The sequence below is a fragment of the Neovison vison genome, chromosome 5, assembly GCF_020171115.1.
Source record: "Neovison vison isolate M4711 chromosome 5, ASM_NN_V1, whole genome shotgun sequence".
Lineage (NCBI taxonomy): Eukaryota > Metazoa > Chordata > Mammalia > Carnivora > Mustelidae > Neogale > Neogale vison.
In genome coordinates, this window is record NC_058095.1 from 1,152,079 (window position 1) to 1,210,322 (window position 58,244).

A 58,244-nucleotide genomic window follows, 5' to 3' on the forward strand; every position below is an offset into this window, starting at 1 on the left:
AGCTCTGTGCTCCTCGGGAAGCCTGCTTCCCTCTCTCTCTGCCTGCTGCTCTGCCTACTTGTGGTCTCTCTCTCTCTCTGTCAAATAAATAAACGCTTTTAAAAAATAAAGTAAAAAATAAAACCTTTCAGCCAACTACACCAGGGTCTGTGCTGATGAGAGGACTCTTGGGGCCCCTGGACAGTTCCAGGGTGGGGGCCAGTCACCAGAAAGAACAAGCCATGTTTAGAGGAGTGGGATGTTCAGCCCCATCCCACACAACCTCTGCGGAGGGGAGCAGGACTGGAAACGGAGTTCATCATCAAGGGCTGATGATTTAACCAGTTGTGCCTTTTTTAATGACACCTCCATAAAAACCCCCAAATGATGGGGTTCGGCTTCTGGGTTGGTGAACCCTTGGAGGTGCTGGGAGGGAGGTGCACCTGGAGAAAGGCAAGGAAGTTACACCCCCGACCCCTTGCCTCATGCCTCATCAGAGACATCTCTGGTCATTGGCCATTCTTGTGTTGTGTCCTTTATCATAAACCAGTCATTGTAAGTAAAGCATTTTCCTGAGTTCTGTGACTTGTTTTAGCAACCAAACCCAAGGAGTGGTCAAGCCCCTCCACTTTGGGTGTTTCCTTACACAGTGGTAGATACGTGAACAGGGCAATTAATGGGGCTGTGGCTGTTGCTTTCCCCAGAAAGGATCCCCTTGTGTTTATAACTGGCCAGCAAAACCATGGGCAGCCTGCGGACCTGACGCACGTCTGGCATCTGAAGTAGGGGGAGCCTCGCCTCGTGGGACTGAGCCCTCAACTTACAGGTCTGGGCTACCTCCAGAAAGCGCCAGAACTTAGTTGAACTGTGGGACATCTGGCTGCTTTCAGACAGGTGCATGAGAAAAAACACTTTAGCCACACACTGCCCAAGTGCACCGTGTTGACCCTGCCTCGATCCTGATGTGGACAGGCCAGCTTGAACAAGAGTTGTTTTTAGTTTCATTTTTTTTAAGATTGTGTTTATTTATCTGACAGAGTGCAAGAGAGAGCACAAAGCAGCAGGGGTGGCAGAGGGAGAAGCTGAGCGGGGAGCCCCAGGCAGGGCTCGATCCCAGGACCCTAGGATCATGACCCAAGCCGAAGGCAGATGCCTAACAACTGAGCCACCCAGGCGTCCCTAAATAGAATAAAAAAAAAAAAAAAGTTTTGAGATGGAAAAATTGAACATTTAACATTTGATGATACTAAGAAAGCATTGTTAACTTTGGTAGGTATAATATTTTTTTTTTAAGATTTTATTTATTTATTTGACAGACAGATCACAAGCAGACAGAGAGGCAGGCAGAGAGAGAGAGAGAGAAGCAGGCTCCCTGCTGAGCAGAGAGCCCGATGCGGGACTCCATCCCAGGACCCCGGGATCATGACCTGAGCCGAAGGCAGCGGCTTAACCCACTGAGCCACCCAGGCGCCCCATTTTCTATCTCACAGGTTGTGCAGGTCAGGGACGGAGATGGGATGGTTTATGCGGTGCTGCGGGGCTTCTGGGTCCTGAGCCCCAATTTCCAAATTAAGGTAAGTCACAGCCCAGCCTCACTCTCACCTGCGCCCTGAGCTGACGCCAAAGTGAAGACTTTCGGGGGTCCTGGCAGGCAGCGTGTTAACCGGAGAGGAACGTGCGTCATTTGGTCCTATTAGAGGGACACTTTTCTTCCCATTGACAGGGTGGGATCTGATTCCGGGCCCTTAGACCTGCGCTGGCTCAAGTTGCTTGACCCGTGAAAAGCGGCCGGCGTCTGGTCTCTGGAAGCCCCCGTGGGTTCACGCAGAGATGGGGAACAGGCCTCTCAGAACATCTGCTCTTGGATCCAGCGGCCCAAATCTCACAGGAGTCTCGTGGAAGGGCCTGGGGCCGGCAGTCTCCTTCAGGCGCCATCCGATGGGGCCCCAGCGTGGACCTGATCCGACGGCAGCGGCAGGAGAGCCCCAGCGGAGCTCACCTAGCCCACAGAATAGTGGAGAGAGCTGTCAATCACAGCTCCGAGCCCCTCCACTTCGGATGGTTCCTTACACAGCGGTAGATACGTGAACAGGGCAGATACTGGGGCTGTGGCTGTTGCTTCTCCCCAGAAAGGATTCCCTTCCTTTGGAATAAATACGTGTTAAAATATTCACGGTGGAAATAACCTCTGAGGTTTGCTTCCAACCAGCAGCCGGCACGGGGGAACAAGCCGGGCCCTAGGCTAACTGTGGAGGCTAGACTGCAGGTGCCCTGGGCTCGTCATACCCTTCTCTCTCCTCTGGTGCGTGTGGGGGGCCACCTCCAAGGCAGGCCCAACGGCCTTGCCTGCTGGTACTCCCAGCCCTGTGGTCCCCCCCCCAGGCTCTACTAGGGCAGGTCTGTGAGGCCGGAGGAGTGCAAAAGCGACCTTCCTCCTGAGACGGACTTTATTAGAGACGCTGCTTGCTGCTCTGCTGGCTCTTATTCCGCATCCACCTGTCTCTCTGAGGCCTCCTCCTGGGAGAAGCCAGTGGCCCTGCTGCAAGCAGTCCTCTGGAGGGGCCGGGAGTGGCGGGTGGCCGGGCAGTAAACCCTCTGGCCCACATGTACGGAGCATCCTGCTCACCGCATTGGCAATGGCTTGGAATTCCCACAGATGTTAGGATCCGCTCTGGCCCACTGCTTGCGCCAGCCTCAGGAGACCGGAGCCGGACCACCAGCCACGCCGCTCCTGGGCCCCCAGGAACAGCCGAGTAACTCTTGTTTTTTTTTTTTTTAAAGATTTTATTTATTTATTTGACAGAGAGAGATTACAAGTAGGCAGAGAGGCAGGCAGAGAGAGAGAGGAGGAAGCAGGCTCCCCGCTGAGCAGAGAGCCCGATGTGGGACTCGATCCCAGAACCCTGAGATCATGACCTGAGCCGAAGGCAGCGGCTTAACCCACTGAGCCACCCAGGCGCCCTGAGTAACTCTTGTTTTAAGCTGCTAAATGCCCCTACGTGTTTTTTACAGTAACAGATCCCTAACAGAGTGTATGTCTGAAACTTCCTACAATAGGAATTTTTTGCTTTTTGCTTTGTTCCTTAAAAGCTCTTGGTGGGGGCGGGGCTCCTGGGTGACTTCACGCCATCAAGTGGCTGCCGTCCACTCAGGTCATGACCCCTGCTTCCTGGTCAGGCTCCCGGCTCAGCCCAGAACCTTCTTCCTCTCCCTCTGCTGTCCACCCCCCCCCCGGGGGCCTGTGCTCTCTCTCTAATGAACAAACAAAATCTTAAAAAAGTAAATAAAAATAGAAAATAAATAAAAGCACTTGGGTCATCTGAAAGCAGAGTTTTCCTCTACCTACAGCTGGGCAATGCAGGACAGTGGGCTGTGGGCTCTGGACTTCCGAGGACAGGAACCCTGGCAAGCAACCCACCGAACCGCCGTCCTTGCAAGGCTCCGCACACAAAGCTGACCGCGCGACCCCTAAGTTACACAGAATCTGCAAGTATTTAAACGTGTTCAAAAGATAGCCGGGTTCCTATTTTGCATTCAGATTGTGGTAGAAAATGCCCCCACCCACATGAGGGGCCGGGCGGGGGCCGGGGATGGCGGAGGCCGAGGGCAGCGTCGCAGGTGGGCAGGCGCCCCAGGTCCTGCCGGGGTCCCGGGAGCCGGGGGTCTGCGGGGACTACACAGCGTCGCCGGGTCTGCGCGCGGCACACGTCGGACCCCAGGCGACAGCCGCTGCCGACAGCCCGGCGCTCCTCTCGCGTGCGCGAGCAACAGCGGACGGAGAGACCGGGCCACCCGCGCGGGGACAGGCTCCCCTCCAGCGGCGCTGGGACCCCAGAGCGGCCCTGGGGTCCCAGTCGGACGACACAGGCCGCCAGTCCCCGCGCTTCACAGACCCGCGCTGGGGCACCTCGGGGACGGGTCACGATGTACGGGAAGGGGGCGGCGCACGCGAGGCCGTGAAACTGCCTCGTGCCCCGGGCTGGCGGCCGAGCCCCGAGGACGCCCGGGACCAACAAAAACCACCGGCAGCAAAGCGCGCCAAACCCTAACCGGGCCCGGACCTCGCGGGACGCGCCCACGAGGCCAGCTCCACAAGATGGTGGCGGCGCGCTCCCGGCAGCCCCCGCGCGCGCATGCGCCCCACGGCGGCCGCCCGGCGCGAGCGGAAGTCGCGTGACCCCGGAAGTGGCCGGCCGGGAGCGCGCGGGCGGGGCCGCGACGTTCGTCATTCCGTGCGGGAGGGAGCGCGAGAGCGGCGCGGTCGAGCCTCCGGTGAGCGGCGGCGGCGGCGGCGGCGGCGGGCAGGGTGCGGCGGGGGCGAGGCGGGGCGGAGCCCGGGCGGGGGCGCCCCGGCGCTGGGGGCGCCGCGCCTTTGTTCGCGCCGCTCGCCGGGGGTCGGCGCGGGCCTCCTCGGGGGCCGCCGCCCGCGCTCCGCGGCGCCCCCGCCCGTGTCGCTGCGCGCCGGTCGGGTCCAGGCCTGGCGCCCCCTCCCCGGGGACGCGGGCGCGGCGGCCGGCCCGAGCGGCGAGGCCCCCCGAGCCCCGCATCCCGCGCGCCCGCCCGGCCGCCCAGATTGCGGAGCCCTGCGGAAGGAAGTGTGGGCCGCGGCCGGCGCGCTCGCGGAGCCCGTCGCCGGCGGCCACACTTGGGTGGCGTCAGGGCGTGAGCCTTCGGGAGGAATTCCAGAGAAGCGGCCCGGAGGCCGGGAAAGGCGGGCGCGCCCCACCCCACCTGTGGCGGCCGGCCGGCTCGGGGCTCCGGCGGCCCTTTGTGAGGTCCGGCGCCGGGCGGCTCCAGGCTGCCGGCGCGGTCCCAGGGGACAGGCTCGGCGGTCCTTCCGGGGCCGGTCGAGGGCCCGCGTGGACTGCGCTCTGGCCCACTTCCCTGCGGCGCGAGGGTCGGAGAGGGCCTCGCCTGTTCCTCAGCCGTTCTGGCGGGCGCAGGGGGGATCCTTAGGCCTGGGGAGCCCCGGGGCTGCCCCCTGCGCTGCTGTGCGCTCCACAGCGCTGCCCCAAGCTCTTCTGAGCCAGGATCCCGGAAGGGGCCCCGAGACTTTGCAGCAGTGCAGCCCTTCCCACGTTGCAGGTCACACGGCCTCACAGTTGGGGAGAAGGCTGGCAGATGGTTGGGGTTCCGCGTGCCCGCCTGGGACCCGCCTGTGGCTCTCGGCCGGCCGGTCATCTGAGCTCCAGGAGAACCCTGCGCTTGCAGGACAGGGCCCCACTCCCCTGTTAGGACAAAACCCAAGGAGTGTGTGGTCAGGGAGAACCAGCAGGAGGTTTCCTTAGGAAGAGGGTCTGGGCAGCTTCGCAAGAAGGGCAGGATTTGTGCAGGATTTAAGAGGTGGCCCCGCCCTGCCACTCCGGGGGGAGGCGGCTGTCTCTGTGCCCAGCTGTGGGAGAGGTGTGCCCCGTCTTCCTAGGGAGCATACTGCACGGCCTCCATAGTTCTGGATGCTCTACCCAGGCTTCCAGGGGTCCGCAAGGTGGGCAGGGCACAGAGTGTGGTCTTCTCTGGGCTTCAGGAGTCTGTGTTCGGGACTTTTGCAAAGCTCTGCAGTTGCTTTCCTACAAAAGGCCTGCCTGCCTGGGGCCCAAGCACGGGGCTGGTTACTCACCGAGGGCCCGTCCATCCGGCAGAGGCGTGCTGGCAGTAGACCTGCTGAGAGGCCAGACAGGCAGACACTGCGTGCCTTCAGGCTGCCACAACCCTGTCGGTCCCACAGGTGTCGCAGACCCAGCTAGAGGTGAGCATGGCCGAGCAGGAGCCCACCGCGGAGCAGCTAGCACAGATCGCCGCGGAGAACGAGGAGGACGAGCACTCGGTCAACTACAAGCCCCCCGCCCAGAAGAGCATCCAGGAGATCCAGGAGCTGGACAAGGATGACGAGAGTCTGCGCAAGTACAAGGAGGCCCTGTTGGGCCGCGTGACTGTGTCTGCTGGTAAGTGGGCTGAGGCAGCACCAAGAGGGACACCTGTCACTTGTGGGTTCCTGCTGCCAGCCGCTCCTCCCCCCACCAACGGCAAGTTAGGGCTGGGGTAGAGCTCTAACCTGCTTTCATCCGCAGACCCCAACGTCCCCAATGTTGTTGTGACCCGCCTGACCCTGGTGTGCAGCACGGCCCCGGGGCCCCTGGAGCTGGACCTGACAGGTGAGTGGCCTGAGGACCCTGGCCTCTGGCAGCCTGCTGGTTCCGCTGGAAGTACTTTCTCAGCACGCACGTGCCCTCTTGTGGGGGGCGTGGGAAGCGCGGCCGGGAAGTCTACGGCCCTGGCTTTGGAGGTGCTGGGGGTCCTGGATGGGGCCGCCTGGGGCTGTGTGGGTCAGGGTGGGCACCGATGGGGGGTGTTGTGCCCCTTCCTGCAGCTGAGCCTTCTAGACAATCTTTTCTTGGGCACAGGCGATCTGGAGGGCTTCAGGAGGCAGTCCTTTGTACTGAAGGAGGGCGTGGAATACCGGATAAAAATCTCTTTCCGAGTAAGGCAGGGGCTGTGGGAGGTGCTGGGGGGCCGTGGGCCTGGAAAGCCTCGCCGAGCTTGGCCTGGCTTCTCTCCCTGCAGGTGAACCGGGAGATCGTGTCTGGCATGAAGTACATCCAACACACGTATAGGAAGGGCGTCAAGAGTGAGTGGGGAGGTGGCGTCCTGCCCCCACGATGGGGGTGCTGCACGGGGGCTCTGGGATCAGGATGGGGAGAGAGAAGGCAGTGTGCGCCTTCGGCCCTGGGTGGGGTCGGCAGCCTTGGTGACCGCCCATTTCCTGCACGCAGTCGACAAGACCGACTACATGGTGGGGAGCTACGGACCCCGGGCGGAGGAATATGAGTTTCTGACCCCCACGGAGGAGGCGCCCAAGGGTATGCTGGCCCGAGGGAGCTACAACATCAAGTCCCGGTTCACAGACGACGACAAGACTGACCACCTGTCCTGGGAGTGGAACCTTACCATCAAAAAGGAATGGAAGGACTGAGCCCTGACCCGGGAGGCGGGCAGGCCTCCGGACAGACAGACGGACCTGTCTGACGTGCCCCACCCCCATCAGCCCCCCTTCTCCATCCTGACCCCTTACCAAAGTGCTGACGGGTCTGTGCCCCCCCCCCAGCCGACCCTGCCCCTCCCTCCTGGCCCCAGCCTCCTTGGTGGTCTCGCCTTGCTGCTTCTGCCTGTGCTGGGGAGGGGGGAGGGAGCCTCCAGGCCAGGCCTCCACCTCCCCTTCCGTACCCCTTTGGGTTCCCCCTCTCGACCTAATCTGACCTGAGGCACTGGCTCTTCCAAGGGAATCTCCGGGACGCCCAGGTCCTTGCAGGCCTTTGCAGTTGCCCTGAATCCTGTTCTTTCTCTTCTTCCGGGGTGGGGGTGGGGTGGGGTGCATGACTCGAGGCCTCTTGGGGGCCAGCCACCCTCCTGCTTTCACCTGTCCCCGGTCAGTTCATCCATCGCTGTCAGTAACTGTCTAACCATGATGCCTTAACATGTGGAACGTGTGCTGTGGGGGCCGTCACTAACCTCTAACCCCCCCATGTCTGCATGAGCATGTGGTCTCCCCCGGTCCCTGCCCCACCCGCAGTCCCCGTGGCCCGGGGAGGGGTGTGGGGTGTGCTGCTGCTGCTCCCCTGCCCGCCAGGGCCTAGCCAGCCCCCTCCCCCGGCCGGGGCTGTGGGGACGGCTCCAGGGGCTGGGGGAAGCCAAATTGCCAAAACTGAAGTTGCCTCCATTCCCATCTGGGAGGCCAGGTGTCCTCACGCCTCTGCCTTCTTTGTCCTTGTGGGCAGTGCTGGAGCCCAGGCCCCAGCAGACCGCCCTCGGCGGACAAAGCCAGCGGCCGAGCCTTATTGTCCCACCTGGGCCTGCCGGCCTGGAGTCGTGTGCCTGGCCTGTCAGTATTTATTGCCTCCATATGTGCCGTCCTCTGGGCCCCCTGGCCTGCCACCTCTGCCCCCAGGCTCGGTGCCACCATCCCCGGCAGGCCCTCCCCGGACCCAGCCAGGACAACTGTGGGACCAAGCGCGCACAGTCGGAGCCCTCCCCTGTGCCTCCCCTCCCCTTGCCTCCCCTGTTGGGCCTGGGCCTAGAATGTTCAGGAGCCTGACCCTGCTTCTCCTTTTCTGACCGGGAAATAAACTCCCCCAAAGCAGCCAGGGTGTCTGCTGCTTGTCTCGGGGGGTGGGGGGCAGCCATGGTGCCTGCGGCTGTTGAATGATTTGAAGCTTTCCTTTAAGATCTGGCCAGTGCTTCCCTGGGCGTAGGCCTCGAATCTCCCCAGTTGCCCAAGTTACACGGTTCTTGGCTTGGGGGCAGCGGGTGCAGGAGGTCTTTCTGGGGCCTGGAGCACAGGCTTCGTGGAGGAAATGTCCCAACCCTGAAGAAGGGGAACCTTGCCGGAGACAGTCCCTGTACCCAGCAGCAGGGGCAGGAGGCCAGACTGGAAGTCCGTGCTGCTGGAGGCAGTGCCCTGGAGGGCCCTACAGGACCCTGGCTCCAGGGGTGGAATGGGTGAAGTGGGGTAGACAGGAGGAGACTGGGGGCCCTCACTGCTTAGAGGTGCAGAAGAGCAGCAAGAGGGGGCGCCTGGATGCTCAGTGGGTTAAGCCTCTGCCTTCGGCTCAGGTCATGATCTCGGGGTCCTGGGACCGAGCCTGCTTCCTCCTCTCTCTCTCTCTGCCTGCCTCTCTGCCTACTTGTGATCTCTGTGAGTCAAACAAATAAATAAAATCTTTAAAAAACAAACAGCAAGGGGGCTCCTGGAGGACTGCACAGCCTCTACCGGACCTTGGGGGGGGGGCGGAGCAGAAGGGGGACACTGCCTCCTTTCCTCACACCGTGGGAGGGCGCAGAGCAACTCTGATGCTCCCTCCGCAGCTGGAGGACAGGAAAAGCGCAGACTGGAAACCACCTCCTGTGGCCTGGCGCCTGTTGGGAAACCTGCCCTTTCCGTGCTCTGGGTGGGCTAGAAAGGGGTTTGTGTCACACTTCATGGTGACAGGAAGCTGCTCTCGGAGAGGCTCGGCTGGCCACACCTTTCTTTCGGGCCCTGCCCCTCCTGCCAGTGCTTCCCAGGGGGTGCCCAGCCAGCAGCTTTGCCCTGGCTGGGGCTGCGGTGGCCCCGGCCCCGCTCACGAGGGCCCCCTGGTGGATGACAAGATGAAGTGGCCCTTCCCACCCAGACACAGGTTAGAGAGGAGCCTGGCCCCGTCAGGTGGCACAAAAAGCCAGTGGGGTTACACCATCCTGGGCTCAGGGTCTGGGTACCTTTCCCACTGAACAAGGATGCAGCGACCTCTGAAACGCACCCTGGCCCCCAGAGGTATCCCTGGGCAGGGTCTCGAGCTCAGCCAGCCCATCACAGTTCCGGGGCTGGCCACCGCCGCACCTCTCCCAGTACGTTTCCTACAAGGTCCATGGAGAATCTAAAGCCAGGGTTGAAACCGTGCGTCGACAGTTCAGCGGGTCAGGGCCTTCGGAGGCTCCCTCAGGCCATGGATTTTCCCAGCTTTAGTCACACACGTGGACTCGGACCCTAAGTGCCGAGTTGTACCTGCACCTTGCCAAGGGCCAGGACTTTGCTCCGGCCCCTCCCCGGGCGAAGGGTCACATCGGGTGGCACCTGCAAGACTTGCAGGACGTGTCTTGTCAGTCCCAAGTCTAACCTGGTCCTGGTTTCACCCTGAACCTGTCTGTACAGTCTGGGGGCCTGTGCCTATGGTCCTCTTCCATTGTGTCCCCTGTCCATGTCCCCCAGGAGCCCCCAAGCTACCCCCTCGTCATCTATTCCCAGATGGGCCCTTCTTCCACTGACTCTTCCACTTACTCTGTGTGGACACAGAGTAAGGATCTCTAACGTGACTGATTCATCTCCAATGACCGTGATTTACGATAATCTTCACTCCCTGCACCATCCCACTCTGGAATCAGGACCCCCTCCCACCACCCCACCCCCGGGGCCACAGCTCCCCACGGTGCCCCAGCTTGCAGGTGTGCAGGGTCACATGGTCCTGTCTGGCAGTGGGACCCTACAGTCAGGAGCTGTCCTTCAGTAGCCTAGCGAGCACTTCCTGGGTGTCCTTGAGCCTGCTGTCGACTCCCTCAACACCTTCTACCCTAGCACAGACTGGGGAAAGAAGTTTTATTCTGAGAACTCTATTAAAAAAACAAAAACAAAACAAACAACTCCGGGAGCCTGGGTGGCTCAGTGGGTTAAAGCCTCTGCGTTTGGCTCACGTCATGATCCCAGGGCTCTGTGCTCAGCAGGGAGCCTGCTTCCTCCTCTCTCTGTCTGCCTCTCTGCCTACCTGTGATCTGTCAAATAAATAAAATCTTAAAAACAAATAAACAAGACTTTATCTTTTTGAGAGACAGAGAATGAGCACAAGCAGAGGGAGAAGCAGACTCTCCACCGAGCAGGGAGCCTGATGCCAGACTCCACCCCAGGACCCTGGGATCTTGACCTGAGCTGAAGACACATGCTTCACCGACTGAACCACCCAGGCAACCCAAGAACTTTTTTTTTTTTTTTTTTAAGATCTTATTTATTAATTGACAGAGAGCTGCAGAAGAGGGAGAAGCAGACTCCCTGATGCGAGACTTGGTCCCAGGACCAAGAGCAGAAGGCAGATGCTTAATGGACTGAGCCATTCAGGAACCCCTGAGAACTCTATTTTTGATAATAGTATTTATCAAAACATATCACCCAGTAATTCGCATGAGGTGTAATGGGCACCTTCTCGGAGAATGAGAGACGCCTGGAGGGTGTCGTGCGGCAGTGGTGCTGGTCCTGAGAGATGCTGGGCCGCAGCCACAGGGCAGGGGGGCCCTGACCTCCAAAGGCACATTCCAGCTCGGGACCCAGGGTACATGGTGAACACAGCCCCACAGCCTCTCTCTGGAGCTTTTGGATGGTACAGGAGTGGGTCTCTTGAAGGAGGTAGATGCCAGCCCTCCCCTCAAAGCCGAGGTTTGCAAAGGTGTTCAGTGAAGCAGCCTGTGTTCTGGGACCAGCCCCATAGAAACTGGGGACCTCAGATCTTCCCCAAACCAGGCTTCCTTCCAGCTTTCTGATAACCCCACTTTGCCGCTCCTGCACAGGTTGGTACAGGAGACCAATGCAAGCTGGGCAGGCGCCTTGAGAAGGCACAGCCAAGATACCCAAACACCAAGGCCCGTTAGGCCAAAGCCTCGTTTACACCCTGCTTTTCATAGCTGTGGCCATTGGCTGCACCGTCTTCACCTGCGTCAAGGCCCGTGGACTGCACGCAGCACAGAGGGTCAGACTCGGAGAGGCTCATTCGCAGCCACAATGGGATCGGGTCTGTTTTGTGTCCCCCCCCGCCCCCGCTTTTCCTTTTAAAGACTTAATTTACGTACAGAGAGAGACAGCGAGAGGGGAGTGGGAGAAGCAGGCTTTCCACTGAAAAGGGAGCTGACCCAGGGCTCAATCCCAGGACCCCAGGGATTATGACCTGAAGGCAGATGCTTAACCAACCGAGCCACCCAGGTGCCCCTAAACAGTTTAGATTATAATCACAAATTCCATATTGAAAGTCTCTATTAGATGAATTCTGTTAAGTGTGTCCTGCAGAGTGGTCCGTGCCCAGTGTGGCACATGGACACATCGGAAAGCTGTTTTGTTCTGGTCATTAGACCATTCTTCAAAAAAATTTATTTATTTAACAGAAATATCACAAGTAGGCAGAGAGGGAGGAAGGGAAGCAGACTCCCCGCTGAGCAGAGAGCCCCTTGCGGGCTCGGTCACGACCTCAAAGGCAGATGCTTAAGGACTGAGCCACCCAGGCGCCCCTTGTTCTCCCCTTGACCCCGAAGTTCTTGTCTTTTGTCAAGGCTGCGTGCTCTGGAGTGACGCTGCTCCAAACCACCACAAGCTAACCAGCGTCAGGGGACCGTCCGTTTGTTCGCTGTGTCCCGGTCAGCAGGACAAAGCCAAGTCCCAACAGGCAGGCATCCACACGCGGTCAAATCCAAGACACAATAACCTCCTCCACCAGGCCCCAAGGCCCGGGCTGTTAGGTTCGCGCTGTGGCCAGGACAGACGCCGGGACACAGAGCAGCGGCCATGAAGCGACGCGCCACGCATTCCCCAGAGAGCAGAAGAGCCTTGGCTTGCAACTACCGGTCATTCGTCGGTTGGGCCGTCCGGCCAGGGCCTCACGGACGCTGGGGCGGACACGTTCACGGCCTTTCCGTGCGGAACGCCCGGCTCCCCGCAAGGCCCCCGTGCAGACAGACATCCCAGAGGAGACAACCACCCCTGCCTGGGGCCGGGCCGCGGCGCGGACACCGAGACCCCGGACCGGCTCCTCTGGCGGGAGAGCGTCCTCACAAGCCCCGCCGGCCGCGCGGGAGCCTTCTCTCGGGGCGCGCGGTCACACGGCCGACGCCGCTGCCCACCGAGCCGCGAGGCTGGCGACGAGTCTGGGGCGAGCGGCGGGGCCTCCCCGACGGGGAAGCGAGCGCGGAGGGCCGTTCGGGCGTGTTCGCGGGGAGGGCGGCGGGGGAGGAGGGACACGCTGGGCGGCCGCGACCACCGCCCGCGGCACCGGGATTTCCGCTCTGCAGAAGCCGCCGCCGCCGGGCACAGGCGGGACGCGCCCGCCGGGACGGAGCCGCCACCAGCGCCCACGGGACCCCCGCGCTCGGTCCGCGCGTCCCGGCTGGGCCGGCGGCGGGGGCTCGGCCGGCAGGCGGGACCCCGCGTCGCCGCCCGAAGCCTTCCCCGGCCGGGCTGCCCCGACGCCACGGGGCCGCGTCCTCGGTTCCGGACCCGCGGGCGGACGGCCCTGCCTCCCCCGCTTCCTCGCCCGCTTTCCGGCCCAGCACGTCCCGGATCGGCTCCCCCCGCGCCGCCCGCCCGCCTCCTCGGCGCCCCGACCCGCCGCCGCTGCCGCTGCCTCCGCCGGGCCCGCCCCGGCCCGCTGAGCCCCACGTGCCGCCGTCCGCGTCCTTAGCCCGGGCCCCTGACAGGCACCGCCCGAACCTCACGCACACCGGAAGTTGCGTTAGCCCAGCTTCCGGCTTGCGGAGCTAGGGTGGTAGCTGAGAGGTGTCAGTTACGGCCAGGCCGTCCAATCAAAATGCAACACGAGGGGTTTCACAGACGCAGGCGCAGCCCCGCCCCTCAACCGAGAACTCCGCCCCACTGCCACGTTCGACGAGGGATCGCGCGGCGGGGCGCGCATCTCCCAGCCAATCAGGAGCCACAGAGCCCGGGTCCCCACAGGCAGCAACCATTCCAGACCCACGGAGGGTGTAGGAGAAAGCCACCAGTCACAAGTCGAGGAAGAGAAAGTTCTCCACCGGAAACCAATGAGAAGCCCGGGAAGAGTGCGAGCGCGAGCTCCCCGACCAATCCCGGGAGAGAGGGAGGGCGGCCTCCACGGCGATTCCGAATCCGGGGTCGGGGGCCAGTGCGGGTAGCCAGTCGGAGGCTTCGAAGGCGGGCCCCGACTCCCACCAGCCAATCGGGCGCGGGCGCGGGCGGGCGCGCGCTCGGCGGCGTTCGGGCTTATAGGGGCGGGGCGGCCGGCGCGCGCTCTCGTGGCCTCGCTGTCCCGGCGGCGCCAACCGAAGCGCCGCGCCCGCTGCCGACATGCTGCGCCGCGCTCTGCTCTGCCTGGCCCTGGCCGCGCTGACGCGCGCGGGCGCCGCCGCCCCGGAGGAGGAGGACCACGTCCTGGTGCTCAACAAGGGCAACTTCGAGGAGGCGCTGGCGGCCCACAAGTACCTGCTGGTGGAGTTCTGTGAGTGCCGCCGCCCGGGCCGGGCCTGGCCGCCGCGGGGCGGGGACGGGGGGCCGGGGCCGGGGCCGGGGCAGGCGGGCAGGCGGGCAGGCGGCGCTCCGGGGCGCCCGCCCCCACCCCCCGCCGCACGGGCCGCCGCCCCTCGGCAGCCCGCGGAGCTGCTGTCAGTCCTGGGGCCGCCCCTCCTGCCCGAGCCGGACTGCGCGGGTGACGGCAGGTCCGCGGCCAGCTCGTGCCTTTGTGCCTGCTGTCCGCGTGGCAGGTTCCTCCGTGGGCCCGGGGGAGCGGGGGACCCCTGCGAGCCGCCGCGGTTACAAAGGGGCGCTCGGCGGACAGCCCCCCGCCTGCCCCGGGCCGGCCCCAGAGCGCGCGCCCCTGCGGGCACTGCCTTGCAGCGTGCTGTCCCCCCGCACCCAGCACCCGTGTGTGCGTGTAAGTGTTGACGGGGCCCGGCCGGAGTCTCGACCCCGCGGGGCTGCCGGCCTCAGCGGAGAGGCAGCTCTGCACCCGGTGCCCGAGTCTCTGCTAAGCAGGAGCGTCCGGGCCGCTGTGCACAGGTGCGGCTGGCACTGGCGACCAGCTCTTAGCCTCCCTGGCTTCCCCGAGGGCAGTGCCAGGGACGTGGCTGCCCGTGCTGCCCGCGGTGGTGGGACGGTCCCCGTCGCTAGAGTCCGGCCGGGGCTGACCCGGCAGGAGCAGCGGGGGCTGGTGCGGTTGGTCCTTCTGGCCTCTGTCCCAACACGGCTTCCGAGCCCGGAGCTATTAGCCCAGCCGTGAGTGTTCCCGGGCTTATCTGGGTGAGCAGATAAGATTTTCATGGAAGGAAGTCCGGAGGAGAAGGTGGGGGAAGCGGCCGGACTTGGGCAGTGCCACTCTCTAGCACCCCACTTCTTTTTCAGATGCCCCTTGGTGTGGCCACTGCAAGGCTCTGGCCCCCGAGTACGCCAAAGCTGCTGGGAAGCTGAAAGCAGAAGGTTCGGAGATCAGGCTGGCCAAGGTCGATGCCACGGAAGAGTCTGATCTGGCCCAGCAGTATGGCGTCCGTGGCTACCCTACCATCAAGTTCTTCAAGAACGGGGACACAGCTGCTCCCAGGGAGTACACAGGTGTGACTGCCGTGCTGCCCCCGAACCTGGAGCGTAGCTGAGGGGCGGGGAGGGGAGCCTGTTCTCCATCCAGTTCCGCCTCTCAGGCCCTTGTGAGGAGTGTCCAGCCATCCCTGCAGCGTCTCTCTGGTGGAGAGGGACAGCCTTCAGGGCTGGCGAGCTGCGGGCTGAGGCGCGTCCCGAGACCGACCGGGGAGGAGAGGAAGGCTGGGGCCCTTGGGACGACACACGGGAGCGAGTGTAGTGACCGCCAACTCGGTGTCCAGCCGCCGAGCTGAGTGCTGCCAGGGACAGGCCGGCATCAGGCACCTGTCCCTGCCGAGCTCTCTGCAGCGCAAGCCCTTGTGGCTGCCTCGGGGGCTGGGCCCCTGTGGCCTGGTAGGTACTGATGAGAGGAGAGACTTTTGTCTCTAGAACCGGTTCTGTGGCTCTGCTGTCGGGAAGCTCTGGAGGAGCCTCATTAATCCTGACGCCGGCGACTCTGGGCTCCTTCCTGTGCTGCTGTTTTATGGTTCCGGTGTTCGCTTTTGGAACAGGAAGCGCACGGTTCTACGATCCCATCGCCGACGCGTAGCTTTTCCAATGAGACAGCCACTCCTAATCCACCTGTAACTGGTGGCTCAGCCTTGAGCCGCCACTTAGCAGAGCCCTTTCTCGGTGCGAGCTCCCGCAGCCCTTCTCAGGTCGGACCAGGCGGCCCAGCTGCGGGGGGTGGCGATTGGCCGCGGGCTCAGAAGGAGCAGGCTTCTAGCTGTCCATCTTGTTGGCCCTGGGTGGCACGCAGGGGCACCGTCGCTCTGCCTGCTGGTCCGGCAGGAATGTGTGGTGCGACACCGGAGTGGCCGGGATGCCCAAGGCCGGCCGGAGCTCTGCCTGTTGTCACAGGGAAAGCTGGCGTTCAGCAGACCTCCCAAGCAGCCCTCTTACTTTTTTCTGTTTTTAAAGTTGCGCCACATCTTTAATTAAGATGACGCGTACGGCGAGGCCAGGGTAGAAGCGTGTGTGTGCGCACGCTCAGTGATTTTCTGCGTCAGGGAGATTCTGAAAATGCAGAGGGACCAGGGAAGGAAAAGGAATTGTAACTATCGCCAGAGGCAGCCACTGCCTTTCCCCGCGACTCCGTTGCAGCCTCTCATGCGCACAGAAGAGTCTTGTTGGCGACAGGACTCGCACGGGTGTGAGGACGAGGCGGCTGTCCCTCTGTCCCGCGGCAGGGTTAGGCTGCTCTGGCTCTGGCAGAGTGCTCAGAGGGGCAGGGCGGGCCCGGCTCTCAGCGGAACCGCATGTGTTTGGGCGCAGCTGGCCGGGAGGCCGAGGACATCGTGAATTGGCTGAAGAAGCGCACAGGCCCGGCCGCCACCACGCTGCCTGATGCGGCGGCTGCAGAGGCCTTGCTGGAGTCCAGCGAGGTGACCGTCATCGGCTTCTTCAAGGTAGAGGCGTGGGAGCTTCCTCTCAGAGCCTTCATCCCCCTAGCGTGGGAGGAGGGTTCCCCGGGGATGAGGCCTGGCGGGGGCCCAGGGTGCTGGGGACTGTGGTCACCTCTACAGCTTCTCCTGTGTAGGACGTGGAGTCGGACTTTGCCAAGCAGTTCCTGCTGGCAGCGGAGGCTGTCGACGACATACCTTTTGGGATCACGTCCAACAGTGACGTGTTCTCCAGATACCAGCTGGCCGGGGACGGGGTCGTGCTCTTCAAGAAGGTGAGTGGCCCTCCCTCGGCCCCACCCCAGGCGCTGAGACACCGTGGCGGGGGGCTGCTGTCCTTATCGCCCTGGCGCTGGTGGACCTTGGCCGGGCGGTGCTGCCCTGCCCCGGCCCCCGACTTACCGAGGGCCAGTTGTGCAATGTTGTGCAACGTCCGGCCAGAGGAGCCGATTGGACGCGGCCTTCAGACTTTGCGCCGTGGGGTTGCTGTGGCTCGCATGGCGGCTGCCGGGCCATGTCTAACGGGCGCACGGCCGCTCTGCAGGGTTGGTTCTTCTAAAAGTGACTGGGACGAACGGCAGAGGTCTCGCCATGACTGGTTCCAAGCACAGGGTCGTACTCCTGCAGACAGCGCCATACGACCGGCCCTCCTGCTTCCGTGACCGTCCTGCTCACTGGAAACAGAGGCTCTGAGCGTTGGCTCTTGGGCAGGTGTTCCCACCGCCGGCCCAGCCCGGCCCCCGTGGTGTGGCGAGCACGGGTCCTGGGCCACGTGCCCTTCAGTTGCCTGCGCCGTTGCTAGGACGAGGCCCGGCTCCCATGTGCAGTGTGACCGTGGGGTCACAGGGACTTTCGGTTATTGTTTTAGCCACCACACAGCCAGGTGGGCTGGCTGAACCCCCATGATGTCCGAGTACGCTCTCCTGCCTTGGCCCGTGGTGTGTCCGTACGGTTCCGATGGCGCAGGGCCTGGAGAGTGGGGACAGGGCAGGAGGCATGTCCTCAGGGCTGGAGATCGGGTCTCTGAGTCCTGGTTTGTCCCTGTGGGAAGTGGGCAGGTTCAGAGCTCCAATAAAGCAGTACTGTGCGTGGTCCAAAGGGGTGCCAGGCTCCAGGCTGGGGCCTCCGTGTGTGCGCCCCCTTGCGTGTGGGGCCGCTGGGCCAAGTGACTAAAGACCGGCCACGGTCAGCTCTGCGTAGTAACTGCTGCATCCGGCACTACGCCAGGCACTGGCAGGGGGGCCTAGGTGTCTCCCAGGCGGAGGACCAGGGACACGCCGGCTTGGGGTGGCTTTCTTCTGCTGTCCTTGCCGTTGCGCTGTTTGTGTGGTCCGTCCTGCCTCGGAGAGCTCCAGACGCTGCCTTTGCTCTCAAAGGGAGCGGCTTTGCTAGACGAGCCACTAGTCCTCGCTCGGGCGCCCGGGAGATCCCAGTTACCGTGTGACGAGGGAGCCCCTGGGGCGTTGGAGGGGTGGGTCTCGGGGTGACGGGAGTCCTGGGTCCCGAGGTTGAGGCTGACGGAGGAAGGAGTTTCTCTGATGCCCCTGAGGCCAGTACGCTCTCCTGCGTCCACACGGTGCTCCCCCACCAGCCTGAAGGTCCAGAGGCCCAGCTGTCTTTTGTTTTTGTTTTTGTTTTTTTAAGATTTTATTTATTCGTTTGAGAGAGGAAAAGAAGGGAGGGTGAGGCGGAGGGAGAGGGAGAAGCAGGCCCCGCGCTGAGCAGGGAGCCTGATGCAGGACTCGATCCCAGGGCGCCAGGACCATGACCTGAGCTGGAGGCAGACCCCCAACCATCTGAGCCCCCCAGGCGCCCCCGGAGCACCAGTTTTCATGCCGGGTCTGTGGAGGCTTCATGTGCAGGAGCTCAGTGGGTGAACCGACCACCGGGTGCTTCCTGTGGTCCTTGCTCGCAGGGCGCAGCCAGCCCCCTTGGGTCTGATGCCGGTTAGGGGCAACCTTGAGCAGAAGCCCGGTAGAGCCCGGGGACTTGGTGCTGCACGGGTCAGCAGGAGTCACAGCTGCCATCCTGTGGGCCGTGCCACGGACGAGAGGAGGGAGGCTCAGGTCCAGCTCCTGAGCTGGTACCGGGCAGCCGCCCGTCTCCTGCGGGCTGATCAGCCCGGTTCCTCAAAGTGCTGGGTCTTCCTGCCTGCCCAGGGCCATTGTGGGGTTGGGGGCACGCTGAGCCGGGTGCCTTCCCAGCAGGACAGGGCAGGTGGGCTCCCAGGAGCGGCCAGCAGCCACTCCCTGGAAGGATGGGGACTTGGGTCATGGGTCACTGCCTGTTGGACCTTTGGCTTGAGAGCTACTTACACTGTGTCTTCGTCACGGGGTTTGCTTTTTCTTTTGTGTTCTTTGAAGCTGGAGGCCTAGGAGTAGCTGTGGGGCTTCTCTTCCACTGCCTACAGCGGCGAGCCTTTTGGCGACGTTAGTTGCTGGGGCCCGATGCAGCTGGCCTCTGCTGTTGTCCCTAGCTAGGTGAGAGCTCATGGTTTTTCACTAGCGTAGACCGTGAGCATTGTGGGACGCGGTACCGTTACTGAAAAGATCACATCTCGAGACAGGTGCGTGGGGCAGCTCTGCTCTTCAGGCCTCGCGTGACATCGGGCAGACGGCTCCCAGCTGGGGGCGGAGACGGTTCTGGGGAAGTGGCGGGCGCCGTGGCCCGTGTGCCGCTCGGAGGGGCTCAGGAACTTGCTGGGGGCGCAGGCCTGGTGGGGCTCAGTCTCCTGGCTCCTCGCCGCCTTTCCCTCTTCTCCATCCTAGGTTTTGGGGGAGAACATGCAGACTTCAGTTTCGCCCGGGAGAGGGGCTCCCAGTGCCCAGCCCTTGGTCCAGTTGACCTGAGCAGCCCCGTCATGGTCGGGATGGAGCTCTGGCTCCAGCGGAATGTTGCCAGGAGGGGGAGGGGCCACCTGCTCTTGCAGAAGTGCCTTTGGGGAAGGAAAGGGTGGTACTTTCAGTCCCTGCATCTGATCTGACAGTTCAGGGGAGGGACAGAAGGCTCACCTGGGCAGGCTCGGGCAGCCGGTCAGCCCATCTGTGCACCCCATCCAGAGCCGCAGCTGCGGCTGGGCTCCCATTGGGCCTTTCTGGGGAACAGCTCGGCCTTCCACCTTCGGGCCCCGGGACTCTTCAAACTCTTCATGTTATTGGGGATCCCAGAGAGCTGGAGTGGCTGCATATTATACTTATTGGTTTTTATTGGGTCAGAAATTAGAACTGAGAAATTTTTTTTCCCCTAAAGATGTTACTTATTTGAGAGAGAGGCAGAGGGAGAAGCAGGCTCCCCGCTGAGCAGGGAGCCCAAGCGGGACTGGGTGCCAGGACCCTGAGACCATGACCCGAGCCGAAGGCAGATGCTTCACCAACTGACCCACCCAGGGGCGCCCGGCTGGTGTAGTCGGAAGAGCGGGTGACACTTGACCTTAGGGTTGAGAGTTCCAGGCCCAGGTTGGGCGAGGAGGCAACTTAAAGCTCGTCCATCTGAAACAACAAGTTATTTGTAATAACTTGTGAAAGTTGGTTTTTCCGCGCTGACTGCAGCTGGGCAGTGAGAGTGTTGGGTTTCTGGCATTCACTGGCGTCTGCCTGGTGGATGCAGCCCCGGCTGACCTCTGTCTGTCTGGATGTCCCTCATCTCTGCTTCCGTCCAAGGGCACAGCAGGGCACAGCAGGCCCAGGAGAGGGCGCATTTGGAGGCCAAGCAGGAAAGTGCAGGCGCTGTGAAAGGCCCCGCGCCCTCCCTTTGGTGTCGCTGTTGCCTGGTGCTGGAGAGAGGCCGCCCTCTGCAGCAGCTCACCTCGGCTTTGTTTTGTGCAGAGGCATGTGGCTTCTGCTCCCTGCTGCTCTTGAAGCTGGACTAGAAGGGGGCTGGGCTGCCCGTGGGGGGCGCTGCGGGAGGCTCTGGGAGCACCAGGGTCCTCACAGCCCTCTCTGCATCCACAGTTCGACGAAGGCCGCAACAACTTTGAGGGGGATGTCACCAAAGAGAAGCTGCTGGACTTCATCAAGCACAACCAGCTGCCGCTGGTCATCGAGTTCACGGAGCAGGTGTGGCTCTCCTGTGGGTCCTGTGCCCTGAAGATGGGGTGGCGTGGGGGGGGTCACGAGGTCCCAGCCCCAGGGACCAGTGTTGCCTCGGTGGCATCGCAGCCGCCGAGGAAATCTCGTTAGCGGCTCAGTTCGTGGCCCAGACCCAGTGCCCTCTGCTTATGACACAGACGGCCCCAAAGATCTTCGGAGGCGAAATCAAGACCCACATCCTGCTGTTCCTGCCCAAGAGTGTGCCCGACTATGACAGCAAGCTGAGCAACTTCAAGACGGCCGCTGAGCGCTTCAAGGGGAAGGTGAGCCCTCGCACGCCTGCGGCGGGCGGAGGGTGGGAGCCGCTGTGGCCCCACCTGACCGCGCTGCTTCTGCCCAGATCCTGTTCATCTTCATCGACAGCGACCACGCCGACAACCAGCGCATCCTCGAGTTCTTCGGCCTCAAGAAGGAGGAGTGCCCCGCCGTGCGCCTCATCACCCTGGAGGAGGAGATGACCAAGTACAAGCCGGAGTCCGACGAGCTGACGGCGGCGAAGATCGAGGAGTTCTGCCACCGCTTCCTGGAGGGCAAGATCAAGGTGGGGGGGCCGCGTCCTGGCGCGGCGCTGGCCTATGCCGGCCTCTGGGCCCTCGGGGCGCCCCTGCTTAGGGAGCACGGAGCAGCCCCGACCTCCAGGCACGGTCCTCTCCTGCGGCTCCGAGGGCCGGCATGGGGGCTGCGGGCGTCCGTGACCCTGTCCCCCTGCCCTCCAGCCCCACCTCATGAGCCAGGAACTGCCCGAAGACTGGGACAAGCAGCCTGTCAAGGTGCTGGTTGGGAAGAACTTTGAAGAAGTGGCCTTCGACGAGAAAAAGAATGTCTTTGTGGAATTCTGTAAGTGAAGTCCCTCCGGCGCCCCCGGGCCTGTCCACCCCGCGAGGACGTGCACGCTGGGGGCAGGCGGCGGGCGGCTCTGGGCCGAGCGCCTCGGCACGGCTCTCTTTCAGATGCCCCGTGGTGTGGCCACTGCAAACAGCTGGCTCCCATTTGGGATAAGCTCGGGGAGACGTACAAGGACCACGAAAACATCGTCATCGCCAAGATGGACTCCACGGCCAACGAGGTGGAGGCCGTGAAAGTGCACAGCTTCCCCACGCTGAAGTTCTTCCCCGCCGGCGCCGACAGGACGGTGCGCGGCCCGCCGGGTTGGGGGGCGGGGGCGGGGGGCTGCCCAGCTCCCTGACCCCACCCCCCTCCACAGGTCATTGATTACAACGGGGAGCGGACACTAGACGGTTTTAAGAAGTTCTTGGAGAGTGGTGGCCAGGACGGGGCTGGGGACGATGACGTGAGTGGGGGTCAGTGGGCGCCACGGGAGGGGCATGCGTGTGTCCCCAGGCTGGGCAGAGCCACTCTCCCTGCGGAGCACTCCGGGCAGCGGCCGTCAGGGCTCTTGGAGTGCTGGTATTTGCTCGAGGCACCTTAGACTCGTCCCGTAAGGCCCCCTGCCAGCCGGGGACTCGGGCTCTTCCCCGGCCGGGTGGCTGAGGTGTCCTGCCCGACAGCAGCTTCAGCCTTGGGCGGCTGGGGCAAAGCAGAGGGTCTGCTAGGTGGAGGGGGGCAGAAGGGGCAGCAGGCCTGCCAAGGGAGCACACCGTGAAGCTGGCGCACGGCTGTCCCTGGCCCCACAGACCCTGAAGGCTGGGGCCCTGGGCTCCCCTCCCCGTCTTGTTGGCGGGAGGCCCCCTCGCGTCCACGCACAGAGACCAGAGTTGTTTGCTTCTGTCCGCATGGCCAGCTGGGCGGCAGGGCCCGGGTGCTGGGGCCGGGCTTGCCACCGTCCTGTCCCAGTGGGTGTCCTCGTGTCCTCCCCCTCCACCCCAGGACCTGGAAGACCTGGAAGAAGCGGAAGAGCCTGACCTGGAGGAGGAGGATGATCAGAGAGCCGTGCGAGACGAGCTGTGAGGTGCGGCGCCCCAGACACGACCCCCACCCCCGGGCAGCGCCGCCCAGGGGCGCAGCCTCCGGAAGCCCGAGGACCTCACGGCAAGGAGGGGACACCGACCGGAAATGCAGGGAATTTTTCTGAAGCAACACTTTATCCTGACACGTGTAAATTCAGACCCGTCTCTTACTTGTGCTTTTCAGTTTTTGGAAAGGGATTTCTCTCCGGGCCAGCTCACTGTGGTGGGCTGTTTTTTTTTGTTTTTTTGTTTTTTTGTTTTTTTTTTAATTGTGATGTACTTTTTCGTACATTGTTCTGTCCAAAGTGCTTGTTAAAATGTCTCTGAATCTCATGCAGGTGAAGTCTCCTTCCTGTTAGGGTTTATACTATCACTTTAAGAAATTCCATTTGTGGGATTTTGAGACATTCTTGGACGTCAGGGTGTCCCACTGTGGCCGGGCCTCCCCGGAGACTCCTGTCCCCCGTGTGGGAGGGGCCGGGCCGGCCGGGTCCCTCTCCCCTCCTGCTGGTACCGCGTGACGGAGCGTGGGTCTCGTGTTGGCTTAGATGGAGACTCTAGGTCTCCGTCACAGGGGCCTTGTAGGACTGGAGGGGGTGGTGGATGCTGGCTGAGCCCAGGGCAGACCCAGGTGGCCCCCCTTCCTCCCCGAGCCAGGCTCCCCGGTGCTCTGTGACTTCCAGCACCGCCTGAGGCCTGCGGCAGGCACAACCAGAACCCTCCATTTCCAGGCTGGGCGACGGCCAAGGGTGCTTGAGCCGAACCAGGTGTGGGCCGTTCTGCAGGTGTTTCTACCGCGATATTGGAATTGAATACATTGGCCAAATAAAGTTGAAATTTTACTACCTCTTGTCTCTGCTTCACAAGCTCTCCATGTGACGGGGAGTGGGCTGGGGTTAGGCCTCCCCCCATCGGGGCAGCTTTCTCGGAGCGTGGGGCGTCCATGAGAGCCACAGGTGTGTCCCAGGTGGTCCGTCGCCAAGCACGCACGCCACAGGTGCTACAGCTGGATGGGGGTGGGGGTCTGGTGCTGTCCCGGGGCGTCTCGCTGCCTTGGGACACAAGTGGCCACTTGTGGAGCCCGCGCCCGGCCAGTGCCAAGGCTTCCTGGCGCCGGGGGTCTGACGAGCCAGCGGCGTGCACTTGGGCACGGGTGACCCGATGGCACTGCTGTGCTCATCATTGAGACACAATGGTCAGGGTCGCGTGTTCAAATAGCAAATCACCCAGGTTTTATTTTTTTTTTTATTTTATTTTATTTTTTTAAGATTTTATTTATTTATTAGAGATCACAAGTAGGCAGAGAGGCAGGCAGAGAGAGAGGAGGAAGCAGGCTCCCTGCAGAGCAGAGAGCCCGATGCGGGGCTCAATCCCAGGACCCTGGGATCATGACCTGAGCCGAAGGCAGAGGCTTTAACCCACTGAGCCACCCAGGCGCCCCTCACCCAGGTTTTAAAAAGTAATTTGACCCAAAGAACCTCAGCTCGCTTGGAGTTCATGCTGAGAGAACTTGTTTTCCTGGATGGCGGGCCCAACTGCGGTGAGGGGCCGACGGCGTATGGGAGCCCGACAGCGACTCCTTGGGACCCCGGGAAGTGTGGGGGCGCCTGTGGGTACCTCGAGAGCAGGAGACGGGCTCCACAACAGCTGGCAGGATTCTGATGGTCGCCCCACTATCCCCACCCCGGGCTTTGCATCTGTCGGTCTCAGCGTGTCTACAGCAGCAGGTGGGACCGAAGGGCGGCCGGCCGATGTTCTGGGAGGGAATGCACGTGAACGCTCGGTCCAGCTTGGGTCAAGGACAGCACGAAGCGCAGTTCCCGAGAAGCCCTGCAGCACACAGGCGTTCCGTCCCTGGCCCTCCAGCTCTGATGCCCGCGTGCCACTGGGGGCTTCGCCGGTGCAGACGCACCCATAAAATGAGCTGCCATTGGGCTCCTCTGCTCACTCCCCTGTGCCTGCCCGTGTCGTCCCTGCAGCTGGCAGCCCGGCCTCCAGGCCCGCGCAGACCCCAGCCCAGGGGAGGAGAGCAGTACCGAACCAGCGGGCTGGGAGGACAGCGTTAGCACCCTAGGCAGCACCAGACAGGCCCTCAGCCACTCCTCCCCTCGGCAGCCCTGGTCATCGGGCGGCCTGCGCCGGCACTGGCTTCTAGCTCTTCCGCTCCAGGGTTTACGTGTGTCGCGCCTTGGTCCTAGGAGGGGAGGGCGGTAGCATGGCCTCCAGTGAAGGAAGCCAGCACAGAGCGAGGCCATCGGGAGTCAGAACTGCACGCTGGGGGAGGCTGTGGGTGACCCTACAACCCAGCTGTGCCAAGCTGTGTCCTGTGCACAGAGAACCGGGCCGTCATGTGCTCCTGGGAGGGGAGTGAGTCACCCATACCTTTCCCCTTTCGCAGAGGCAGCTGATGGGCACATTCCAGGGCCCCAGGGTTGGCCGGGAGGCTGCGTGGTAGAGTCCAAGACCTGGCAGGGCTGCCGGGTTAGCAGGGTGCTCAGCTCCGGCTTAGCAGCCTGGGACGTCCCAAATCTCTCTCTTTCCTCCCCCCTTTTCTTCTGCTCTCTGCAGGTGCTTAGAGGCTGCTGTCCAGCCGCGCACCAGCCCCTTGAGGTCCTCCAGCCACAAAGCCCGCCAGCGGGAGAGGACCCGGCAATAGGCCTGCACCTGTTCTAACAGGCCCTCCGGCTCCCGCTTTTCCTTGGACTTTTCAGAGTAAGCTTCTTGGATTAATTAAATGTCTTAGTTGGCTGTAAGGCTCTAGAAGGCAAAAGCCTAGCATCGTATAAACCAGGTCACTTTATAAGTGCCCGTGGGCGTCAGAGGCCAAGCTGGATCGATCCGGTTCGGCTCCACCATGGCTGCAGGAGAGGGAGGCTCTGCAAACAGCCTTGGGTCAGAGACTCAGCCCTGACTTCTGACCAAAGGTTTCCAAAAGGGGATGCCTCAGGTCACGCCCGTGGTTTAGAGGACAGTCCTGTGTCCTCGCTAGAATAAAAAACACATTAAATACCTTTTGGGGGGTCTGTTGTGACTGGCAGGAGAGGCTTTGGGCACCTGCACCTTCTCTGATCCAAATGGAAACGCCAAAGCCACAAACAGCCAAGCTCTCAGCCCACCTCAGTCAGATGGGCCAGGGGCTGCATCACTGGGATCGCCAACAGGCCGGCGTGGACCAGCCTGTCTCTAGCCCAAAGCTGGGTCACTGTGGGGAAGGGCTGTGCCCTTGGCAGCTGTATCCGGGGTTCTGGGAGGGCAAACACAACTTTCCACGACACCAGAATAGGCAATCTTCACATCAAAGGAAAGTTCTTTCTCCTGGAAACCAGCCAGAAGCTATACTGACCCCTCCCAAGTGACCAGTAGTTAAGATCAGCTGGCACCAGCCTATGAGCCTGCAGTGCAGGGCCACTGGGCACCAGCCCTGTATTGGGTCCCGGCAGCCGCAGGTGGGGGCTCTGGAAAGGGCTGGGGAAACTTGTCGGGGCGGACAGTCTGTCCGAGGCACTGCCCCGCTTCTCCACAGCATTTGGCCCAAGGCTTTGCACCTAGAGGGTGTTAAACACATTTGTTGATTTGGTTTTGTTGGATCCAAAGCAGCGTGGTGACACGAGGCTGCTGGTAAGCAGGCTGCCTGCTCCACCCCTGTGCCCAGCACCCATCCATCTGGGCTCTGTCCTCATTCAGGATTTGGGTGACCACCCAGGGGCATCGCACCACATTACAGGCTGCACCGCATCCCTCCGATCTTCCGATGTGGCCGTGCTAACCCCAGAATCCCAGACTGTGATCTTATTTGGGAATACAGGGGTCACAGATGTGATCAGTCAAGATGAAGTCATGCTGGCATGGGAAGACCCTGATCCAATGACTGGGATTCTTACAAAAAGGGGAAATCTAGACACACACAGGAAGGGAGAAGACCATATGGGCAGAGATGCGGTGATACATCTACGAGCCGGAAGAATACCAAGGACCACTACCAAAAGCCAGGAGAGGGGTCTGGAACACATTCTCTTTCTGAAGGAACCAACCCTGCAACACCTTCATCTTGGGCTTCTGGCCTTTAGAACCACAAGAAAATCAGGTTTAAGTCCCCAGTCTGGTACTTGGTGACAGCAGCCCTAATAAACGCAGCCAGCCAGCCTCTCTTGCTGCGGGGGCTGACCCTGAGCCCCCAGGCCTGCTCCTGGGAGTGTGCTCATGTCTACGGCTTCTCTCCAGTGAAGCCGGGCCATCTCCACATACTGGTGGCCACAGCAGGACTGCTCGTGCTGGCCCAGCCGGCTGCGCATCTCCTTAGCATTCTGCCGGTTCCACTCCCACAGGTGTCTAGGCCAAGCAGAGCTCACACCCCTCGGGGTGTAAGGGCCCCTCCTGGGGGAGCAGATGGCACGCTCTCTCAAGTGGGAGCACCGGTGTCCTTGGCACTGAGAGGCGGGAGCCTGGAAGCAGGGGAAGTGTGAGTGGTGGGGACATGCGGATGGAGGGAAACAGGGCGGCATGGGCTGGGCAGCGGGAAATGGAGGTGTTTATTTGGATTCTGACCTGGGAAGTTTCTGAGGAGGAGAGCAGCATGGTGCAAGCCTAAGGGGAGGTGACAAGTGACAGAGAGGGATTCAGGTCCTGTATCCTGCTGGGATAAAGGGCTGGACCTGGTCTGGCATAGTCAGGGCCCTGTGCCTCCTCCTTGGCTGGGGGGCAGCCCCCTTGTTCTCCGGGAGGTGGACGCAGCCACCCTCACCGGACACCATGACCTTTTTTCTGCGCCTCCATGCCTTTGGCAGGTACCTGGGCCCTCTCCATGACCTTGGTAGCTGCTTGCGTTCCTCATGGGTCCTGTCCTTCCAGGGCTTTCTCCTGCCCTCTGTAAGGCACCTTCTGGGCCCAGCTGTGGGGCAGACAGCAGTGGCCAGGAAGGATCTGACCCCTTTGGCCAGGGCACAGCAACAGGTGGGCTGAAAGATGAACCACTGAACATGATCCCGCGCACAGGGCCGGCGCTGCTCCGTTTCAGCCCCTCCCGGCGGGAGCATGACTGCGCAGCTTTATATAGCGCCATGGTCCTATATAAGACGGAGGCGCCGGGCGGCCCAGGAGCGCAGCGGTGGCGGAGGAGGAGGAGGAGGAGACTGCATGCGCGGTGTGATCCCAGCCGGACACGTCCCTTCCCCGAGCAGCAGGGTCCCCACACGGCGGGCCCGCCACAGCACCCAGGATGCCCAGCAGAACCAGCCGCTATGCCCGGTACAGCCCCCGGCAGCGGCGCAGGCGGCTGCTGGCCGACCGCAGCGTGCGCTTCCCTAACGACGTCCTGTTCTTGGACCACATCCGCCAAGGGGACCTGGAGCAGGTGGGGCGCTTCATCCGGACTCGGAAGGTCGCCCTGGACACCATCCACCCCTCAGGTGAGTGCTTGTGTGGCCTAGCGCGGGGTCTGTGCGGTGTCCCGGGAAGGCTCCGCCCTGACCCCTGCTGCCTGGCCATGCCCTGCACAGGTCTGGCCGCCCTGCACGAGGCTGTGCTCTCCGGGAACCTGGAGTGTGTGAAGCTGCTGGTCAAGTACGGGGCTGACATCCACCAGCGGGATGAGACCGGCTGGACGCCTCTGCACATCGCTTGCAGCGACGGGTACCCGGACATAGCCAGGTGAGGGGTCCGGCCACGGGCTCTGTCCCCACCACTCTGGCCTCAAGGAGCCTCCGGGATGTGGTCTGGGCGGCCCAGGTCCAGCTGAGAACCCCACGAGCTCCTGGAACCTCCTTTCTGCCGTCTTCCCTGCGGGCTGAACAGTCGTTTGCGCAGGGTCAGGTTCCCTTCTCTGCGCCCCTCCTGCAGAAACCCTACAAGGGTGTGGGTCAGCGGCAACCCGCGGCCCGGGGTGGGGGTCAGAGCGCCCTCGGCCACCTCCCCACTGCTGCCTTGGCCCCCCAGGTATCTCATCTCGCTGGGGGCAGACAGAGACGCCGCCAACGACGACGGAGACCTGCCGTCGGACCTCATCGACCCGGACTTCAAGGACCTGGTGGAGCTCTTCAAGGGGACCACGATGGACTGAGCCCCCCCGCCCCGTCTCCAGGGCTCGGGCCCTGCCTGGAGAAGTTGGGCACCCACCCCCAAAGTGCTCGGAACTGCCCGCCGGTGGGACCCCGGTACCTGGGCACCCCCCCTTCTGGCCTAGCTTTTTCTGCAGGTGAATTTTTTATTGGGATTCTTTTTACTTTTTCAATAAACGTCATTCGCTAGCCCCTGGTGGTAGCCTGGTTACTGGGGACGGGCCCCAGCTCCCGCGCTCCCGGCGGTCAGCGGGCCCTGCCGTCCACACCGGCTTGTGGGTCCGGGAGTCGGCGCCAACGCAGGCGGCCAGAGTCTCGGGGCTCCGAGCTGTCTGACCGCGCCAGCCCCGGCCCCCCCGTGACGCCGCCGCCCCAGCCGCTCGGCTGCGCTCCCCGCGGCTCCGCAGCCCCAGACACCGCAGGCCCCGCGCCCCCTACCCCGCCGCACCGCGGCCGGGCAACACCCGGCGCGCAGGCACAGCAACGTCCCGGCCTCGGGCCCCGCCCCCGCCTGCTGCGCGCGCCGGCCGTCACGTGGGCCTCACGCTCCCCGCGCCTGCGCCTGCGCACGGCGGTGACGTCACTTCCGGCCGGGCCCCTGCTGGCGGCGGCGGCGGCGGCGGAGGCGGCGGCGGCGGAGCGGGTGAAGTGAGGTGAGGCGGGCGCGGGGGCGGGGGCGGGCGCGGGGGCGAGATGAGGCGGGCGCGGGGGCGGGGCGGGGCGGGCGCGGCCGGGGCCCGCCCTGGCGCGGCGGTTGGCGCGGGGAGGGCTCGGGCGGGGTCGCGCAGGGCCGGGAGCCGGCGCAGCGTTCGGTCCGCTGCGCCCGAGTCGCTGGGCCTGCTGGGGGGCGCGGCGGGGGCGGCGGGGAGGGCCCGTGGGGACGTGGCGGGGCTGGTCCGCGCGGCGCTCGGGACCGGGCGCCCCGCCACCCGGGGAGATGGGCTCGGGAGGGGCAGCCGGGGACCCGCCCTTTTCGGTCTCTGAAGCAGCCGCCGCCGAGGTGGACAAATGTCCCGCCTTCCCCCGTCCCCCAAACGGACAGTCCGGAGGATGCTTCCTGCCTCCTGGGATGCAGCTGGCCAGGCCCCGCCGCAGCCTTTCCTTCCCGTTTTCCAGCCTTTCCCGCAGGCCCGGTGGTGCGGGGCTCGGTGCGGGGCGCAAAGCGGGTGAGCTGGGCCCGGCCCCCGGGGAGCCAGCTCACTGGGCTGCAGGGCCTGACGCCGCCCCGGGGGCTGCCGCGGTTGGTGGTGGCCAGGGGGTATGGCGGTGCCCATGTCCTGCGCTCTGGCCAGCCCCAGGGAGGCTTCCGAGAAAACGCGGTCTTTGAGCTGAATCTCAAGGAAGAGTATTGGGGGAGGGGACACCGCGAGCGGCCCCCCAGCTGGCAGTGGGAGCGCGCGCGAGTTCTGGGCCGAGAGCTTTCGGAGAGGAGCGGGAGTGGGGAGGAGGGGGAGCAGGGGCAGCGTGGGGCAGGACGCCAGCTTGGTTCGGGGTGAGGGGAGGGGATGGTGGGTTTCTGGGGCGGGGTGGGGGTGCACGGCCTCAGGGCTGTTGCTTGGGGCGGGAGCTGCTGCCCGAGTCAGGCCGGAGGGCGGAGGGCGGAGGGCGGAGGGCGGAGGGCGGAGGGCGAGGGCGGAGGGCGTGCGGCGTGCGGCGTGCGGCGTGCGCCTTAGAGGTTTTGCCCGGGTCCTCAGCGGAGCGCCTCTGCGGGTGCTCGCACAGCAGTGTTCTGGTGCCCGCGGGGATAGTAGGTCGTTTTCTGGGAGTCTTCATGGCTGGGATTGTGGGGTGCAGCAGAGACTCAGTGTCGGGGAAAGCGGAGACTAAGAAAACCTGAGCATCAGCTTTCGCAGGAGCGCAGAAGGACTACCGTGTGCAGAACGGCTTCTAACCCGAGTCCTCACCGTCGCCTTTCCGAACAAGCGTGTCCTCTCCTGTCTCTGCGCATGCGGCTGTGTGTGGGAAAGTCTGGGACGGGGGGGGGGCTGAGGGCTGGGCTTCGGGTCCCCCCATGCCCTGCCTCCCCCCAGGAGGCCTCCTTGGTTCCTGGGCAAGAGCAAGGTACAAAACGTATCCATCCGGGGAGACTCCTGAGCAGAACCACATTGATGGGAGGGTGTCCAGGGACCTGCCACAGGGTGCCACCAAGGGCATCAGTGGCTCTGAGGTGCTCAGGTGAGCTGAGCTGAGCTGTCTGGGCCTGGCCCTGGCTGCCGCGGCCCTGGAGGCTCGGATCCTGGGAGCCCCTGGGGGTTCAGACCGTACTCGGCTGGGTGGCGGCGGCTGCCTTTTCCTGTGTGCTGGGAGTTCCCGGGCCGCCGCCTCCCTGTGAATGGGCTGCCTCTGCATTTGCGTGCCCAGGACTGTCCTGGCCCGTGCTCTGTAGTCAGCAGTGGCCTGCCGCTCCCACAAATGCCCCGTCAGTGCGTTCTTCTCTCGTCAAGCAGGAGAGCCTAGCGCACATCCGTGGGGGCTGCTTTGGTTGAGACAGGGACTCCCGGGCCCGGGAAGGCAGGGATGGCCCTGGAGGCCGCAGAGCAAGCATGGGTGCGCTCCAGCCACAGAACGGTTCTGGACGCTGTCCTGTGCCTAGCCCGCAGCCGCCGGCCCCCATGAGCTCAACAGCCGTGGACCAGAGTCAGGCCCTGCAGCGAGCACAGTGTGGGGGGGCGCGTGGTTCTCTGTGGTGATGGCGGCTGGCAGAGGCGGTTCTGCCTCAGAGACTGTTTGGGCGTGAGCTGGAGCCCAGCGGTCAGACACACCTGAAGGAATAGATGGGGCCACGCTGAGGGCCTGATGGCATTAGAGGGCCCAGGACACGTAGGGTGGGGTATTACTTGGGGAGGGGTCAGGACCGGAGTTGGGGGGAGTCTCGTTGGGTGGGGGGTGGCTGCGAATGGGAAGAGGCGGCAGGCGAGCACGTCGGCGGCTCTGGGAAGGCTGGCCCTGGGCTTGCTGCTGGTGGGCTTGCGGGCCGAGGGGACACCGTCGTTGCGTCATCAGATCTAGACACCAGTGACCGAGCTGTCCCCCACATCACGGTCGCCCAGACTGGAAGGACGCGGCAAACATCGACGTGCTCGCGGTCGCCAGATGCGACCCTGTTTCTTTTCTTTTTTTTTTTTAAAGATTTTATTTGTTTATTTGACGGAGCAAGAGAGAGAAAGACCACAAGCATGGGGAGCGGGAGAAGGAGAAGGAGGCTCCCCGCTGAGCAGGAAGCCTGACACAGGGCTCCATCCCGGGAGCCCGAGATCATGACCTGAGCCGGAGGCAGACGCTCAACGGACAGAGCCCCCCCAGGCGCCCCAGAGTTGAGGAAATAATTGTGCCTCTGGTCCTGTGAGCAGAAGAGGGAAGGCAAATGAGGGGGCGGGGGGAGATGGTTTGGGAAGTGGTGCCAGCCAGGTACTCTGTGGAGGGGCCTGCCCTCCCTAGGCTGCCGTCCCTAGCCCTCATCCCCAGCCCTCCCCTGAGCACCAGGTCCCCGTCCTGCTGGACCGGAGGCTCCGTGGTCCTCCATGGCTCGGCCTGTCTTGCTAGGTGTCCTTGGCGTCCCCCAGGGCTCTGCTGCTCCCCCCAGCACGTTGGTCACCCAGCGACCCCACCCTGCCACTCTCGTGGCCCCAGTCAGCACTTTCTGTGTCGCAGCGGCACTCCGGTGTCCCTCTGGCTCATCGGAGATGCCCCGTGGTCAGCCAGCCCCCGGCCTCCCTTCCTAGCTGCCGCTCACGGACAGGCAACCTTGGCTGACGGCCCACCTTCTCCCCTCATTCCACCCAGACCGAGCCCGCCGAGGTCGGGGAGATGTCGCGCAGGCGGCGGTCGATCAGGCGCAGACTGGATGTGCTCCAGCTGTCCTCGTACGGGTCTCCCCACGGACGCGTTTCCCTTTCTCCCGTCGGAGCCTCTGTGGTTGGCCCTGTGCTGGGGCTGCTCCAGGGCGCCCGTGTCCCCGGCTTCCGTCGTCTGTCTTTCCCTCCGTGCCGCGTGTCCCGCTCTCACGCGACTCAGGCTCCCAGCGGTGTCGTCCTTCCTCGGGGGCCCGAGCAGGCTCGACACACACCCCCGTTCTTAGTGGTTCTTCCGTTGGGTGCTTGTGGGGGGCGCTTCTCCGGCCACTCCTGGGCACCTCTCACGGCCACGTGGCCCGTGTCTTGGGCACATGCCCAGAACTAGGATGGCTGGGGGTGCACATTGATCTTAGTGGGAAGTTTCTCTGGCATCAGGAATGGAGGCCCAGTCACCCAGTCACCGTAGGAGGTGGGGAGGGGGAGGGAGTGGCAGGTCACTGTCCCTTCTGTCTCCGGGAGGCTGCTTCTCCTGGTGCCGCTGAGTCTTGCCAGATGGCAGGGATCTGGTGGGGCTGGGGCCGGGACACGATGTTGGTGACAAAGGCCCAGGGGAGGGGGGCCTGGGACGGCGCAGGGGTTTCTCCGTCCGGGGGTCAGGCTGGTAAGACTCAGGCTCTAGTGGTCAGCCGAAGTGCGGTAGACTTCGTGCTGGGAGAGGAGGCGGAAGGTGGCTCCTTTTTAAAACGTCATTCTGTTTGTTCTTCAGGCCTCCCGGCCGTCCGAAGCTCCTGGATGTGTGATACAAAGGCCCGTGTTTGTCTACTTTGCCCAGGGTACTAGAAACCTTAGCTGAAGTAGGACGTCCGTAGGGGACGGCCTTTGTGATAGATGCGCAGGTCTGGGACAGGGAACTGATGTGACTTTCTGTGCTGCTGGTTTAGTCAGGAAGCCCAGTGGGGCTGGCTCCCCAGCGTAGGCCTGGGGCTCAGGTTATAGGGCTCAGACCCTGCAGGGCGGCTGCTCTGGGGCCAGCTCAGGTTAGGCCCTGGGTCTGCAGAGATGGAGAGGAGCCAGTGAGGTGTCCAGAGAGCCCCACTGTGGCATCGTGGGCGGACATTGTGACGGGAGCCAAGAGGGGGTGAGCACCTGAGTTGGCCCAGGGTGGATGAGTAGGGGACCCTAAGAGGAGGTCACATACCCGCACAGACTGGGTGGTCCCTGGAGGCTGCCTGGTGGGGAGAGCCCTGCAGCGGGCCAGGTGAGGCGGGAAGGGCAGGGCCGTGCAGCAGGGGCCTCCCCGATCGCGGAGCACAACCTGTGGGAGGGCTGACGAAGCCTGGACAGGAAGAGGCCAAGGGCTGGCTGGTCCTCCTGGCCCCTCCATCCTGTGGGTAATGGGAGCTCCCCAACTTGTCCGACTGCTGACAGCCCCTCGAGTGGCCCAGGGTGTCCTTAGGCCAGAAAGGGCTTTCTCTCTGCTCCAGTGTTCGGGGGACTGATGCCTGGGGAGGGTCAGCAAGCCCCCTGAGTCCACGGGAGGAGAAGTCCTGTGAGAGGGACTGGGCTGCTGCGGGGTGGGGTGGTGTGGAGCCTGGGCTGAGGTGGGTCGCCCAGGAAGCTGGTTTTGTGCTCTTCCGTGGTTCTGGTCTTGCTTTCTGGGCTGGTGGTTACCTGTGCAGGTGTTCAAAGGCTGGATCGCCGGTGACAGGACCGAGTAAGCAGAGAACAAGGACCCACAGCTTTCTGGTCCTCTGGGAAGGGCCGCATCTCTCTGTTCTGGGCTCTAGGAGGGAGGGGGGCAGAAGCTTTTGTTTTCAGGGTCCCCCTCTGTCTGCCCCCAGTACCTAGGGGTCGTCTGTTCTGGGGCCAGGCCAGGCCTGGGACTGGCTCTGTGGAGGCAACGTCTTTACTCTGTGCTCTGCTGTCAGCCAGAGAGGGGGGTACTGTTCCGCGGCTGGTTTGAGACTGAGCCTAAAAATACCAGCCCCCGGGACGCCTGCGGGGCTCAGTGGGTCACACATCTGCCTTTGGCTAGGGTCATGATCCCAGGGTCCTGGGACCGAGTCCTGCTCAGCGGGAGGACTGCTTCTCCCTCTGCCTGCAGCTCCCTTTGGAGTGTGCGCTCACTCTCTCTGCTGAGTAAATAAAATCTTAAAAATTACCAAGGCTTCCCCCTGGGCCCTAAAACCGGAGTCGACAGAGAGGCTGGAAATAGGCAGCAGCCCAGGGTCTTTGTGTCCGAGTCGGGCCTGACGGCTTCTTCCAGGCTCACACCTTTCCTCCTGCCCCGTCCCGTGTGCCGACTCACTCGTGCCCTGGCCTCAGGGCCCCGCAAGCTGGTCCTCCCCACGCAGCCCGTCCCTGTTTTACAGGTGGGAACTGGGCGCAGTGAAGACAGCACTCCAGGCCCTGTGGGCAGGGAGGGCAGAGTTGGGGTTCACTGGGGTCGCTGCGGCTCTCCCCTGCAGACCTAGATTTCACGAGAGGTGTTCTGTGACTCTGGAAAGGGGGCATCTGGGCACTGCCGTTGGAGCCATCCCAAGCCACCGACCGTGGGGGAAGGGGCTCCCTGGATAGGGGTGGTCCAGCAGCTGGCGGCTGCCCCGAAGGAGGGCACTGTGAGTTCAGGGCCAGGCTGCCAGCTCTCAGCCTCCAGCTGGTTGACTCTGCCCAGACCGTGGCTGGTCCTCCCCCCTGCGGGGCTTCTGGGTGGACAGTGAGCCCACGGCAGTTCGGCGTCAGCTTGATGGAGAACGTGGGCCGCACACCCCTCCCTCCCTCGAAGTTCCCACGGAGAGGGTGACTCTATCCCACTCCCAGGATCTGGGCTTCCTTTTCAGAGGCCGAGGGGACCCGGCTGTGGAGTGCAGGACCAGACACCCCCGCGATGACCAGGTGGGTGTTAGGCAGCAGGCTGGCCTCCCCTGGGGGGTAGGGGATGGGCCCCACTTCGCCCCCAGCCCTTCCTTATGTGCTCGGCCCCCCCCAGTTCCCCCGTCTCCAGAGTTGTCTACAACGGCAAGAGGAACAGCAGCCCCCGCTCTCCCCCCAGCAGCAGTGAGATTTTCACCCCAGCCCACGAGGAGAATGTGCGTTTCATTTACGAAGGTACGTGGGGCTCCCCCAGCCAGGGCTGGGGCGCCGAGAAGTCCTCAGAGCCCCCAGCGCCATCCCAGAGTTTGGGCTCTTGCCTGGCCCGGTCTTCAGAGGCCATGTCTGGTCGTGTGGCGGGGCGGGTGGTGGTGTGCGGCTCCCAGGGGAGGAGGCAGTGGTGTGGGCCAGGTGGTCTCCAGGAGAGGGAGCCCCTGTGGGAGACGGGAACATGGGGTGCTCTGGGAGGACCCAGCCGTGTGGAGGCGAGTGGCTGGGTGCGTGTGCCCACGTGTGCCAGGAGGGGGCTAGGCGAGGCGCCCGAGCCGAGGATGGAGAGCACTGGGTCACGTGTGTCTGCGAGCCCACCAGCAGCCAGGCCCGGGCGGGGGGCGAGAGCAGTCCTGGGGGCCGAAGCCGAGAGGTGGGGGGCTGGGGAGCGGGGGAGGAGGAGGGGCCCTGACCACTTGGACGCTGCCTGACTCCCCAGCCACACTGGGGTGCTGATGCCGCCCCCTTGCCTTTCACAGCCTGGCAGGGCGTGGAGCGCGATCTGCGGAGCCAGATGTCCGGCAGCGAGCGGGGCCTGGTGGAGGAGTACGTGGAGAAGGTCCCTAACCCCAGTCTGAAGAGTGAGCGGAGGAGCTGGCCTGGGGCGGTGCTGGGGGGAGGGCTGGAAGACAGCGTGGCACGGGGCCGTGGCACAGCGCCCCGGTTCCCCGGGCTGCCAGGGGCAGGTGCGGGACGGGTCCTGGGCCTTGCCTCTGTGTCCACGCTGCCACTGACCACTCTGTCCCCCGGCAGCCTTCAAGCCCATCGACCTGAGCGACCTGAAGCGCCGGAACACGCCGGACGCCAAGAAGTCCTGAAGCGCGCCGTGTCCCTCCCCTGGCCTCCAGGAGACCGGGGCGCCGCCTGATGCTGGGAGGGGGAGGGGCTGTAAACCCCAGGATCAGGAGGGGCACGATCGCTGGCCATGGCCTGCCCTTCCTCCCCGAGTCCCCTCCTTTCTTCTCGGGCAGTCTCCAGCTGTCCCTGTCACGGGGGAGGCCCTGCCAGCCCCTGCTCTCCCCGGAGCCGCGTCTTTGGAGCTGCCTGCCCTGCCCGCCCCCAGTCCAGGGCCTTGACTCTGACTTCTCTTCACTTCCCATCACCTCCTGTTGCCCCCACCCCCTGAGTCCCTACCCCCGGCCACTTCCACGGTCATGAGGGGGACAAGGGGGCCTCTGCTCTTTCCCAGGCTGGTGGGACTGGCTTGTCCCTGAGGGGTCAGGAGGCAGGACGGCGATGCTCTCTCCCATAGTAGTTGTGCGCCCCCCCACCAAGCCCTGCTGCTTTTCTGGGCTGGACACCTTGGGGAGCATCTGATCCTTCAGCCCGTTGTCCAGCCTGGCCCCTTCCTTTCCTGCATCAGCTTCAGGATGGCACTGAGCACCCCCTCAGAAAGGGTCCTGGGCGACCGGGCCTAGCCCCTTGCTGTCTGCGGCCCTGAGGCCACAGGTCTCCCTGCGGGAAGGGGTGTGAAGATGATCCTGGCCCTGTACCATGTGCTGGGAGGGTCACCAGGGCCCCCTTTTCTTCCTGTGCCCTTCAAAAGCCGAGTGTCTGTGCCTGGAGCCCAAGGACCAGTGAATAAAGGCGGGTGGTGCAGGAGCGGCCCCTTGGTCTGTCAGGCCCACGTCCGGCAGCCCACGGAGGGCTGGAGACCCAAGGTCAGGCCCCACCCTAACCCCAGAAATCCCATCAGCTCCCTGGGTTCCTCTAGGGGGCTCAGGCCTCTTATAGGGGGCAGTGGGCGCTGGGGGAGGAGAGAGGCTGAGGTGGCTCTCCCGTGCTCTTCGGGGACCATTGCCTTAGGGGTGGGGACCCTGGAGGCAGGAGGCTCCCTCTGCAGCCCTGGACCCGGGGGGGAGTGGTTCCTCCGCTGTTCCGATGAAGGAGTGGCCGCTGGGCCCTGAGGGAGACCCAAGTCACTTGACCTTCAAACCTGGAAAGCCCTGGTAGGCCAGGTCCCATACACGGAACTGGAGTTTATTTTGGGAACATGCTTTCCTGGAAGAGTACTCTGGGGCCTACAGGTGACTCCAGGAGGCGTCTTCTTGGGGGGTGCTCCTCAGGGACAGGGCACAGGAAGGACAGGTCGTGTAATAAACAGCCGCCTTGGCTCACTGCCAGTGGGAGCTGGCGGGTGCTGGCCCTGCGCCAGGTCTCTAACCGCGTGGCCTTGTTTGCTCCCTGGGGACCTGTGGGTGTCTTGCCGAGGGGTTCGAGTGCCCCCAGCCACCCTCCCTGGCCGCCTGCACTAGTGGTGATACCCGTGGGCCTGTCCATCCGACCACTGGGGGTGTGACCACAGGAGACCCCTCACGGGCATTTCACTCAGTATCCCTGCCCACTTAGGTTTTGCGTGGGGTGGAGGCGCTCAGCCTGGGGTCTTTGTGCCAAGACCCACCTCAGAGGTGGAGTGTGGCCCAGAGGCCACGTGCCAGGAGGGTGAGCGGAGCTCAGCTGGGCACTGGAGGTGGAGGCCCTGGAGGCAGGAAAGTGGGTGGGCGTGGAACCATCCCTTCCCTAACTTGGGTCCATGTGTCCCCTTTGGAGATTTTGCCTAACAGGTGAGGACTCTGAGTAGTCATCAGGGGGTGTCGGGGACCAGAGGGGAGGGGCAGATGGGGCGGAGGGAGGCGGGTTAGTGGGGAGGTTCTTCCTGTTTGTCGGGCGCCCTCTGGTCCGAGCCCAGCCTCAGCTGTGCTGCCTCCTCCCCGTCCAGGCTGCTGGGACTTCACTGTGGCCGTGTGGGTGCCCCTGAGTGGCTGGAGACCCCTGCCCTCCGGTGCAGTGAGGGGAGTGAGCATCTTGGTGGAGTGGGGACATCCCCTCTGCTCTGCCACCCTGTGCCCCGCACGTGCACACATCAGTCACTAGTTCATCGTGGGGCAACTTTATGACCCTACCTTTACCTCCTTCCAGAGGACGGCCTTACTCAAATTTTTAGGCTTTTGCTTTTACCACAATTTTGATTTAGTAAATACTGAGCACGTTTATGTGTATGGCCTGAACAATAATTCCCAGATATTTGATACACAGTCCGTGTTCCTTCTAACGTGAATATATGCCAGGTGGGTTACGGACTCGGGTGGAAAGGCAGAGCGTGTCTGCCGGGCCTGTCCCTGAGGGCGCACCGCCCCTCCCCCTTGGATGTAGTGAAGACCCCTTGGGTGCTTCAAGGTGCAGTTACTTGCAGTCTGCCTTTGGCTGGTCACCTCCTCCTGTGGACGGGCACCTCTGTCCCCCACGTTTCTGCAAGCTGGAGTGAGGTGCGGGGCTGCGTGGGGTGTGGAACGGTGGCTCTGGCCGCTGGGCTGGGAGCGCGCTGGCGGCTGTTCCGGGGAGAGCAGAGACCTGTTGGGGCTGCCCCAGCGAGCCGGAGGACGCGGAGCTGTGGGCGGGCATGCCCAGGCGCCCCGCGCGGATGTGCAGTGTTTGAGGGGGTGGAGGGGAAGGTGAGTCCAAAGTATGGGTTTGGGAGGACCACCGGGGGTGGGGGGAGAGATAAGCCCCGGAAGTCCTCTAGATCGTGATAGTTACCCGTGAGGGAGGAGGGCGGCCTGATCCCCGTCTAGCAGGGAGGAGGTAGGAGAAAGGGGCTGACGGTGGAAAGGGGGGTCAGAGAAAGAGCGAGCGGGGGGTGGGCGCTGGGGCTGCTGGAGCGTCCCCCGGGGGGTGGTTCGTGCAGAGTGGACCGGTCCCCCCCCCCCCCGTGCCTTGCCCGGCCCACCGACCTCTGTCCTCAGCTCTTCGTTTGTATTTCTGCTCCTAAGCAAGCACACACGGTTCCTTCTTGGTTTTCCGGTTTCGTTCTCCCTACGCGCTTCCCGGCCACCGTGCCTCCCGACAGACCGGGCTTTCTCTGCTCGCTCCGGTCACGGTCGCGCCAGTGCTGAGTGTTCACGTTACCGTGTCCGTTTGCAGAGCTGAACCGTGTGGTAAATTGTGACGGTTTTTTTCTGCCCAACATTTTGTTTTCCTTGAAGTTACTCACGGCCCTTTTTCACTTGGTTGGTGTTCTGTGCACTGACACTAAGTCTTGAACTGTCCACCGGGTCATCTAAGCTTCCCCAGGGTGGGCGGTCACTGGTCCCCCGGAGGGTGTGTCTCCTGCTAACTGCCCCCCTCGAGGTCCCCCTTTCCCCGTGACGCGCACTCCACCGGCACCGCGGCCGCCCTGGGCTGACCTCTCCGCTCGCCTAGGGTTGACCCTGTGTGTCCTCGTCCAGGTTTTCCTCGTCCTCGTTCTTGACTCTTTAGTAGCACGTGCGTACACACACACACGTACACACGCACGGTGCGCACACGTGCGAGACGGACCGTGTATTTGCGGGAGGGGCCGGAGTTCAAGGACTGCCGTGGAGATGGGAAAGAGGCGGAGCCCGGAGTGTTCATGTTCCTGGACCGAGAGAGGTGTGGGTGCTGGGCTGTGGGAAAGCGCCCCCCCCCCACGCCTGCAGGGTGGCCTGGTCAGAAGTCCATGTTCATTGGTGCGGCCGGTGCAGCCCCTGCCAGGCCTCCGCGCTCAGCCCTGCCGGTCCGCTCCAGTTCTCCTGGGGACAGGGACAAGGTGAAGGAGGAGGGCAGAGGGAGTCCGGCTGGGGCGGGCTGTCAGGAGGCCGCTGGGTGAGCAGCTCGCCCCCACCCCCGGGCGGTCCCCACCCCTGAGCGCAGCGGGCGTGAAGGAGAACCGCTCTCCGCGTGCGAACCTGTGCCCCACACGGGCTTCCGCGGCGCACAGGCTGGTGGGCGCGCCCCGTGGGCCGGGGCTCCGGAGGGCCCAAGAGAGGTGGTCTGAAGCCTCAGGGTCAGGGGCCTCGGCCTGGCCGCCGCGTGGCTGGCGCTCCCTCCCTGCTCTGCCGACCCTGCCCGTCTCCGCACCATCGCCCGCCTGCCTGGGCCACAGAGCTCCGTGTGCCCCGACCAGCGGCCCGCTTCTCCGGGCCCGCCCCTGCCGCGTCCCTCCCCTGCCGCGTCCCGACCTGCCTGCGGGGCTGTGGGCCCCATGGGGTGACGGGCCCCTCAGGAGGGCCCCAGTGCCTGGCGGGGGAGTAATTTTATTTACCTTTCCTGAGAGGCCTTCTGTCCGCTCATTTTCTCCAATTAGCCTGGCTCTGCCTGAGCAACTCCAGCCCACGTGGCCCGAGGAGGCTGTGGACACCCCACACCCCTGAGCTCCGCAGTCACCTTCTGCCGGCGCCTTGAAGCGGGGGCACCTGGCCCACCGAGCAGTGTGTGCTCTCCGGTCTGGCTCCCTCCTCCCGGGGCGCTCCTGACCCGTGAGCACAGCCCCCACGCCATCTCCGCTCCCGCACTAGCTCCCCAAGACGGTGAGCTGGACCTCAGCGTGCGCCCCCAAACAGTTGGGCTCCGCACCCCAGTGCACTGCCTGGCTCTTCCGGTGTAGGACGCTCGCTCCCCTCAGGGTCCTGGCCTGCCCGGCAGGGTGCCCACCCAAATACTGCGGACAGGGTCCTTGCTGCACACAGCCACCCAGCCTCGCGCCGGTGTGGAGGGGGTCGGGCCCCTCTGCCAGGCGATTGTGTCAGGACCACAGGGGTCTCAGGAGAAGGGCTGCTGCCGTCACTCGTCATTCCAGTTCGCAGCGGTTGGTTTCTCCCCATTTCATCTGGATCGTCTGCCAATGCCCTTGTTGGGCCTGAGTCCAGCCCTGGCCGGACTCCAGGATACAACCAGAGGTGTCCACACGGGGCTGGTGGGAAGTGCGGCGCGGGGGGCTTCCCTAGGCGTCCCCCACCGTTCGTTCACATGCCTGTTTGGGCAGATAGTGACCCTCTTGGGGTCTGGGAGCCAAAATGGCGGACGGGCCATCCACTCTGGCGCAGGGTGTGCTGAGCCCCTCTTAAACCAGCAAGGGAGGGCGGCCGGAAACCGCTCCAGCGGGGGTGGTGGGGCCGTGGGGGGCGCACTGCCAGCCATGAGTCATGTTTGGGACCCTCTCGGGGGTTCCAGCTCCAGTTCATCTGTAAAGCGGGGACTCCCGGAGGGAGCACACTAGATCTCAGCCCCAAGCGAGGCTGCTCCCTTCCGATGGGGAGGCCCTGGCCCAGTGCGTACCTCTCCCTCAGCCCAGCTCTCCCGGGTGTGCCAGGTAGTCCCGGCTTGGACACTTTATTGTCGGAGAATACACGTTTCCTTGAGCTCGGCCTGCCGGCAGTGCTCCTCCCAGCACGTCCCCCACTGCAGCACGGAGCAGGTGTGCAGGGAGCCCCCAGCCCTCAGACCACCCCACTGTGGCCGGTGAGCAGCGAAGCCACCGTGGCTCCCAGCCCTCCTGCCGCCGCCGGGCATCTGGCTCTGCATGGTCCAGCAGTGCCCTCTCTCAGCCCCCGAGTCCAGCCCTAGCTGGGCCTCCTGGGGCCTCCTGGAGCTTTAGAAGGGGCTCTCGGCCAGCCCGGGGAGGCTGCTGACCAAGCAGGGGTCTGCACAAGGGTCCCGGCCAGTCCCATTGCTGCTGCCCCCGGACCTGGAGAGCAGCGGCTTCTCGCTGGGGGGGTCGCCCGTGGGCCGGGCTGGGGGTCCGAGCCTGCTGCTGTGGCGTTCTTCCTGCAGCAAGCGACCGGCACGCCAGCGGTTCCAGCGCCGCAGCAGCTCCGACTGCACCTGGGGTGGGGGCAGGGCAGGTCGGGCCTGTCCCACAGTCCCAGGCTCCCAGCCTTGAAGGACTACGGGGCCCCAGGTGCAGAGCAAGGCAGGCTCCAGCCAGAACACTGGGCTCTTCCTTGTCTGGGCGCCCCCTTCACCGTGTGCTCCCCAAGGACCAGCCCAAGGCCGTCTCGGGGTCCAGCGCCCAGAATCATGGTGACTGTGACCAATAAGCGCAGACGGACATGAAGGCCTACACCGCCGCTCCCCCCAGCTGCATGGGGGAGGCCAGGGAGCCTTGGTGCCGCTCTGTGCCTGGCTGCTCCCTGGCTGCACGCTGGGACCAGACATCCCCACCTACCTCCTTATTGAGGAAACAGTACAGAACAGCCACCAGCAGGCCCTGGAGAGAGGGGCCAGTCAGGGCGGCACCCAGGCCAGGGGCCCAGGTGGTTATAGGGGGCGGGCCGCACCTGGAAGGAGCTGAGGAAGAGGTCGAAGAAGAGCTTGGCAGAGCGCAGGGTCCCCTGGGCGTGCTCGTCGGTCACGAAGGCAAACACCACCTCATGGACCCCCAGCAGGGGGATGAGGGTCAGCGTGGACTTCGCCAGCCTGTGGGTGGGAGTCTGAGCCGCCAGGCCTAGCCCCGCCCATGGGGCGCCCCTGGCCCGCCCCCCGCCTCGCCCCTCCTGGCCCCTGCGGTAGGGGTCTAGGGTTCTGCTGGCTGCCCGCACCCACCGGAACTTGGAGTCTGTGTGGCGCATCTGGCGGGCTCGCAGTTTGGCCGTGAGGATGAGAAGGATGCGGATGAAGATGAAGAAGTTGATCTGCGTGTGGAGGGCGCAGCTCAGGACAACCCCGGACCCCGCCCTGAAGCCTTCCTGGCCCCCCTGGCCCTGGGGCTGCTGGGCCCCCAGCTGGGGACGAGCGGCTGAACCCGAGGCCAGGGTCCCCGCCTGAGTGCCAGGGCCTCGCTCCCTGTCTGCCCAGGCAGGATGTCAGGCGAACCAGCAAGGGGGGACCTGGGGCGGGGTTGGGGCGGGCAGACCCCAGGCCTCTCTGCCCCGCCCTGTGGGGCCAGCGGGGGCTGCAGGTACGCGTCCTCACCAGGATCGCCAGGAACACAGGGAAGCGCAGGATCCACCAGAAGGCCATGTTGTCGTTGCGGGTCCAGCACCTGTGGGCGGGGCCAGCTCACACCCCGCCAGCCCCCCACCCCCTGACGTCATGGGGATCCAGTCAGCGCTTGGGGTAGGAGGGGAGATGGTCCTAAAGGACCCCCATCCTGGGGCAGTCTTGCTTTCCCGCCCACCACCACCTCCGGCTACAGGTGTCCCCCCCACCGCGCCCCAGTGCTGCCCGGGTACTCCCCACAGACCCAGCCGAGGGCGCCGCGCCCAGAAGGGGTGAGCCCGGGGCCGCCTCGGGTCCAAGTTCTGGTCGGCTCATACTCACTGGATGTTCTCAAACAGGCACTTGACCACGGCCCAGGGGATGACAAAGAGCATGGGGGCGCCTGCGGGGAGGGGGCAGCTGTGGCCCGGCAGCCCCGGCCAGCCTGCCCCCCACCGTGCCAGCCTACTCACCCCAGCCGATGCCCAGGTAGAGGGCGAAGAAGCTCCTGTCCGGGAGGGCGGCGAGGCCCAGCAGGCTGTGCAGGTACACGCCCTCCACCAGCAGCCAGCTGTAGTTGGCCACCACGCCGTACTGCATGAACACCGCGGCCACCCGGCAGCCGGCCACCGCCTGGCCGCAGGGGCCTGTGAGCTCGGGTCACACACCCCCCGCAGCCCTGGGGCCGGGCGCCCGGAGGGTGGGTGCTCACCCCGTCACTCAGCCAGACGCTCACGCGGAGGTCATCCCCGATCTTCTGGCTGTACCGGGTCTTGAGCAGCGCATCGATGACCAGCACGGAACTGGCCTTGAGCACGAAGGACGCGAACAGGTTTGCGTGGATGTAGTTCCGGGTGCAGCGGAGCTGGCTGCGGGGACAGGGGGTCAGGGCCCGCCTGCTGCCCTGCCCGCGGGGTAGGGGGCCGAGCGGTGGGTGGGGGTGGGCGTACCTGAGGCCCAGCAGGAGAGCCAGCGCCAGCAGCAGCGCCCCCAGGGACAGAGAGTACCCCACCGTGTACATCACCTGAAGGCCGCTGTACATCTCGGCCGCCTCCTTCTACGAAGGGCAGTGGCTGGTCAGGGCCGGAGGGCCACTATGCCCGCCCCCTCCCCTCCGGCCTGGCTCCTGCCGCACCTGCCGTGGGCTCACCTGGCCCTCCAGCTCGCGCTCGTCCATCTGGCACTGAGACGCGTTGCGCCAGGACTGCCCCCGCGGCCCGCGCACCCACTGCCCATCGGGCCCGCACTTCTTGAAGACGAGGCGGTGCTGCACTGGGGGCCCAGGCTCCGATCAGCCCCTGAGCTCTAGCCTCGGCCCCCTCCGCCACCCCCCAATGCCCCTCTGTGGTCACCTTTGGGGTGCCAGGGCAAGTACCAGGGGCAGGACGTGTTGGCCGTAGTGTTGGCAGGGGTGTCCGGCCAGCAGGCGTACTTGTCAAAGGTTCTATTACAGACCAGCTCTGCAGGGCGAGGCAGGACGGGGGTGCCCCTCAGTAGGACGGGGCTCCTCCCGGAAGCCCCCATACCCCACCCTCTGCCCCCAGCATGCAGTCCCCCCCCCAGATCTCCCTGGGTCCCGGCAGCCGCCTCCCCCTCGCGCACCACCCCAAACCCACCTGAATTTGCTCCTCCTTCTCTGGGGCGGAACCCCTGTCTATGGGCTTCCTTCCAGGGTCCAGGGTAAGCTCCATAGCTCAAACCCCATCCTCCCCTCTGCCCAGCAGAGGCCCCCTCCCATGGTCGGACAGTGGTACTTGGCCTGCTGGCAAGCTGCTCCTACCCTAACCTCCTGCTGTGACCCTAAGGGGCCCTCAGGGCTTGTACGGAAGGGGGTGCCCGTCCCTGCTTGAGCCCTCCCCGGGAGGGCCCATCTCCCTCTCCTGCCTAGGCCTTGTGTGGTCTGGCCACTTTCGTGGGCTCCTCCCCCCAACACTGGCTGCCCCCTGGGCCTGGAGCTCCACGGGAGCAAAGCTGGTGGTCCTGGGACCAGCCAGAGGGCGGGGCGAGGGCAGCGGACACCCAGTTCTGAGGCAGCTCTACCGTTTCTTTTATATGCTGGTGTGTGGTCTCGGGGACGTCCCTGACTGGCCTCTCCATGGTCCCCTATCAATGGGGGACAAGGGAATAGGGCCTTGTCCGGCAGGGAGCTCCATAGCCGCTGCCTGGCCAAGCCCTGGACTTGGCGGAGCGGCCAGGGGCTCACCCGTGGGGGGGGGCAGCAGGCTCAGGTTGGAGAGACACTGGTCACCGTAGAGCTTCCACTTCTCAAACAGGAAGTCCATCACCTGCGCAGATGGGGCCTGTGGCTGGGGGACAGAGGGAGGGACAGGTGGGACAGAGCCGCGTCAGCAGAGGGGGGTGGGGGCCCCCCCGCCATGCTCACCTGGCAAAACAGCAGCAGCAGCAGCAGCAGGAGGTGGGGGCAGGGCGGCGGGGCAGGGCACATGCCTGTGAGCAGCCACCCACCCACCACATCGGGCTGGGGCCGCACTGCCAGGCAGGGGGGTCCTTGTGGGGGCTTCTGGTCGGAGCAGCAGGGCCTGCGGACAGACACCCACGTGAGAAGGCCCGGCTGGGTCTGCTGTGGCCAGCGGGCTGGGGGCTTTCCTCGAACCACCCCGCTGAGCCTCGGGTCCTATGGAGGAGGCAGGAGCCGGGAGGAAGAAGACACCCCAAGGAGTAGCTCTTTGCCGGCGACGGGGCAGGGGTCTGGCTGTGCCCTGGGAGGTGCCGCCCAGGGTCCTGGAGGTCCTGCGTCTCCCCTGGGTGGAGCTGGGTTTCCCGTGGCCCTGCCCGTGGCTGCCTCTCCCGCAGCTCACACGGGCCCTGTGCGCTGGTGGTGCTTCCATCCTCCTGTGGGAAGCAGCAGCCCCAGGACCCAATGCCTCCCTTTAGCCCTTGCCATCCTCCCACCTATTCTTAGCCCCTGGGAAAGGCAGCGGGCCAGGCTGGGGCGGGACGCCAGCGCCATCCATCACAGTGGTTAGTTATCAAGGTGGCCCCCGGCCAGCTCCCTGCCCTGCCCAGGAGACCGGGAGTGTGGGCACAAGCTCAGGACGGTCCCCGTCCCACACAGCACCCTTCCCAGGCCCTGGGGTATCCCTATGTGCCCTCTGGGCCCCACGCAAGGCTCACGCCCCACCCCTGGGGCACGTGGCGCAGGTGGCTGGCAGCACAGTCCTTCGGGATGGTCAGTGCGGCGGCTAGGGGCCCAGACGTGGGACCCCCGCCCTGCTGGTGCTCGGGGGGCCTGGCCCAAGTCTGAGCAGAGCTCCGGGCCAGAGCCCCATCTGTTCTCCTCTCCTGCTTTCTCTGACTCCGACTGAATTCCGCGGGGGCAACAGGGAGGGGTCCTTTAGGGCCTGGGCTGTGGGCCCCGTAGGAATGACTTGTGTGAGCCCTCCAGGTCTGCGGATGGGCCCTGGCAAGCAGTGAGCAAGAGATGGATGGATGGATGGACGGTCGGACAGATGGACAGACAACCAGTAGGCTGGAAGACAGTGAGTGGCCGGGGTAAGGGGGGCCGCACGGGGTGCCAGCTCAACCCAGGACTCCCCTGAGACTCCCCCTCGCCCCTGAGGGGACCCTGAGACACTACCGCGGAGGGCGAGAGAGCTCAGGTGCCCAGGGTGGGCACCTAGACCCCAGCGTGTTGTGGGGCTCCCAACCCGGCCCTCAGTCATGGGTGCAGGCCAGGCCTGGTGGAGGCCTCACCCAGCGGTCACGAGTCCCCAGTCCCTGGGCCAGGTGAGGCATCACCGAGCTGCGGCTCAGGAGAGCAGGGGCCACGGTGCGCATGACCCTTCCCGCAGGAAAGGTGCCGCAGGTGGAAACTGAGGGCAGGTTCGGCCCCCTCCAGCTCCGGGGTCACCCGCGGGGGTTCATCTCCTGATTCTGATCCGGCAGCCCTGTCTGCTGCCCGGCCCTTGCCCAGCCAGGCTGGGAGGGTAAGGAACAGCCCAGACAGAACCAGCCTCTTGCAGGCTGTACCCAGTGGCTGGAGGGAGAGCTGGGCAGGCAGCTCGGGGTGCAGGGCGGCCCGCGAGGCTAGAGACTGGGTGAGAGCAGGGACGGTGGCAAGGGCTGGCTGAGAGCCTGGGCAGGAAGGCAGATGTTCCCTGCCCAGATGCCCTGCAGCTGGCGCGAGGGGCCGACAGCAAAGCAGCTCCAGGACCGCAGGGCTGTCCCTCAGCGAAGCTGTTGGCGAAGCGGGAGCCGGGCCTGCCGACTTCCGGCTGTGCCAGGCTGAGGCCCTCAGGCCCCTGCCAGGGGCGCCCGGATGTGAGGCCGGCCCGTTTCTGGCTCTGGGTCCGAGGGTGCACAATTTCCCTTTTCCGAGCCTGTTTCCCCCGCTGGTCTAGTGGGGGTCCCTGCTTCCTTGTCATGAGGCATCAAGAGCTCTGCCACCAGAAGAGGGGGGACTGTCGTCTCCAGGCCCCTCCTTCCTGTGAGCCCCTGACAGGGGCAGGGGGTACCCTGTGCTGAATGAATGAGCTTGAAACCCAGGTGCTGAGGTGGTCAAAGGCACAGACCCAGCGGTGCCAGTGACCCCGCTCCCAGGGTCTCCCCCCTCTGCCCCGGTGTTAGCCTTATTACCCTTGGTGGAGCCAGTGAGGGGGGACGGGGGGGGCGCCAGGGCCCTGCGGGACGAGCCTCGGCCCTTCATGGACCCAGTGGCCCTGCTCCCTCCCAGTAGGTCCTGGACGGTCCCAGCACAAATATGAGCTCCGGCTGGACATTCAGCAGGGCTTCACGTGGAGAGTCCGGGGTTGCCAAGGGGATCTCCCTTCCCAGCGCACCGCAGGGCTTCACGCAGCCCACCTCCCACGGGGGTGGGGGGGGCTGCTGGCCCCAAGCCCCAAGCCCCACAGATCACAGCACTCCTTGGTGTTCAGGGCCCGCCGGCATCCTAGCAGTTCCCACTGGGGTAGCTGAGGGACTCCCGGACCGGAGCTGGAGGAGGCCCCCAGAATGGGTGGGTGGCCCGTCAGACAGGCAAGGGTGCCACGGTTACCCGCCCCCACCGCTTGCCCCAGGATCCCAATGGGTGGGGAGGAGGATTCCAAGCCTCAGAAGGGTCTGAGCTGGGGCGGGGGTGGGGGGGGGGAGGCTGTTTTTGTGAAACCAGAGCAACTAGCAGGAAGGTCATGGCCCCTGGGGTAGGCTCAGGGGCCAAAGGCTGTTGACAGAGAGGGATTCCTGCTTCCTCCCCACCCCCCTGGGGCGGGGCTGACCCGGATGCCGCCAGGGTGCAAGTCCCCACCAGCGGCAGTCCCCCCCAACCCCCCCACCCCGGCTCGGAAGGACCCAGACACAGCCAGGGCCGGTCCTCGAAGATGTGAGTGTCCAGATGTCAGGGGGGCCAGTCGGTTCAGGGTGGGGGCCTCGGAGGCCCGGAGGTGAGAACAGGGCAGGGCAGTGACCTGCCCTCTCTGCGGGTCAAAGTGACAAGTGTGGGCCCCACAGAAGAGCAGACCAGGTGGGGTGCCAGAGCCACACGCCCCCTCCCAGGGACACCCAGGCGGAGGGGATACCGCTGGGGAGTCCTGGGAGCTGGGGCCCTCCACAGGGGACAAGCAGGGCTACCCACAGCGCCAGGCCCCTGGGGTGTCCCTGCGGTGCTGCACGTGGGCCCCTTGGGGAGAGCAACGAGGAGTGGCCGGCAGCGGGACAGAGTGCCCAGGGTGGTGAGGGCAGGGGAAGCGCTGAGCACCCCCCCCCAGCACCTGAGGGTGCGGGACCCAGTCGACTGTCTGAGCGGGAAGGGCGCATCTGGGGGTGGGGGCCAGAGGGGTCCGACAGGGGTGAGGACTGCGACATCCCAGGCCCCAAGACCTCCTGGCGCAAGACTAGGGGTCCCCGCCCGCTGTTTCCGTGCTGCCAATGCCGTGGGCCCTGGCCGCGCCCGCCCGTCTGTCCCCCGACCCGCGGCCCTGCGGGGCCGTCCCCTTGGGCTGGCCAGGTGCTCACCGTCTGCGGCTCCGGCTCCCGCTCCGGCCCCTGGCTCCCTGCTGCCCTCCGCGCCCGCCGAGCGCAAACTTTCCAGCGGCGACGCTGGGTGGCGGTGGTGGCGGTGGTGGCGGCGCAGGCGGGCAGGGGCGGGGGCGGGGGCGGGGGCGGGAGTGGCCTGCGTAGTGGGGGAGGGAGGAGGGAAAGGGGGAAGCCGCAGACGGGGGTCCCTGTCTGCCCCTCCCCGCAGCGCTCCCGCCGCCCACCACCGTCCCCCAGGCGCGCCCTCGAGATCCCGGCCCCGGACCCTGCCTGCGGCTTCGCACCCGCGGCGCCCCCAGCGCAGACCGCGCCCCGCAGACCCCCGCCCCGCAGACCCCCGCGCAGACCGCGCCCCGCAGACCCCCCCGCAGACCCCGCCCCGCAGACCCCCGCGCAGACCCTGCTCCGCAGATCCCCCGCCCCGCGAGCTCGCCGTGCGAACGCCCGCGCCTCGGAACAGGCTGCAGACCGGGTCACCCCGGGCCCACAGCTCCCCGCGGGGCTCGCGGACGGGCAGGGGGTTGACCACCTCCACTGAGGTGGAGGCTGGGACTGGACGCCCCCTCCTCTCGGTCCCCCTCCCAACCAGCCGCCTGTGGCCATCCTCCAGCTTCTTTCCCCGTGCGGAGCTGATTTGCTCCGAGGACTGGGCCCCCATGAACCACGCAGCTCCTAAGTGACATTTCTTTCCAACCGCAGAGCAGGCTGGACGGGGTGAGGGAGGACGGAGCAGGTGGGGAAGGGGATCCCCCTGGGGCCCCCCATTTAACCCTGGGTCTCTGGTCCCCCTCTCCAGCATCACTCACTCAACAGCCCCTTGGGTGGGACATGCCTTTCCCCACCCGGCTGCCCCTGCTTCTCCAGGGCTGCCCTGTGGCCAAGGTGGACACTCTACTCCTTCTCTCCTTCTCTCCCTCCTCCTTCCCGGGCTTCTGCCCCCAGTCACCCTCCTGAGGATGTCCTCTCCTGGGCGCCTGGGTGGCTCAGTGGGTTAAGCCGCTGCCTTCGGCTCAGGTCATGATCTCAGGGTCCTGGGATCGAGTCCCGCATCAGGCTCTCTGCTCAGCAGGGAGCCTGCTTCCTTCTCTCTCTGCCTGCCTCTCTGCCTACTTGTGATTTCTCTGTCAAATAAATAAATAAAATCTTAAAAAAGGATGTCCTCTCCTGTCCCATTTCCCTCCCCCAGGTCTAAGACCTGAATCCCAGCCCATACTCAGCGCCAGTGACTTCTGGGCCACCAAGCCCGGTGGACACTTTGGGGCCACATCCTTCCTGGCCATTCAGCATCCTGGGACCCTGAAGGTCATGTCCTCCTAGAAAGCTCTCCTGTGCCTGTGGCTCCCCTGGCACCCTCCTCCTCATCTGCACGCCCCTCTGCTCTCCCTTTCTCTCCCACAGCTCCCACAGCCCCACCTGGGGAGCCCTCGACCCTGGGCCACTCCCCTCTCCTCAAGGCACCTCCAACACCCTCTGGCCTCTGGACACCTGGCCCGTCAGCAGGAGGGAAAACCCAGGAAGGTCTCCTGTCCATCAGCAAGTCTTCACTGTCCTTCCGGTGTTTCTCTGGAATCAGTCTGGGGCCTACTCTCCGCTGTCAGCCCCTTTCCAGCCACCCACCGTCACCCAAGACGTCCTCCCTGGCCCAGCAGGTCAGCAACTTTGTTAGATGTTGTTCTTTGTCTTGGGGCCCTTAACCCGACTCTGCTTCTGTTTTACGGGGTGTTGGTACCCATGGGCCTCTGTTTCTCCCAGAGCAGAGCTGACACTGGTCCCCGCTGCCCTGGGATGGATGGACAGACAGCCGGCCTTTAGTGGGTCTCTGCCTGGCCTCTGTCTGGAGTCTCACAGGGAGGGGCTCCCAGGGCTGCACGCATGTGTCGGCAGGTGCCCTCCAGACCTGTTCCTGCCGCCCACCTGAGACCCTGCCCCCAGAGCGAGACTTTCTCTTTTGGTTCTGGGACTGGGCCAAAGGCAAAGATCAGAGGCAAAGGTCAGAAATTCTGGCTCTGCCTGGGTAGGGGCTGCCCGCCGCCTGGGCAGAGGCCGCAGGTGTGGGAGGAGGGGGCCATGCGACTCCTTCCCTGCACCCCTCCCCCACACCCTTCCTCCAGCTCCCCACCCCTTTCTGGGGGGTGGAGCACCGGTGTGGGAGGGCACTGATCTGGGGGGTACCCCCTTCCATCCCCTGGGAAACCCTGCCCTGCAGCCTTGGTGGAGTCCCGGCCAGGAGATGAGTTAGAATGAGTGCAGAGCCCCTGGAGCTGCATGGCGGGGGTGGGGGTGGGGTCACACCTGACCCAGGTGACGGGTGACACAGTGGGGGGCGCACGGCCTTGGTGGGTGCCGATGGGACAGATGGGGGTGGGGGCCTTCCTGGGGCTGGGCCACCTCTATTTACAGAGCTGATTCATAAGACATAAACAGAGAAGGAGCTGGGAATGGAGGGGGCTGGGACTTCCCACATAGCCTCTGAGGGCTGGAGAGCTGAGGAAGGAGGCTGCTAGGGACCCCATGGGAGTGGCGTGTCCCCGGAGGTATGCAGGCTCCTGAGTTCTGGGGAAGACTGGGGCGGAGACTGCCCTCCCCCGCCCCCCCCCACGCCTGCTCCCTGGCCCCTGGAATGCGGGCTCTGTCCGTCTGCACCCTGGGTTCTGCAGAGAACACCAGCGGGGCTGAGTTCAGGCGCTTGACCCCATGGGAGGGAGGCTGTGGCCCCAGGAGGCCCTGCTTGCCTGTCTGCAGAACCAGACGGACCTCGCGACCATGTTCCTGGGGGCTCATGACGGCAGCAAGGAGGGCAGGGGTCCGGACGGGCCAGTGCTGGACACAGACCCAGCGCAGAGGGACCCCGGGTGGGGGGGCGCGTCAGGGCTGACTGAGAAGCTGGAGGGAACAGCGGTGGTGGGCGTTGGCCGGCCGGACAGAGCCGCTGCCTGTGGCCCGGGCAGAGTCTCCCACACACCTTCACGGGCCACGGACGCCCCACTTTGGATATAGTTTTATCCCCGGCGTGTACTCCTTACCACAGCCGTCCCAGAGGTGTCCCCAGTGTCAGCCGGAGGCCCCGTGAGAGCTGTTCTCGGCCGCAGGAATCAAGGAGCAGGACCACCCAGGCGCACGCAAATGGGACCTGTCCTGCGCCTCGCTCTTAGGTGGGGGCGGAGGCCAAGGGGCGGCAGCCGTCCTGGCTGGAGACAGAGAACCCCGGGCAAGGAGGCCGCAGGAGGAACCGGGACGGGCCTGCGGGTTCCCCGGCGGCGCAGGCGACTGGCCAGGTCAGAAAGCAGGGCCAGAAAGGGCCTGGGGAAATTAAAAATATAATGTTGGAAATTCTCCAACTCTAACAGAAGGATTGAAAGGTTAAGTTGGGCAAGGCTCAGAGAAGACAGAGCCAAACCCCACGGGACAGACGGTGAGCCCCGCGCCCCGAGGAGGCCCGCACCTGAGCGACCAGCGCGGCTCTGGCCAGCAGCTTCCAACGGGGGTGGGGCCGGGGGCGGTGCGGACACGGTGCCCAGTGGACATATTTCCTTTTACAAATGTGTGAGACGAGGCGCCAGGGTGGCTCAGTGGGTTAAGCCTCTGCCTTCAGCTCCGGCCCTGATCTCGGGGTCCTGGGATCGAGTCCCGCATCGGGCTCTCTGCTCAGCGGGGAGCCTGCTTCCTCCTCTCTCTCTGCCTGCCTCTCTGCCTGCTTGTGATCTCTGTCTGTCAAATAAATAAAATCTTTAAAAAAGAAAAAAATTAAAATAAATAAATAAAACTTTCAGAGCTGATAACAACTGAATTCACACCTGAAATTCTAAAAACAATAGATAAATAAAATAAAAAATAAAAACAAAAGAGGGAATGAAAACCGTCAGTCTCCTTGGACGTGCCCACCGTCCCCTCCTCTGTCCCCCGCGCCGTGTGTCCGCACCCCGGCCTCAGATCACACACGCGCGCGTGTCCAGATGAGGCGTCAGGGAGCGTGGCCCGGGGGGCGCAGCGTGGCCCAGTCTGCGGCTCCTCCATCCCACGCGACGTTTCCGAGGCCACCCGTGCTGGTCCTGGGCCGCCCTCTGGGTCTCTTCCTCCCTCTCCCTCCTCTCCTCTCCTTCCTGGCCCTGCACAAGCCCCCACCCCCCGTTGCGCGGGGCCAGCGGCTTGGCCCCCACGGCGCTGCCTTCACTCCAGCTGCGTCTGCGCTCGTCCCGCAAGTCCCGCAGCTGGAGCTAAAGTCAGCTTTGTCCGGGCCTGATTCCCACGCGCAGAAGCTCACCCACCAGAAGTGGACAGTTCAGGGAATTTTCTCAAACATTGTCGTGCCGCCACCGGAATCAAGATACGGAACATTTTATCACCCCACAGTCCCTCCTGAGCCTTGTACCCGGGGCTCTCCAGGGGCCCCAGGCCGCCCGGACTGGACTTCGGTCCTACGGCGCCGCCTTTGCACGAGTTTCCGCGAAGCGCACCGTGCGGCCCTCGGCGCCTGGCTTCTGGTCCTCATCACGGAGCCGTGGAGGCACCTCTCTGTCACAGCCCGCTGGGCCACGGAGGCGGCCACGACAGCGAGCTCCGGGCGCTGCTCCTCCGCTCATCAGCCTTCCGACGCCCGATTCCCTGGTCGCCTCCGCCCACTGCCCGCCCACTGTCCTGTGGGGACCTGCTGTCCCTGCTCCCGGAGGAAGCACCCGGGAGCAGGGTGTGGGCTCACCGGGCGGCGTGGGCTTCACTTCGAGAGAAACTGCTGGGGAGCCCCGGGGGCGCGGTCCGTGGAGTGTCCGCCTCTCGGTGGGGCTCGGGTCACCATCTCAGGCTCCAGAGACGGAGCCCCACGTCAGGCTCTGTGGGGGGCACGGGGTCTGGTTAAGACTCCCTCTCCCTCCACCCCTCGCCCTGTGCGCCGGTGCTTGCTCGCTCTCCCTCAAAAATAAATAAGTTAGGGGCGCCTGGGTGGCTCAGTGGGTTGGGGCTCTGCCTTCGGCCCAGGTCATGATCCCAGGGTCCTGGGATCGAGCCCCACATTGGGCTCTCTGCCCAGCGGGAAGCCTGCATCCACCCCGCACGCCCCCGCCTGCCTCTCTGCCTACTCATGATCTCTGTCTGTCAAATAAATAAATAAAATATTTAATAAATAAATAAATAGGTTACATTAAATTTCTGTTTCTGGTCGTTCACTGCTAGTGCATACAAACTACCTTTGTTTTCCGAATATTCACTTTGTATCCTACGACCTCACTAAACTCACTCGTCAGTTCTGTGTGTGGTGTCGATTCTTTGGGTTTTCTGTGGAGGTGAACGTGGTCTGAAGACGGGAGATGCTGCTTATCGATCCAAGAAAGACCATCGATGCCCGCGCCTGCTTTGTTGGGAGGCGCCTGCTTGCTTTGTCCTGTCATGAATGGATGTTGGATTTTATCAGATGACTTTGATTTTTTATGACATGGTCTGATTTTTCTCAGTCTATTGCTGTTGTAAATGACACTGATTTTCAGATATTGGACCAACCTTGCATTCTGTGGTCAGGAAGTATCCTTTCTGTATATTTCTGTATTTCATATGCTAATATTTTGATAAATTTTTATTTTATTTTATTTTATTTATTTGACAGAGAGATCACAAGTAGGCAGAGGCAGGCAGAGAGAGAGGGGGAAGCAGGCTCCCCGCTGAGCAGAGAGCCCGATGTGGGGCTCGATCCCAGGACGCTGAGATCATGACCTGAGCCGAAGGCAGAGGCTTAACCCACTGAGCCCCCCAGGCGCCCCTCACCTGTAGAATTTAAGAACTTCATGGCTATACGCCTTCACCAGCGCAAGGCTCTGTTTTGGTTTTAATGTGGACACGTACCATCTTTTTCAAGTAAGGCGCTGAGATGCCAGGTCACTGCTGGGGGCAGGTGCGTCTGAGGAAAGTCCCCAGCCAAGGCTCCCTCCTTCAGGGGCCTCTGCCAGAGCCGGAGATTTAAAACACCTTCAGGGGACCCCCTCTCCCAGCAGGGGTCTTCAGTTGTGCAAGCGTGAGCCGCGGCCCTAGGATCCTGTGCCCAGGCCTGCTCAGTGCGGCCGGCACTGCCCCTCCTGCTCCTGCTCTCCAGGGTTCCTGGTCCTTCCCTCAGACCCAAGACATGGAGGGTCCTTGGTACCTGCAGACTTGCTTGTTTGGGTAGGGAATGTGATGCTGCATGCGTGTGTGTGTGTGTCCATGTGCGGGTGTGTGTCCCTGTCCCTGTGTATGTCTGTGTGTGTCCATGTGTGGGTGCATGTCCGTGTCCGTGTGTGTGTCCATGTCCATGTATGTGTCCATGTGTAGGTGTGTTTGTATGTCGGTGTCCATGTGTGTGTCCGTGTGCGGGTGTGTGCACAGGCCCAGCTGGAAGGCCCCGGGGTGCTCACTGCCGTCTCTGAGTGTCCGGGGGGGAGGTCAGGGAGCAGTGAGGTGGCAGAAGAGCCATGTCCAGGCCCCACCATGCCCCCGGGGGAAGGTCCCGGCTGACCTTTGGCTGTGGGTCTGGCCTGGGGGCCGCTAATCTGTCCCTGTCCATTGGCACAGGCCCAGCACTGCGTAGGGAGAGCACAGACCCCCCGTCCGTCTGCAGACAGAAGCTGATGCCACCAGAGGGGCGGGCGGGAGCAGGAGTGTGGGCTTTGTGCCTGTGGCTGGGGGGAAGCAGCCCCTGAGGCAGGCCCTGGGACAGGGTTTGGGCCTCAAACCTCCGTCCCGCCCCCCCTCCCCGGGATCCTTCTGGTCTCCATCCTCCTGACCGGCCTTCTCCACGGCCCTCCCTGATGGCGGCCCCGTGGCTGATGGCCCTCCTGCCCGGTGTCACCACTCCTCCAGGCTGGATGCTGGCCCGAGCACCGTTCCAGACACGGTCTGCTGAGGCACAGGGAAACTGAGTCACGCAAGCGTGCCCAAGGACCCCCAGGAGGGGGTGGCCGGAGCCCAGAACCCGTGCACTTGACCTGCAGGGACTCGGGGCCCTGAGCCCAGCCTCAGTGGAGGGCTGTGGTTTCCACCCCCGCGTCACAGACTGGGAGCCTGAGCCTTCAAAGGTGAAGCAGCGGGTACAGACTTGCCCGCTGCCCCCAGGCCTGTCCTGGGGGAAGGGCCCAGGCCCCAATTTGCAGGAAGGGGGCTGGACCAAGGAGAGTGGCATCCTCCCTCCGAGGCTATCATTCTCCCCCCGAGTGACCTCCATCCTCTGTCTCACCGGGTCCTGGCCTCTGTCTCGCCGGCTGCCTCTCGCCCCGAGCCACCATCCAGGTCATTATCCTCCGCTGGGGCTGGATCGAATCAGGCCACTTAGAGGGAGGGTGGCGGCAGGAAGGGGCCCTGGGGCCGCCAGCTCTAGATGGGGCCAGGTTCAGGTCAGCGACAGAGCAGGGGGGCGGGGGGCCGGCGCCACTGGCAGGGACGGCCGGGGGGGACAGGTGGTGGATGGGCCCCAAGGAGGCTGGAGGGCAGGGGGCCCCTAACCCAGGAGGTCATGGTGTGGTGGGGACAGACAAGCCACAAGCTCCCGTCTGGGTCATCAGCGCCCAGGCGATTAGGACGGGAGGCGGGATGGGCTCTGGGCTCCTACAGAATGAGCCAGGCCAAGTGGCGCAGGCAGAGGACGAGGCAGGGAGGGGCGAGAACCAGGGAAGCCACAGGAGGGATGAAGGCTTGCGGGGCGCCGGGTCGGGCTGGCTGGGAGCTGCAGCTCTTGCGGGTCAGTCTCACTGATGCCCAGCCCCGTGGGGCGTGTGACCTTCCACAGCTCCCTGCGCCCTGGCCCTCGTCTCTGTGGGACACAGATGGCCCGCAGACTGGCTCCAGCCACCCTCTCTTGTTTCAGAAAGGGGACTCAGTAGAGCCCTGGGACGGGGAAGCTGGGGGCTCCCTGCCACTCCCGTCCCTCCCTCATGGGCTGCGGGCAGCAGGGTGGGGACAGCTGCTCACGTGTCGGACCGGCGTGGGCCGCAGGTGGGCAGGGACACACGGGCCACAGCCCCCTGGCTCTGGGGGTTGGGGAACACGACGGTACTTTAGAGGATCGGGCTCGAGCCAGCAGGAAGCCCTGAAGTCACCAAGTGGGGATTTGGGGCAGCAAGACCCAGAGGTGCCCCGTCAGGGCCCAGCTGAGTGCCCCCAAGTTGGGGCCTCGACCTCTCAACCTCCAGCACTTCAGGGCGTGACTGTGATTAAGGTAATTAAAGCAAAATGAGGTCACAGGGTGGGCCCTGACGCAGTAAGACCAGGTCCTTCTAGAAAGGGACTAGAACGCAGACTCCTGCAGAGGGAACACCACGAGAGGCCCCAAGACACCCCACCCTCCCACCCTCCTACGCCCCGACTCCCGCCTCCCCTGCCCTGAGCAGAGGCCTGGAGGGAGGAGTCCGGTTCGCAGGAGCTGGTGTGGAGGGCCGAGTCCTGCCTGGCCTGCCCTGGGTGGGGACGGGCTATCGCAGGAGGGGCCGCCGGCGGGGGAGCCCGCAGGAGAAAGGGAGTGTGGAGGACTCGGGAGAAGCTGGAGGAACTGGGCAGGCCCGGAGGAGTTTATGCACAGCAGGGGCGTGGGGGTGCCAGGGCCTGCGGTGAGCTGTGTGGAGGCTGCGGGAGCTGCCTGGGAAGAACCGGGGAAGGGCCAAGAGACAGAGGGCAGGAGGGCCTGCTGGGCTCCTTCCGCAGGATCAGAGCACCTGCGCCTGCCGAGGTCCCCGGGGGGGCCCCGAGGGCAGACGAGCGGCCACGCCAGGCTCTGGGGAGGTGGGCAAATTCTGGATCCTCCTTAGGCCAGGGTCGGTGGGGGGGCCCGCCAGAGCCGGGGTCCCCATCGTTCCGTGGGATGCCCGGTCCCCAGATGGCCCAGCAGGCGGCAAGGTGGGTTGGCTCCCAGGGAGCTGTGACCCACGGGAGCCTCGGACATGGTGTCCTAGCAGAGTGCATTAGCTACCGCCTGCTGCGTAACGAATTATCCCAAATCCGGCCACTTACGGCAGCAAACGTGTACCGCCTCACGCTTCTGGGCATCAGGAATCTTCCGGTCCTCGCAGGCTGCCGGCCAGGGACAGCCGTTCCTTCCTCCGTGGGCTCTCAGGAGCAAGCGAGACGGCAGCCAGCTCCCTGAGGAGTGTGTGGGGGAGCGAGGGCAGGGCCGAATCTCGGAGGGGACACGCTGTCACTCGCGTCACCTTCTGTTGGCTGAGGCGATCCGGCGAGTCCGGTCCACGCTGCAAGGGGTAGATGGGGACCCCTTGGCCTCTGCACCCCAAAGCCAAGAGTGGGTGACCCCCTCAGTATTTCAGACCTGAGCCTGGGGTGTGGGAA

General features: G+C 64.2%; 5 protein-coding genes across 7 annotated transcripts; 4 read left to right on the forward strand and 1 right to left on the reverse strand.

Moving 5' to 3' along the window:
• The first annotated feature begins 4,177 nt into the window (after positions 1-4,177).
• Positions 4,178-8,113, forward strand: ARHGDIA (Rho GDP dissociation inhibitor alpha). Its single transcript, XM_044247211.1, has 6 exons — positions 4,178-4,251; positions 5,705-5,921; positions 6,048-6,131; positions 6,381-6,457; positions 6,541-6,604; positions 6,750-8,113. The coding sequence occupies exons 2-6, from the start codon at positions 5,732-5,734 to the stop codon at positions 6,947-6,949; spliced, it is 615 nt and encodes a 204-aa protein (XP_044103146.1). The 5' UTR covers positions 4,178-4,251; positions 5,705-5,731; the 3' UTR covers positions 6,950-8,113.
• A 5,426-nt stretch (positions 8,114-13,539) lies between these two features.
• P4HB (prolyl 4-hydroxylase subunit beta) lies at positions 13,540-23,103 on the forward strand. The gene is made up of 11 exons (XM_044247212.1): positions 13,540-13,730; positions 14,630-14,836; positions 16,136-16,269; positions 16,401-16,538; positions 20,214-20,318; positions 20,489-20,614; positions 20,692-20,892; positions 21,068-21,188; positions 21,302-21,483; positions 21,556-21,642; positions 22,179-23,103. Exons 1-11 carry the CDS (start codon positions 13,580-13,582, stop codon positions 22,257-22,259), a joined length of 1,533 nt encoding a protein of 510 aa, XP_044103147.1. The 5' UTR covers positions 13,540-13,579; the 3' UTR covers positions 22,260-23,103.
• Positions 23,104-27,473: 4,370 nt separating this feature from the next.
• PPP1R27 (protein phosphatase 1 regulatory subunit 27) lies at positions 27,474-28,313 on the forward strand. Its single transcript, XM_044250327.1, has 3 exons — positions 27,474-27,663; positions 27,754-27,904; positions 28,190-28,313. The coding sequence occupies exons 1-3, from the start codon at positions 27,474-27,476 to the stop codon at positions 28,311-28,313; spliced, it is 465 nt and encodes a 154-aa protein (XP_044106262.1).
• A 620-nt stretch (positions 28,314-28,933) lies between these two features.
• MCRIP1 (MAPK regulated corepressor interacting protein 1) lies at positions 28,934-38,239 on the forward strand. 3 transcript variants are annotated; one of them, XM_044247215.1, is made up of 5 exons: positions 28,934-28,964; positions 34,946-35,000; positions 35,095-35,213; positions 35,726-35,827; positions 36,000-38,239. In XM_044247215.1, the coding sequence occupies exons 2-5, from the start codon at positions 34,993-34,995 to the stop codon at positions 36,062-36,064; spliced, it is 294 nt and encodes a 97-aa protein (XP_044103150.1). In that variant the 5' UTR covers positions 28,934-28,964; positions 34,946-34,992; the 3' UTR covers positions 36,065-38,239. The 3 variants fall into 3 exon arrangements, with proteins under 3 accessions (XP_044103150.1, XP_044103148.1, XP_044103149.1); XM_044247213.1 differs by lacking the exon at positions 28,934-28,964 and adding an exon at positions 29,227-29,477; XM_044247214.1 differs by lacking the exon at positions 28,934-28,964 and adding an exon at positions 29,995-30,372.
• A 3,100-nt stretch (positions 38,240-41,339) lies between these two features.
• Positions 41,340-49,611, reverse strand: GCGR (glucagon receptor). The gene is made up of 16 exons (XM_044250192.1): positions 49,387-49,611; positions 48,933-49,016; positions 47,118-47,224; positions 45,346-45,502; positions 45,166-45,268; positions 44,315-44,422; positions 44,113-44,234; positions 43,913-44,019; positions 43,675-43,831; positions 43,436-43,595; positions 43,305-43,365; positions 42,957-43,026; positions 42,588-42,676; positions 42,323-42,461; positions 42,211-42,252; positions 41,340-41,867 (listed from the first exon to the last, which is right to left on the reverse strand). The coding sequence occupies exons 1-16, from the start codon at positions 49,609-49,611 to the stop codon at positions 41,637-41,639; spliced, it is 1,962 nt and encodes a 653-aa protein (XP_044106127.1). The 3' UTR covers positions 41,340-41,636.
• Positions 49,612-58,244: the final 8,633 nt, after the last annotated feature.

What these genes read in the sequence shown, in the direction of transcription:
- ARHGDIA (XM_044247211.1), top strand. Translation starts at nt 5,732, where the DNA reads ATGGCCGAGCAGGAGCCCACCGCGGAGCAGCTAGCACAGATCGCCGCG. An exon ending in GGATAAAAATCTCTTTCCGA is followed by an intron (nt 6,458 to 6,540) that starts GTAAGGCAGGGG and finishes CTCTCCCTGCAG; the next exon opens with GTGAACCGGGAGATCGTGTC. An exon ending in GTATAGGAAGGGCGTCAAGA is followed by an intron (nt 6,605 to 6,749) that starts GTGAGTGGGGAG and finishes TCCTGCACGCAG; the next exon opens with TCGACAAGACCGACTACATG.
- P4HB (XM_044247212.1), top strand. Translation starts at nt 13,580, where the DNA reads ATGCTGCGCCGCGCTCTGCTCTGCCTGGCCCTGGCCGCGCTGACGCGC. An exon ending in TCATCGAGTTCACGGAGCAG is followed by an intron (nt 20,319 to 20,488) that starts GTGTGGCTCTCC and finishes CTTATGACACAG; the next exon opens with ACGGCCCCAAAGATCTTCGG. An exon ending in CCGCCGGCGCCGACAGGACG is followed by an intron (nt 21,484 to 21,555) that starts GTGCGCGGCCCG and finishes CCCCCTCCACAG; the next exon opens with GTCATTGATTACAACGGGGA.
- PPP1R27 (XM_044250327.1), top strand. Translation starts at nt 27,474, where the DNA reads ATGCCCAGCAGAACCAGCCGCTATGCCCGGTACAGCCCCCGGCAGCGG. An exon ending in GGACACCATCCACCCCTCAG is followed by an intron (nt 27,664 to 27,753) that starts GTGAGTGCTTGT and finishes TGCCCTGCACAG; the next exon opens with GTCTGGCCGCCCTGCACGAG. An exon ending in GGGTACCCGGACATAGCCAG is followed by an intron (nt 27,905 to 28,189) that starts GTGAGGGGTCCG and finishes TTGGCCCCCCAG; the next exon opens with GTATCTCATCTCGCTGGGGG.
- MCRIP1 (XM_044247213.1), top strand. Translation starts at nt 29,249, where the DNA reads ATGGGCTCGGGAGGGGCAGCCGGGGACCCGCCCTTTTCGGTCTCTGAA. An exon ending in GACACCCCCGCGATGACCAG is followed by an intron (nt 35,001 to 35,094) that starts GTGGGTGTTAGG and finishes GGCCCCCCCCAG; the next exon opens with TTCCCCCGTCTCCAGAGTTG. An exon ending in TGTGCGTTTCATTTACGAAG is followed by an intron (nt 35,214 to 35,725) that starts GTACGTGGGGCT and finishes TGCCTTTCACAG; the next exon opens with CCTGGCAGGGCGTGGAGCGC.
- GCGR (XM_044250192.1), bottom strand. Translation starts at nt 49,611, where the DNA reads ATGGGGGCCCAGTCCTCGGAGCAAATCAGCTCCGCACGGGGAAAGAAG. An exon ending in CTTGCCCTGGCACCCCAAAG is followed by an intron (nt 44,235 to 44,314) that starts GTGACCACAGAG and finishes CTGGGCCCCCAG; the next exon opens with TGCAGCACCGCCTCGTCTTC. An exon ending in CTGTGTTCCTGGCGATCCTG is followed by an intron (nt 42,677 to 42,956) that starts GTGAGGACGCGT and finishes CTCCACACGCAG; the next exon opens with ATCAACTTCTTCATCTTCAT.